General features: G+C 45.2%; 3 protein-coding genes across 4 annotated transcripts in view; 1 reads left to right on the forward strand and 2 right to left on the reverse strand.

Annotated features, from left to right (window-relative positions):
* LOC117676466 (maestro heat-like repeat-containing protein family member 7) overlaps positions 1-5608 on the reverse strand; it is a 41458-nt gene extending 35850 nt beyond the window's left edge. The window contains exons 1-3 of the mRNA XM_087895702.1: positions 5497-5608; positions 2528-2754; positions 1065-1195 (exon numbers count right to left, since the gene is read on the reverse strand). Coding sequence (XP_087751828.1) covers positions 1065-1195; positions 2528-2753 — 357 coding nt within the window. The 5' untranslated portion in view covers position 2754; positions 5497-5608. The remainder of the gene's footprint in view (positions 1-1064; positions 1196-2527; positions 2755-5496) is intronic.
* Positions 5609-10787: 5179 nt separating this feature from the next.
* Positions 10788-45273, forward strand: PGM2L1 (phosphoglucomutase 2 like 1). 2 transcript variants are annotated; one of them, XM_060682720.2, is made up of 15 exons: positions 10788-11201; positions 11439-11715; positions 21905-22072; positions 27508-27614; positions 28839-28923; positions 29716-29799; positions 30200-30393; positions 32548-32737; positions 32856-32953; positions 36411-36591; positions 37828-37921; positions 39425-39554; positions 40331-40520; positions 41812-41945; positions 42791-45273. In XM_060682720.2, the coding sequence occupies exons 2-15, from the start codon at positions 11599-11601 to the stop codon at positions 42891-42893; spliced, it is 1875 nt and encodes a 624-aa protein (XP_060538703.1). In that variant the 5' UTR covers positions 10788-11201; positions 11439-11598; the 3' UTR covers positions 42894-45273. The 2 variants fall into 2 exon arrangements, with proteins under 2 accessions (XP_060538703.1, XP_087751829.1); XM_087895703.1 differs by having other exon boundaries at positions 10849-11715.
* A 16762-nt stretch (positions 45274-62035) lies between these two features.
* Positions 62036-65057, reverse strand: TPBGL (trophoblast glycoprotein like). The gene has a single exon (XM_034435949.3). The coding sequence runs from the start codon at positions 65002-65004 to the stop codon at positions 63919-63921; it is 1086 nt and encodes a 361-aa protein (XP_034291840.2). The 5' UTR covers positions 65005-65057; the 3' UTR covers positions 62036-63918.
* Between the last annotated feature and the right edge of the window lie 5499 nt (positions 65058-70556).

The following is a 70556-nucleotide window of genomic DNA, read 5'->3' on the forward strand; positions in this document are numbered from 1 at the left end:
GTTGGCAAAGAATAATATGAAACTTGGTAATTGGGAAGTGTCAATTAAATATGACAAATGTATATGATCATATGAACTGCTGAGTTAACAGAATCCTTTGTCTTAGAAGAGTATAAAAACCATTGTACCTAATATCTGTCTTTGTTCAACGCTTCACGTAGAGAGCTTTGAACCTATTGCGCAATATACAATGTCTCTGGCTAACCCTGAAAAGTTGTGTTGGTCTTATTAAATCCACAACATAATCATTTTTGTTGCTCTTCTTTTGGTGTTCCCAGTTGTGGCTGCTCCATCATTGAAGGCCTTCAAGAAGAGACAGGACAGCCATTTGTCTGAAATGATAGAGGGCAGTGATGGCAAACCTTTTTGCCGTCGGGTGCAAAAAGCAGGGGGGAGCACAGGGGGGTCATGTGCACATGTGCCCACAGCCTTAGTTCAATGCGCCCCACCCTCCGTGCATGTGCAAGTGACACCCCCCCCTGCGCTCCTGCACATGATGGCCCGGTGGGCCCGGTAGGCCTGTTTTTTTGCCCTCCCCAGGCTCCAGAGCCTTTCTAGGAGCCTGGGCAGAGCGAAAACGGCCTTCCCCCCCCGCTCCGGAGGCCAGAAACGGCCCATTTGCCGACTTTCAGTGGGACCAGAAGGCCCGTTTTTCATTCTCCCCATGCTCCAGAGCCTTTCTAGGAGCCTGGGGAGGGCAAAAACGGCCTTCCGATCCCACCGGAAGTCAGCAAACGGGCCGTTTCCGGCCTCTGGAGGGCCTCTGGCGGGGGGAGAAGGCCGTTTTTGCCCTCCCCAGGCTCCTAGAAAGGTTCTGGAGTGTGGGGAAGGCAAAAAACGGGCCTTCCCCACCTCCCTGGAGTCCTCCAGAAGCTGGAAACAGCCTGTTTCCTGACTTCCAGTTTGCCCGGAAGGCCTGAAAATCAGCTGGCGCGCACTGGAGCTGAACTAGGGCAACGCTCGCGTGCCATAGGTTCGCCATCATGGATATAGGGGGCTGGACTAGAAAACCTCCGAGGTCTCTTCCACCTCTGTTATTCTAAGAAGACGAGCATCCTCCATACCTCTTTTTTGCTGTTGAAATACTCCATGCTGCTTCTCCAGGAGGACAGGAAGAGCTCCGGTTCCTGAGCAGACTGAGGGCCATCATTTTCTTCCCAAATCGTAGCCATGGCTGAGAGGTCAGGGACTAACCCTACCATGGAGAAGTAGGAGGAGAGAAAGAGTCAATTAATTCCTTCCCCCAACGTGAGGGAAGACCCCACCTCACCAGGAGGAGAACCACGGGAAGAGAAATCCCAGAAGCTCAGGGGTGACAGCTGTAGACCTGGGAGAACCTTCTCCAAGGTTCTTGAGATCCTCAACCAACTGAAGAAATGGGAACATGGGTTATTATTTCAAATCTTTGGCCAGCCCTGTCATTAGGAATGTGATGCCACCAACTCTGGAAAGATGGTGGACATTTTTGTGGAATCAAAACAAATCATCATAGCTCCATATAATGTCTTATTAGACAGGACATTCTGTGGGGAAGATTTCTCCTCAGAAAGTCTACAGGTAGTCCTTCACTTACAACCTTTAATTAATCACTGTTCAAAGTTATGGCAGAGATGGAAAAAGTGACTGTTTTTCACACTTACGACTGTCATAACGTTCCCCCCATGGTCACGTGATCAAAATTTGGACGTTTGGCTAGTGGTTCATATTTATGATGGTCGCATGTGTTGTTAAGGATATTGTTGTTGTGTTACCAACCAGCAGAGTGTAGAGCACAGAGAAACGTTGCTGAGAGCAATGAATAAGAGATGTGCAAACTGTTTTATCAAAAGTTTACTTTATAGTGGAAAAAACAATCTCATAGTCTTTAAATCAATCCAAGTCTTTGCCAGTTAAATCAGTCCAGTAATACAAAGATCTTCTTACCACACAAACAGGAGTTGGTTAGAATAACAAACTCACTCTGGTTCACAAACCACGATGGTAGCAGATCCATCCAACCGATGATAGCACAATGGAAGCAACTCCTCAAACAATGGTATCTTATCATCAACTGAATACATTACAGTACTTTTCTTAAATACATTCACAACCTGTGATTATCTAATTACAGCATGACTCAGCATTACAATGAATCAGCAGTAAAACTTTAAAGTCACACAATACATATTCATATTAAAGTCACAGAACACATATATATTGCCTGGACAACTTGTTAGGCTCAAACCATATCCTAACATGTGTGAACCCCTTTTGGATCTTCTGACAGGCAAAGTCAATGGGGAAGCCAGATTCGCTTCACGACCGTGTGACTAACTTAATGACTGCAGGGATTCACTTAATCGCTTCTGGAAGAAAGGTGTCGTAAAATGGGGCAAAACTCACTTAACGACTGCCTCGCTTAGCAATGGAAATGTTGGGCTCAGTTGTGTGGTAAGTCGAGGGCTACCTGTAGTTCCTAATTCCAGCAGGAAGGAGAGGGCTGCCCAGCGAGGCCCCCGACCCAATCTTGCTCTGCCCCACCGTTTACCAGAGTTCAGATTTTTCCGCCGTCTTGTTTTCTCCTTCTTGGTTTTTCGGTAGATCCTCTTGAGACATCGCAGGAGAGGCCCGCCGTTGTCCCCCGGGATGTCCTCTTGCGAATCCTCCTGGCTAAGCTCCAGGCTGTTGGGGGACAGGTCTGAATCTTCCCACCGGAAAGGGACCAACCCCTTCAGGAGATCATCGTCGTCATCAAGGAATCTGCACAAATCCATTCTGCGATGGAGACAAAGACCGGAGTGGTTGAGGGAGGGACCCCTTCTGGAGATCCATCACAATAGGTCAGTCCAGACCTACTCTCCCCAGATCGGGCTGGGTTGCAACTCCCATCATCCACAACCAGTGGGGTCAAAGACGGTGCTGGGGAGGGTTCCAAATGCCATCGGGTGGGATAGGTAAGCAATATATGTATACGTGTACACACACACACACACACACACACACAAATCTGGGTTGTTAATCTGTCTGTCTGTCTGTCTATCCATCCACACATCCACCTCTATCTGTCTATCCATCCATCATTTTTTTTGCTTGTTTTTTAATGACCCCGTAATCCCTTGCATCGGGGTGGAGTCGGGGCAACTGAATGGAGCTGAGTGTTTTACTGGCCGGATGCCTTTCCTGTCGCCAATGCAGAGTTTTGTTCAGCAGATATATTCTCATTGTGCCCAGAGGGAGAAATATCTGCCTCTATGTAGGCTCGAACTCGCAGCCTCCTGATTGTGAGGCGAGAGCTCCACCTCTAGGCCACAGCACCACTCTATCCATCTGTCATCTATCTATCTATCTCAGGGGTGAAATGCAGGGGTGGGTTCTACTTACCTTTACTACCGGTTTGCAACGGGGCTGCGTGTGCGCGCTTGCTTTGCTCGCGTATGCGCAGAAGCATTCTGATGACATTGGAGTCGGTGGGTGGAGCCTCCCGCCAGTTTTACTACTGGTTCTATAGAACCGGTGCGAACTGGGGGCAACCCACCACTGGTGAAATGCTACCAGTTCGCTCCGGTTCAGGCTTGGTAGTTTAAAAAAGCTACAATCCGACGAGCAGCTGGGCCGTGTGGTTTAGCTTTGCTAGAAAGCAGGATTTGCTGCTTTCTAGCGAAGCTAAACTGCGTGGCACAGCTGATTCCCCCCCCCGCTGTTCTACTTACTTACCGAAGCCTCCTTTTGGTGCGTGCTAACTACTGGTTCGCCGAAACTGATAGCTTTTTAAATGTGTAGCGTGTGTTTGGTGCGCCCTGAGCATGTGCATGCAGCATGTGTTTGGTGTGCATACGCACGCATAGCACGCATTTGGCATGTGGCGCACATGTGCAGCCAGTGAACCAGTAGCAAACCGGTTCAGATTTCACGTCTGATCGATCTATCTATCTATCTATCTATCTATCTATCTATCTATCTATTTTATCTATCTTTCTATCTTCCATCCATCCATCCACTTATCTATCTTCTGCCTGCCTGTCTATCCAGTGGTGGGATTCAGCCAGTTCGCACCTATTCGGGAGAACCGGTTGTTAACTTTTTAAGCAGTTCGGAGAACCAGTTGTTGGAAGAAATCTTATTTTGTTTTTTTCCACTTGACAGGACTAATCCTGTAAGGAAGGCAGGAAGGAAACATTCTGGTGGTGTTTCTAGCCTAATCTTTATTGCCCTGCTTACAGAAACTGCCTCTCTCTGGTTAACCCTTATTACATTGTAACAACTAAGACGAAGCGCCCATCCATGTGAGTAACGTTGAGTTGGCCACGCCCACACAGTCACATGACCATCAAGCCACGCCTACCCAGCTGGTCATTAGAGCAGAAAACCGGTTGTTAAATTATTTGAATCGCACCACTGTGTCTATCTATCTATCGATCACTGTCAGGAAATTTCTCCTTAGTTCTAGGCTGCTTCTTTCCTTGATTAGTTTCCATCCGTTGCTTCTTGTCCTGCCTTCGGGTGCTTTGGAAAATAAGTTAACACCCCCTCTTCTTTGGGGCAGCCCCTCAGATATTGGGAGACTGCTATTATGTCACCCCCTAATCCTTCTTTTCACTACCCAGTTCCAGCAACCGTTCTTCATATGTGTTGTGGCTTCGTTACCTGAGCCTGTGTTATCGGCAGGAGAGGACTCCGAGAGTGAAGGTGAGGAGTTGGCAAGGCCTCCCTCTCCAGGACCCTCCTCTCTGGCAATGCCTTCGGTGTCTGCCGAAGGTCAAGAGTTAGGCCCGGGGCCAAGCACATCCACGCAGTCACAGGTGGACAGTGATGAGGGAGATGAGTCTTGGCTGGATCCTCAGCAGCGTCGCAGAGATAAGCGCGCGCAACAGAAGAAGAGGCGTGCCAGGGATTAGGCTGAGTCATTGGACCACACCCCACAGGGTATAAAAGAGGGTGTGGTGGCCGGTTCAGCTCTGTGACAAGCAAAAAACGGATATCGGACGACCTTCTTTGTATTTATTGGACTTTGTTGATTATTGTGTATTGGCTTTGTTCCCGGACGAAGGGAGAAACTCCCCCTTTGTGAGTAAAGAATACCTGGCAGCCAGCCACTGAATTGCTGCCAATTCTGATACCAGATAAAATTGTTGTCGGCTGAGTACTTTAACTGTTGCCTGTCTGTGGGGGTGCGTGTGTGAGACGGGGACAGAACAATATGTTTTAGCCTACAGTCCCCTTATCATCCTTGTTGCTCTTCTCTGCACTCTTTCCAGAGTCTCAACACCTAATGTTATACTGCGGCAATCAAAATTGGATGCAATATTCCAAGTGTGGTGTTACCAAGGCGTTATAAAGTGGTGCTAAAACTTCGTGTGATGCTGATTCTGTACCCTGTTTAATGCAGCTGAGGTCTGCACGAGACTCCACATCTCACCCCTTCCTTTCAAATAAGCCTGAAATTGGTCAGGCAAGGTCTTGCTTCTTCCAAAGAAGACCAAGAGAGTACGGACAGAAGTGAAGGAGCCCAACACTTACATTTCTGCTAGGAGGAGATCTGTTCTTCTTCAGCTGAGTCCATCCAACTGGCTCAAAAGCTTATGGTGCTACCACATTTTGAAGGCAGGTGTGGGTCACCCTGGAAACCACAGGGCAGATGTTGCTAGGTGAGCACACAGGTAATAAAGGAAGGACCAAGGAATATGGGGCTCAAGGCACTGGCCTCCAAGTTGGATCCCAACATGGCCTTCAAAGATTGCCAACTGGAGTTGAAACTCAGTTCTGATTTAATGAGAACGATAATTCCCAGCATTAAGCCAGGAGGGGTAGCTGACATCAGAAGTGGCATTCCACATTTCATTTTTTTCCCCCCCAATTAAAAAACTGATTTATGAGTTTCAATGCAGCCTCAAGATATGAAAAAGGAGAGGATTTTTCTGGGGCAATTCAATCAGATTCACTTATTCCTTTTATTGCTTACCTACAACAATGAAAAAGAAAAAAGAAAGACAAAAGAAGGCATAGCATTTAGTGGTCTTCTTCTTTTAAAATGTTTTTTTTTTTTTTTTAGTATTTTAACTATAGTATTTTTTTAAAAAAAAGGCTGTCCAGTCACTGGAGGTTTTTAAGAAGAGATTAGACAACCAGTTGTCTGAAATGGTATTTGGGGGGTTGGACTAGAAGACCTCCAAGGTCCCTTCCATCTCTGCTATTCTATTTAGAGGGGGAAAAAAAGGAGTAGGGGTGACATAATAGCAGTTTGCCAATATTTTGAGAGCGGTCAACCTATTCTCCAAAGGACTTTAAGGCAGGACAAGAAGCAACGGGTGGAAACTAATCAAGGAGAGAAGCAACCTGGAATTTCCTGACTGTGAGAACAATTAACCAGTGGAACAACTTGCCACTAGAAATTGTGGATGCTCCATCACTGGAAGTTTTGAAGAAGAGATTGGACAACTATTTGTCTGGAATGGTGTAGGGCCATGATGGAGAGCTTATGGCACGCGTTGCTCTTCCGGGTTCTGGGGCGCCAGCCAGCTGGTCTTCATGCGCGTGGGAGCACCGGAAACTCAAAGAGCAGCCGCCAGGGGTGCATGCATGTGCTGGGCAATGGCTCTTCCGATTTCCGAGGTGTGCATGCCAGGGGTGGGTTCTACTTACCTTTACTACTGGTTTGCAACAGGGTTGTGCGTGCCTGCTTGCTTCGCTCGCACGCATGTGCAGAAGCGTTCTGATGACGTCGGGGTCGGTGGGTGGAGCTTCCCTCCAGTTTTGCTACCGGTTCTATAGAACCGGTCCGAACCGGGGGGCAACCCACTACTGGTGCATGCACACTGGGGAGCTGGTCTTCATGCGCTCCATAAAACACAAGACCAGGTGGCCGGTGCACATGTGCGTGCTGGAAACCGGAAGGGCAGCTGCTCGGCTTGCACATGCACACCAGGCTAATGTAAATGAAGCGGGCTCTGATAGATGACCACTGGATAACTTTTTATTCACTCTATTCTAAAGGCAGGAAATTCATCCGGTTGGAAAAAGTACAAACTCAGCCCAAATCCTTTTGATACTTTTAGGAGGCCTCTAAGTTTTTTTAAAATTTGATTTATATGCCGCCCTTCTCCGGAGACTCAGGGCGGCTTACAATGCACTAAGCAATAGCCTTCATCCTTTTGTATATTTATACAAAGTCAGCTTATTGCCCCCACAAACTGGGTCCTCAATTTACCTACCTTAGAAAGGATGGAAGGCTGAGTCAACCTTGAGCCTTGGAGAGATTCGAACCAGCAGTAAATTGCAGGCAGCTGTGTTAATAACAGGGTGCACTAAACCACTGTACTATCAAGGCTCTTCTCAGAAGAAAGGAACCTTCTAATGACATACAGCTTAAAGGTTGGTTAGGTCAAGGGGATCCACATGAGCTAGAAGTCGTCTTATCAACAGAAGATAATTTGAATCTATGCTCCAGTAATTTACAGAAGAATTATGATTGTTTGGCAAGGGTAATGTAAAACTTAGTAATTAGGAAATGTCAATTAAATATAACAAATGTATATGACCATATAAACTGCTGAGTTAACAGAATCCTTTGTTTGAAAATGTATAAAACTGTGGTCTCAGAATCATAAGTTGTTCAAAGCTTCATGTACAAAACTGGCTCTGAACCTATTGCGCAATACACTGTCTCTGACTAACCTAGGAAAGTTGTGTTGGTCTCATCATTCCACAACAAGGCAGCTGCCCTTCCGGCTTCCGGCACTCATATGTGCGGTGCCAAAAAGGTTCACCAACACTGGTGTAGGGTCTCCTGCTTGAGCAGGGGGTTGGACTAGAAGACCTCCAAGGTCCCTTCCAACTCTGTGATTCTGTTATTCTATCCTGTATTCTGGTTGCCAGGAGATCCGGATGTCCTTTGATCACAATTTCGGTTTAAAATTACGCTGGAAAACAGGTCAAAGAAGCAATTGCCGGAAAGACAGGGCCTCATCAAGGAGTCTGGCGGTGTGTTACCTGAGCGGGCAGGTGAAACACTGTCGGCCCTGTTAAATAAGCAATGATGAGACAAAGACCAGCCTGGAAAAATAAGTATACAGCTATAGGGGCAATTCGTGCCAACTTAATTCTCCAGCTGCTCTTCAAATGCACTCAGGTCATCGGATAGGTGGGGAAGAAAAGAGGCGAGCTTTAACCTGGCACCCCTCCAGGTGCCTTGATCTATAACTCCCATCCTTGACATCAAACATGCCTTTTCAATCAAAGATGTCTGGAATGAAAGAAAGCTTGAGTGAGGAAGGCCTTTTAAAGCTTTTAATTGAGATGCCTGTTAGGTGTGAAATGTACTTTGACCATTGTGACTGGGAGGTCATGCTCTGTCCTTGGAGCTGGGTGGGGAATGTAGATTTTAGGAGTCTTTGTTAAAAAACTCCTATTCTATTCTATTCTATTCTATTCTATTCTATTCTATTCTATTCTATTCTATTCTATTCTATTCTATTCCATTCCATTCCATTCCATTCCATTCCATTCCATTCCATATTTTCTATTCTATTCTATTCCATTCCATTCCATTCCATATTTTCTATTCTATTCTATTCTATTCTATTCTATTCTATTCTATTCTATTCTATTCTATTCCATTCCATTCCATTCCATTCCATATTTTCTATTCTATTCTATTCTATTCTATTCTATTCTATTCTATTCTATTCTATTCTATTCTATTCTATTCCTATTCTATTCTATTCTATTCCATTCCATTCCATATTTTCTATTCTATTCTATTCCATTCCATTCCATTCCATTCCATATTTTCTATTCTATTCTATTCTATTCTATTCTATTCTATTCTATTCTATTCTATTCTATTCTATTCTATTCCATTCCATATTTTCTATTCTATTCTATTCTATTCTATTCTATTCTATTCTATTCTATTCTATTCTATTCCATTCCATTCCATTCCATTCCATTCCATTATGAATTCTATTCTATTCTATTCTATTCTATTCTATTCTATTCTATTCTATTCTATTCTATTCTATTCTATTCCATTCCATATTTTCTATTCTATTCTATTCTATTCTATTCTATTCTATTCTATTCTATTCTATTCTATTCTATTCTATTCTATTCTATTCCATTCCATTCCATTCCATTCCACTTTGCAATCCCATCAGATCCAGCTTTCTGTGGGAGCTGCAGCTGAAGGCCTTTTGTCTAAGAATGGATTGGCCCAGTGTTTCTGAATGGATGCAAAATCTTCATTCCTAAAGACCAGTTTTCTTATGGCAGGAAGTCTGGGGCTGCTTTCTGCCTTTTAAGGTTTTTCTCCATTTCTTCTCTGGAGGGGAGGGGCTTCCCACAATTGTAACTGTGAAAAACAGTCATAAGTCAAATTTTTCGGTGCCGTTGTAACGTTGAATGTTCACTAAACGGACTGCTGTAAATTGAGGATTATGTGTATTTGTAGCTCAGAGTTGGACTGTGGGGTCCTTGGTGCCTTCTGAGCTTGGTTGTTTTCTTGCATACATTTCATGACCCATCCAAGCCATATCATCAGTGCTAGGAGTGGTTCTTCCTTTATTTATATACAGTAGTTTGCCCTGTCGGTGTTGGTAGTGTTCTCTTCTTAGAAGTTCCTTTATTATGCTTTGTTTTGTGCTTAATTGTTTCTTTGTGTGATGGTTCCTCTTCTTAGTCCTTCCTTGATTCTGCTTTTCTTTCCTGCTTGATAAATATATCCTTAGTAATTCCTTCATGAGGATATTGTTTTCTCCTTGATTGTTTGTCTGAGGTTAATCCCTGCTTATCTAAGTGTTGACTGCTGGAGAGGAAGTGTTCTGGTCTTTTATTTTTGTTTCCTTCTTGACTTTTTTATTGTCTCTTTTGAATTGTGTGTAAATAAGGTTGATTTCTATGTGTCCATTGACATCTCATGTGTCCAGTGCTAGGAGTCAGAAATGACCTTCACCTTGCAGTGGAGATGGGCGGCATTAAAATTTAATAAACAGTAATAACATAAGAAAGAAAGAAAGAAAGAAAGAAAGAAAGAAAGAAAGAAAGAAAGAAAGAAAGAAAGAAGAAGGAAGAAAAGAAAGAAAGAAGGAAGGAAGGAAGAACAAGAGAAAGAGAGAGGAAGGAAGGAAGAAAAGAAAGAAAGAAGGAAGGAAGAACAAGAGGAAGAACAAGAGAGAGAAAAAGAGAGAAAGGAAGAAAAGAACAAGAGAAAGAGACAAAAAGAGACAAAGAGAGAGAGAGAGAGAGAGAAAGAAGAACATGGGAGAGAGGAAGAACAAGAGAGAGAAAGAGAGAAAGGAAGAAAAGAAAGAAAGGAGGAAGGAAGGAAGGAAGAAAGGAAGGAAGAGCAAGAGGAAGAACAAGAGAGAGAAAGAGAGAGAGAAAGGAAGAAAAGAAAGAACAAGAGAGAGAGAGAAAGAAAAGAAGAAAAGAAAGAAAGAAGGAAGGAAGAACAAGAGAAAGAGAGAGAGAGAAAGGAAGAAAGGAAGAAAAGAAAGAAGGAAGGAAGAACAAGAGGAAGAACAAGAGAGAGAAAGAGAGAGAGAAAGGAAGAAGAACAAGAGAAAGAGAGAGAGAGAAAGAAAGAAAGAAAGAAAAGAAAGAAAGAAGGAAGAAAAAGAGGAAGAGGAAGAACAAGAGAGAGAGAAAGGGAAAGAGAGAGGGAAAGGAAGAAAAGAAAGAACAAGAGAAAGAGAGAGAAAGAAAGGAAGAAAAGAAAGAAAGAAAGAAAGAAAGAAAGAAAGAAAGAAAGAAAGAAAGAAAGAGAAAGAAACGTTGGGGAAAGCACCCCGACTACATTTCCCAGCAGCGCCCGCGGGTCGTGGGTGGGCGGGCCCTTCACGGCGGCGGCTTCAGTTTCTCCGCCCACCGGTCCCCGCTACTAACCCGCCCATGGGCGCGCGCGGCTGGAGCCGTCTCGCGCACGGCGCATGCGCGCAACCGCCGCTGTCTTTTTGCCTCAGAAGAGGCAGTTTCTGAGGAGCGGTTTTTTTTTTTTGGTTTTTTTTTTTCTTTGCGCGCGCGCGCGAACCGGTTGGGCGGACTGTGGCGATGGTCCCTCGAGGAGGGCTCCCCTTAGGATGAGGAAGGGTCTTGTCTCTCTCTCTCTCTCTCTCTCTCTCTCTCTCAATATTTATACGGACGCTTATCTAAAACCTCCCCTTCCTCAATTTTGGCTCTTTCCCCCCTCTCCCCTCCCCTCCCCTCTGTCCCACAACAATCCCTGTGAGGTAAAAAAAAGAGCAGAAAAACAGCTTGGGGAGGGTGGGGTGGGGTGGGGGGGCCAGAGGGGAGATTGACAGGCCCCTCCCCCACCCAATTTAGGGAAGCCCCTCCCCTTTCTTTCCTCTCTCTCTCCCCCCCGCCCTTCCCGAGAGCCCCCTAGCCAGGCTGAGGGGAGGAGAGGGGGGGGCTGCTAGGAGGAGCAGGCGGTCACGTGACCCTCCTTCCTCCCTCCCCGCCTGCAGGTCGCTGCCCGCAGTTGCACGTGTGAACGGGGAGCGCCTCCGCAGCTGAGTCGACCACCTGAAGCCCCTTCGCTCCCCTTTTTTTTTGCCCCCACCCGCCCTTCCCTGCTGGAGACCGCCCACCCACCCAGCCCGCCGTCTTTCCAGCCAGGCCAGAGCCATGGGCGACCCCCGGGACCTGCTGGTGGGGGATGTCAACTCCAACCTGCTGATCGGCTGCAGCACCGGGGACGCCCAGCTGGACCGGGCGGTGGGGCAGTGGCTGAGCTGGGACAAGGTGTGTGTGTGTGTGGGGGGGAGGCACTGGGAAGGACCACCCCCCCCAAGCTGGCCAAAAATAGGAATTAATAAGGAATAAATAAAGAGAGGTGGCCTTTGGGGGGGGGGATGGGTGGGTGGGGGGCGTGGGGGGCTCCTGGCAAGGTGGGCATTTGGCGATGCCAACCCAGCCTGGAAACCAGCCCAGGATTTGCCCACCTGGCAGAGTCTGGGCTGGGAAGGATGTTGGAGGAATGTCCTCCAAGCCAGGACCACAGCAGGTTGTTGTCGCCTTTCACAAATGGCTTGTTTGTGCCAAAATGTGCTTTCTTCCTTTGCCTGTCGCAGCCCTTGGCATCCAATGTGTGTGGGGGTGTGTGTGAAAGGAATTCATGGTTGGGTCCCCTTGGAAGGACCCCGTTCCTTTTGCACAAATGGGTGGGGGCAAAAAACCCCACCAAGGTGTCAGTGGCTCCTTTTTTTTGGACCCACAAAAATTGTATGCAAAGGTTGCTGCTTTTGTCAGGGGGAAAAGGAGCTAGGATTTGGTGGGTGGGTGGGTGGGTGGGAGGGAGACGATAATGTGTTTGGAAATGCTTTTCCTCTTTCTCCAGAGCAACCCAAAACCCGGCTTTATGTGATTGCGACACCGCGTCCTGAAACGGTATTGTTTTAAGAAATACTCAGTGCGATGTAGCCTTGTTCATCTTGTCAGGATAGGCAGTGAGGGAAAATGTCTGAGGGGAGAATGGATGCTTGGCAGTTCCCTGCATCAAAAATTTTTTTTATTTTTTCTAGCAGGAAATAGCACACACACACACACACACACACACACACACATATATAAAATGCTATTCTGCCTTTGGGGTGCTATGAAATAACATGAGATTAAGCTAATTTATCTTAAACTGCTCATAGGTTTTATGACATCTCTCTGGAAGAATAGGATATATGTATAAAAAATAGACGCACATACGCTACAGCTTGTGTTTTGGCTTAAAGCTCATTTCCTTACAAAATTGAACTCAATCTACTCTTTTATTACAATACAATATAAAAAATACATTGAAAAAAACCTTGCATGTATCACAAGCGAACATAAATTTTAAAAAATCAGGACAGAATAAACTATAAAATATTAATGCAAGATTAATGCACTTATTAAATCTAGACGATATAGAAACCTAGTGTTTCATTTCATTTGGGGAAGATGAAGACATTTTAGAAATGGATAGCAAACACATGAATTCATGCTTTCTAGTGCTATCTATTTATAACCTTTTGCATGCTTTCTTTTTTCCTCTTTTGAAAATGACTTCCAATTGGCATCCCTTTGTAGTCTTTTGGCTACCTTATTTCAGGTTTTTCCCCTGCCAGAATGTTTGATGACCTTATAGGAAATCTACTAGCGTGGAAGAGAGGAAAAAATACGCACAGGGATGAGAGGTATCTGAAAGTCAGAGTCTGCATTTTAGAAATTAATGGGCATTATCTGTGGATGGCTGGCAGAGGGGAGGTTCTGTGTAAGTCTGGCTGTATTGCAAAGTAAAACTAGGGAGCAGATATTGAATAAAATTCCAGTATGTGGCAATGGACAGTCCATTAGTCTCTCCCCTTGTCCCACATTTTAGTTATTGCCATCATATTTCACCACAATAGCCTATATGGAGGTTTGTTTGTTTGTTTTTAAGCAAAATGGCTATATATATACTGGAGTGTGTGTGTGCATGTGTATGTATGTGTGTGTATATACACACACACACACACACACATTAAGCATAAAGCTGCCATTAGAGGCAGTTAAATGAGAGCATTGAATGTTATGGATTAAAAAAACAGCCTTCAGTGCTGCTGACTTTTGCATCTTAGGATGCTTAGAAGACTAGACCTGTAGGAATCTTAGACATTCTGTAATAACTAGAATAATTCTATAAACCATGTAGCTTCTTCCTGTGAAAAAATGTCTTACAGGTCACAGAATTGGCTTGCATCATTACAAACCTTATTAAGCTGTGTGCTGATGTTTCCCTAAGAAAATATCGGTTGGAAAGAATGCTTAATACAGTGTATCTCAACTTGGCGACGTTAAGATATGGGGACTTCAGTTCCCAGGATTCCCTAGCCAGTATGCTTAATATTCTAATGAGTGCTATATTGGTGTTGGATCTTTCAGAGATTATGAACCCCAAAGGGAGGGACCATCCAATGATTTATTCTTAAATCGTGGAGCTATTCAATTTGCTTGCTTCAAGAACTCCCCTTGGGCTGGGAAGCCTATTTTAGGCTGCAGCTGTCTCTAAAATGGGATAGAGGAAATGATTAATAACATGCCAGCAGATGCACAGATAAGAGGAGAAAGTGAAAGCTACTGCTTGGATTTGGGGGGATGCTGGCAGAAGCAGAGAACCAGCTTTTAATGTGCACCTAATCACAGATTCGGCTCCTGGCTTGGGTAGTTAAGAGAGATACCTCCTCGGTGGCGATGGAGGAACTCCATCCTGATTCAGTTGAAATAAGTATAGTTAGTCCTTGACTTAGGACAACAATAGAGCCCAGAATTTATGCTGCAAAGTGAGAAATTGGTTAAGTGGGTTTTGCCCCATTTTACGACTTTTCTTGCTACGTTTGTTATTTGAATCACTGTAGTTGTGTTTCTGAATTCTGAAAATTTCTTGTCAGAAGGTCACAAAAGATGATCGCATGACCCTGGGACACTGCAACTGTAATAAATATGAACCAGTTGTCAAAGTATCTGAGCGTAAGTCACATGACCATGGGGATGCTGCAACAGTCATAAGTGCAAAAGATAGTTATTAGTCTTTTTTTCAGTGCCACTGTAACTTTGAAAGGTCATTAAATGAATTGCTATAAGCCAAGGACTATCTGTACTGGGACTCAAGTTATCTAACATCAATTGGATTCCTTAACTTTAAGCAGTAGGGAGTTGAGTGAAACTCAAGTGGCTATATAGTTAACTATATTATATATATATATATATATATATATATATATATATATATATATATATATATATATATATAAAAAAAAACTCTGGCTAGAACAGTAATGCACATATAGACCTACGAAAAAAATATATATATATATATATATCTTTTTTTCGTAGGTCTATATGTGCATTACTGTTCTAGCCAGAGTTTTTCCTACGTAAATCAAGATGTTTCTATAGCCATAGTTAAGTGACATCCCAAATCACTATTTTCTAGGCTTTATCAGACATTTAAGGAGCATTATGCTGTCTGTTGTAAGACTTAAGGGAGACTAAAATAGATCTATTTTTGCACATCACACGATCATACACGTTGCTCCTAGAAGCACAAAGCCGAAAACACCAGCCTGAAGATGACGAATGAGACTTTGTTGAAATGTTGCCAAGACACCTCCAATTTTACGCGGGAGAAAACCTGAATAACCAAAGACATAGATAGATAGATTTAGATAGATAGATAGATAGATAGATACACACACACACACACACAAACATATACATACATAATTGGATATATATGAATATGTGTGCATATATATATATACATACATACATACATAATGATATATTTTTATATGTGTGTATAGATATACATTCACACACACACACACACATCATACATATATACATAACTCAATGTATATGTGTGTATATATACATACACACACACACACACATAATACATACATACATAATTGTGTGGACTTCAACTCCCAGAATCCCCAGCCAGCCATAGAGTTGAAATGTACACAGCTTAAAGTTGCTGAGGTTGAGAAATACTACCTTAGATGCAAAGGTGAAGGCATTACACAATGCGGCTTGGGCAGAGTGAACTTGATTGCAACAAGTGGAAAAAAAAATGGATTTTTTCCCCTATGCACTCGGGGCTGAAGCCACAGGAAACCCTGCAGAGTTTTTGGAGGCCATATTGGCCAGCCAGTCAGCTAGACCTGCCCCTCCTCTCACCACCCCATGCTAATCTGTATCTTGTAGTAGATCTGAACATTAAAATTGTATCATGATATTGTTTATGGTTAAATGCAAGTCCTTTTTCCTTATTTCCCAATAGCAAAGGGTTAGCTAGTACAAGAAATTGGTAGTATGTACCTAGAAATAACATCAGTTCTTACTGGGACCTTGGATATTCTCAGCCAGGAATTTGACCTTGTTTTGAGAAAGCCCATTGATCGTTCTAGCAAGTGGTTCTTGCTTTGCTGTCTTTTTCTTACTGTCAGATTTTCAAATACTGGTTTTTCCGCCTCCCTTTCTACTGTCACTGCTCGCAAATGACGTGGAGAGGATATTTTTCATGTGAAGCTTGACTTGAAGAGGTTCTGCATATTGCCAGGCTGGAGAGTACCAACGGGCACAATTTGGTCCACCGTTACACCTCCTGTTTGAGAAGGTTTCCACTCACAACCACCATAGCATCCCCATAGCCAGGGGGATCAGAATTTGGGCTCTTGGGAACTGGCATGTATTTACGATGGCTGCAGCATCCCAGGGTCACGTGGTCACCATCTGCAAGATGCTCAGCTGGCTTCCAGCAAGAGGCGGGGGGCGGGGGGGGGGCACAGATTTACTTAATGGCTGTGTGATTCACATAACTGCAGTGATGCGTTTAACATCCATGGCCAAAAAGGTTGTAAAATCGCGCACTGAACAACCATCCTGCTTGTGCAAATGGAAATTCTGGTCTCAGTTGCAGTCGTAAGTTGAAGACTACCTGTGTTGCAACCTTACCTGCATTTATTAGAGAAGGAAGTTTACAGTAAGACCTTATTTTGTATATATATAGAAAGCAAGCTGTACAGCAAGCAAAAACAAAGCGCTAATTGCAGGTAAACCACAGGCCAAGTGGTTTTGTAATCTTCCAATAAAGAAATCCAAGCTGGCTAATACTTTTGTCGCATTTAACAGGGTTAAGTTACCATCTCTATTAACAGGAAGTTGAAATATTTTGAGTATGTAGTTAATACTTGGGCAGAGAAGTCTGTGTCAATGCCAGTGGGGCATTCTTTTCACAGGAACTGGAATTTTTGTTGCTGGGTAAACAGATGGTTATGTTGAACCACAGATAAGAGATTTGAGAACTACTGGATCTTATCAGGATTGTCTAAAGGCGATCTCCTCCTATTGCTCTTTCTATCAGAATCTTAAATGGCTTTTAACTCAAATGTCATATTCTGTGCCCTGTATGGAAACTTTCCAGCTGATGGAAAACTACAGATTGAGCCCAAAATTTCCACGCTAAACAAGACAGTTAAACGAATTTTGCCCCATTTTACAATCTTTCTTGCCACAGTTGTTAAGTAAATCATAGAACATAGAATAACAGAGTTTTGGTAGGGACTTTGCAGGTCTTCTAGTCCAACCCCTGCTTGAGCAGGAAACCCTATACCAGTGATGGCGAATCTTTTCGGCACAGTGCTGAAACCGAAAATGCACACACACGCCGCAGCACTGGAAACCCGAAGACCAGCTGGCCGGTGCACATATGCGCACCAACCAGCTGATCTTTGGGTTTCTGGTGCACACGTGTGCCAGCCAGCTGGTCTTCACGCACGCCGGAGTGCCGGAAACACAAAAACCAGCTGGCCAGTGCGCATGTGTGCGCCAGCCAGCTGGTCTTTGGGTTTTCAGCGCGCACATCAGAGGTGGGTTTCAGCAGGTTCTGACCGGTTCTGGAGTAATTTGAGTAATTCGGAGAACCGGTAGTAAAAGTTCTGACTGGCCCCGCCCCCATCTATTCTCTGACTCCTGAGTCCCAGCTGATCAGGAGGAAATGGGGATTTTACAGTATCCTTCCCCTGCCACGCCCACCAAGCCACGCCCACAGAACTGGTAGTAAAAAATTTTGAAACCCACCACTGGCACATATGCACGCCTGCCAGCTGGTCTTCGGGTTTCCAGCGCTCCGGCGCACTTGAAGACGAAAACTGGAAGAGCAGCTGGTGACGGAGCGTGTGCCCACAGAGAGGGCTCTGCGTGCCACTCTGGCTTGCCATCACGGCCCTATACCTTTATTCACTATTTTCATTTTACCTATATCACTTCAATTGTCAATTAGTAACATGGTGGTTAAGTCAATCCAGCCTCCCCACTGACTGCTTGTCAGAAAGTTGCAAGAGGGGGATCATCTGACCACAGGGCACTGCAACTAGTTGCCAAGCATCTGAATTTTGACCATGGGGATCCTGCAATGTTTGTAAGTGTGAAGAATGGTCATAAGTCACTTTTTTGATGTAACTTCAAATAGTCACTAAATGAATGGCTGTAAGTCAAGGACTACCTGTACTGTTCTGCTTCTTTTTGACCATCTGACTTTTGCAGTGATTCTTCAAAATTTGAGGAAAGAGTGCTGTTTTAAAGCACTGTCAGATTAGTATGTGCAGTCTTTTGTTGTTGTTAGTTGCGAAGTCGTGTCCGACCCATCGCGACCCCATGGACAACGTTCCTCCAGGCCTTCCTGTCCTCTACCATCCTCTGGAGTCCATTTAACCTCATGCCGACTGCTTCCGTGACTCGATCCAGCCACCTCATTCTCTGCTGTCCCTTTCTTCTTTTGCCCTCAATCTTCCCCAGCATTAGGCTCCCTTAAATTCTCAGAGAAGAGAGAAAGAGATGTTATTTCATGCCTCCATAGGCAGTGTTTTCCATGGTTTGCACATTTAAAATATATAACTGCTGACTGATGTCATAAAAACAGAAAATTTGGGATTATGGATTTTTATTTATTTATTTATTTATTTTTAAATTTGTATACCGCCCTTCTCCCTGAGGACTCAGGGCGGTGAACAGCCAAATAAAAACATAAACTACAAGCAGATTAATCTGTGCAAAGATCCATAATCCTAAATTTTCTGGGTTTTTGTTTAAAAGTTAAAAGTTAAAAAGACCTTGAAGAATAGAACAGTACAGTTTCTGTTGGAAATACCCATCCATGTATTGGAGAACATTCTTCTGTGATGGAATTGAACTCTTTCCTCTTCTGCCATACTTAGATTTGATCATGCATGAATAAACCTTAGAGTTTTATATGCGATGAGAATTTTCCTATTAAAATGTAAAATGCATTTTTCCCTGTTCAAGGCAGTGTAAAGTTCTTGTCCTGTGAAACGCTTCGTTTTTTTACTTCAGTTTGATGGAGCTGAGCAGTGATTCAGAACATCCTTTGCACACGAATTAGACACAGCCTGTTTACCTCATCTAATTCATGTGCAAATGATGTTCTGAGTCACGTTCAGCTCCATCAAATTTTGTGATTTTAACAGGAGAGGATGTTCTTTTATTCAAGACTGATGTCGGTTGAGTTCTTTTGAAGGTCAGCCAGATCTGGTTCCCAAATAACTAAGCTGCTTTGAAACGAAAGCAGCAAATAGATTTAATTAGTTAATTAAAATAAAAACATTCTGTCTTCAAAATACCTATTTTTCAATTTCCACCGACTGACCCATAGCTGGCAGTCCCTGGATCCTGGCTGACCTCTTTGTGGTAAAGGTCAGGCTTCTCACTCACCCCTGGGATTCTAGATGCCATTGCCTTTTTAAAGGGCCTGTAAGGAGGCCGTGAGCTGCAGAGAGCAGCTTGTGATGCATAGGGGATTTTGTTTTGCATGCATGCGCCTTAAGCAGTTGCACCTAAATCAGAAGCTGCAGGGTTTGTTATGCGGTACAAATTGCACTCCCAGTGATCTATCTACCATCTTTGTGCTTGGCAGAAACATGAAAGCATGAACTTGCAGCTTTGCAAATCCTCGGGTTTCACAGAAAGGATTTGGCAAAACAAATGGTAGCGTGTACAAGGCTTTCTGAGATCAGCAACAAAATTTTCCTCCCAATTATAACAGGTTGTGGCTTGTTCTGGGCTTTTATTGACTGTAATCAAAGTGACTTCTGAAATTTGAATTAGGTTTAATTTTTGTATTTAATTATTTAATCTATCAAATTTGTTTGCTGCCCATCTCACTGCAAAGCAACTCTGAGCAGCTTACAACATTAAAACGAAACCACAAATATACAGTATATATAAATCACATTAAAATGGCAGTAAAATACATCTTATCGCTAAAGGGGGTTACAGATAAAATTCAAAACTTTCTTGATTGTGAACACAGGCTTAGTGGGGAATGGTAGACTGTTTTGTTTTGGGATGTATTTTGCGCTTCCTTCTGCTTTTTTTTTTTTTTTTTTGCTTTAATTTCTATGCCGCCCTTCTCCGGAAACTCAGGGCGGCTTACAATGCGTTAAGCAATAGCCTTCATCCTTTTGTATATTTATACAAAGTCAGCTTATTGCCCCCACAATCTGGGTCCTCATTTCACCTACCTTTGAAAGGATGAAAGGCTGAGTCAACCTTGAGGCTGGTGAGACTTGAACTTGCAGTAATTCAAGCAGCAAATGTTAATAATAGTGCTTTAGTCCACTGTACTACAGGCTCTTACAATTGCTTGTGCAATTTCTGTAAGTATGTCCTGGAATTAAAAACATGACTTTAAATTTTCAGTTTGTGCAATGGTGGACTGGACTGATCTGAGTTCTTCTACATCATTCTTTCCTTAGGCATAAAAGCTGGTTCGGTGACTTTCAGCCTCTCATTCTCTCTTGGCCCAACCCACCTCACAGGGTTGTTGTTGAGTGGAATATAAGTAGCAAGAGCATTTATTCCACACTTGGAATATTGCATTCAGTTAAGATGATGAGGGGACTGGAGGCTAAAACATATGAAGAACAGTTGCAGGAACTGGGTATGTTTAATTTAATGAATAGAAGGACTAGGGGAGACACGATAGCAGTCAGGGTGGATAAAAATCAATGATTTTTTTAAAAAAATTAAAAAAAATCAGATTTTTTTGATTTAAATCGGATTTTTTTGATTTAAATTGGATTTTTTTGATTTTTATCGAATTTATTTTAATAAAAAACTTGGGGTAAAAATCTATCGTAAGATAGTTTTCTATTTAAGATACATAAATAATTTAGTTTATTCAGCATGAAATGGAGCTTAGTTATGTAGCAGGAGGCTGTATATTCTGGAACGCTGGGACTATCGGTGAGTCAACAGTGGGTCAAAGGAGTAGCAGAGATGACAGTTGCTCTTTAAAAATTATGATTTAAATCGAGTTGATTTAAATCAAGCCTTTTTACTAGTGATTTAAATCATGATTTAAATTGTGATTTAAATCAACTCGATTTAAATCAAATCCACCCTGACAGCAGTGTTCTGATATCTCAGGGGCTGCCACAAAGAAGAGGGAGTCAAGCTATTCTCCAAAGCACCTGAAGGCAGGGCAAGAATCAATGGGTGGAAACCCATCAAGGAGAGAAGCAACTTAGAACTAAGGAGAAATTTCCTGACAGTTAGAACAATTAATCAGTGGAACAACTTTCCCCCAGAAGTTGTGAATGGTCCAACACTGGAAGTTTTTAAGATGTTGGACAACCATTTGTCTGAAGTGGTGTAGGGTTTCTTGCCTAAGCAGGGGGTTGGACTAGAAGACCTCCAAGGTCCCTTCCAACTCCAATTCTATTCTATTCTATTGGTTTGAACAAAACAAAGTTGGAATACAGGTCATCCTCGATGTATGACCACAATTCAACCCAAACTTACTGTTGTTAAGCAGGGCAATTGTTAAATCAGTCATCCCCCCCATTTCACAACTTTATTAAGCAAATCACTACAGTTGATAAGTGAATCATGCAGTCGTTAAGTGATTCTGGCTTCCTTCTTGCTTGTCTGAAACTGGCTGGGAAGGTTGCAGGTGGCACTCCCAGGATGCCGCAACCAAGTTTGATCATGTGACACTGGGATGCTGCAACAGTTATAAGTGTGAAAACTGGTCGGAAGTCACTTTTTTCAGTGCCCTTGTAATCTTGTGATTTATGACCAGTTCTCACACTTAATGACCGCTGCAACATTCCCCCCAGGTCACGTGATCAGGCTTTGAGTGCTGCTCCTCCTCTCTGCAAGTCCCACTCCCTTCTACTACTGATGGCGTTATCTATTTGGGTAATGAAATGTCTGCAAGAAAACCACCAACCACAGAGAGCACCAAGGACCCCACAGTTCAACCCTGAGCAACAAATATTATTTTCTATGAGTTTCTCTACTAGATGACTTCCTTTACGAAGTCATTAGCCCACTAGGAGCATGTGATTACGACATATGTGAAGTCTGATCCTGCCAATTGTTTCCTTCGTAGAATCCTAAAACCAAAGAGCAGATTGAAAATCTGTTACGAAATGGGAGGAATAAGGAACTGCGCGATCGTCTGTGCCGCAGGCTGACCTTTGGGACCGCTGGTCTCCGTTCCGCCATGGGGGCTGGCTTCTGCTACATCAACGATCTTACCGTGATCCAGTCGACCCAGGTGAGTTCCAGAGCCATTGTGAAGGCTAAAAGCTCTGTCCCCCCCTCTTCTCTGTCCCACATACGACATCAGATGCATTGTTGGTGCCCCATAATGCATGAAAGACGTATCTTGAATTGGAAAAGCAAATAAAAAAAAAACACAATTAATATCCCACCTGCCTCTGATACATGTTTGGTACATGTAAAACAGGGATCTCCAAACTTGACAACTTTTAAGATTTGTGGACTTTAACTCTCAGAATTCCTCAAGCAGCCAGGATGGCTTGCACATTCTGGAAGTTGAATCCTCAAGTTTTAAAGTTGCCAAGTTTGGAGACCACTAATCAAAAGCAGTGTTTCTCAACTGTGGCATTGTAAGATGTGTGGACTCAGAATCCATCTTGGATTTTGTGTGGGTTTCCAATCTCAGAATTCAACTTTAAGATCTGTGTACTTCAGGTCCCGGAATTCAACTTTTAAGACATGTGGACTTCAACTCCCAGAATTCATCTTGAAGAACTGCGTACTTCAAGTCGCAGAATTCAACTTTAAGATGTATTTAAGATGTATTTAAGATGTATGGACTTCAAGCTATTTTAAGTTGAAGTCCACACATCTTAAAAGTTGCCAAGATTGAGAAACATTGATCTAAAATGTTTCTGCCATACTCTTCAACTAAAAAGGCTCAAAAATGGACAACAAAGCCAAGCAAGTTGTGTTTCCTCCTTGCTTCCATTTGAAAAAATGCCGCAGAAAACGGAGAAATGGAAAGGGAGAGAAGTACAGGCAAAGATAAATGGAAAAGCAACATTCTGCTGATTTTCTCCCATTTCTGATTTTCTGCTGTTGCTGTCCATTTAACATTGCGGTTGCAGGAAGATTTTCAATAGCGTGGAAGAATCGGGGAGAAGGTTATCTGAGGCAGGACTTGGAGGAAGCAAGAGCTGGCATTGCTTTGGAGATTTTGGCATTGTGGAGACAGTCAGCAACCCTTCTTCCTGTTGACTCGGCACCGAGCGTTCAACGAAACAGATTTGCCCTGTCTTGTTAAGTAATTCTCAAAAAAAAAAAAAAACCCAACCAAATGCTTGGGGTTATTGGTGAACTTGGCTTAACCTCCCTTACAGGAGAAAACGATAAAGTGGAACAGGGCCTTGCTCGTCTGAGCTTCCTGGAGGAATATTAAAACAGAGAGGATTTGTTTTTCCTAAGCCTGCCAGAATATTACGTAGTGTTTTTTTAAAAAAGATGTAAGTGGAATAAACCCTGAGGAAACGCATTTAGAAATGAATTATTGTCGTGTGGCCCTATTAAAGAAACAAAATGCTCACTGCTTGAAGCGCTAATTTCCAATGAAGGGAACATCACTTTTTATCTGAATTTTTTTTTTTTTATCTTGGGCAAGAGTGACATTCCAAGGAAGGCTGTGGCAGTGAGGCAGTGTGGTTCATGTCTAGGTAGTCTTTGGCTTACAACAGTTCATTTAATGACTGCTCGAAGTTACAGTGGCATCGAAAAAAGTGACTTATGACCATTTTTTACACTTACAACCATTGTAGCATCCCCATGGTCACATGATCAAAATTCAGATGCTTGGAGATGGGTTCATATTTATCATGGTTGTAGTGTCCTGGGCAGTGGTGAAATCCAATTTTTTTCCCCTACCGGTTCTGTGGGCATGGCTTGGTGGGCGTGGCAGGGGAAGGATACTGCAAAATCTCCATTCCCACCCCACTCTGGAGCCAGCAAAGGTGGCATTTGCCGGTTCTCCGAACTACTCACAATTTCTGCTACCGGTTCTCCAGAACCTGCTGCTTTCACCCCTGGTCCTGGGGTCATGTAATCCCTTTTTGTGACTTTCTGACAAGTAAAATCAATGGGGAAGCCAGATTCACTCAGTAACCTTACTAACTTAACAACTGCAGTGATTGACTTAACCCTCTGTGGCAAGAAAGATCGTAAAATGGGGCAAAACTCACTTAACAAACATCTCACTTAAGAACAGAAATTTTGGGCTCAATTGTGGTTGTAAGTCGAGGACTACTTGTATAAATGGAAGCTTTCATTTTCCCCTTTTCTCTGAATTGCCCATGTGTGAGTGGTGAATTTATTAACAATCTTGGTTATGAGTATTGGAAATACGAAGAGGTTGTGTTTGTGTGCGCAGGATTGAAAAGCTGGGGAGGTGTCTGGAGCAAGACCTGCTGTACAGTAAAGTAAACATGAATTAATAGAAGCAAGAATGGGGCAGATCAAGAGACCTTGGATCACTGTGGAAGCCTGCCAGACTCTGAACTTCCTTCTTCTTGACTCCGAGTTGGTCATGCTCTGAAAGCCTGCCCAGCACATGCTGGCTTTGTGCTTTGGTTTGCTGGGAAGAATGTGCGCTTGGAGATTGGGCTGATAAATCGCAATAGGCGTTTCTGGGAGGAAGGTCACGTTCAGACACCAGGGAGTCTCTGTGACTACGTTTTGTTTTGTTGATTACATTCTGGGCTGCTGGATGTTTGCTTCCCTAATTCCTGTGGGTTGCATGGCTGCTCTTTTGATCTAGCAGAATTGTTGCGGTAATTTGGTTATGAACAAATCCTCTCCATATGATGCATTTAGGGCGTGTCAAATTTTTCAGATTTCAATTTCCAAACCTTAGGGGTGCTCAAAAGTTTGACATGCCTTGGGGATCATAAAGATATTTTGGTTACTTTAACATAATTTAGATGTGCTTGATAGGTAACTACATAAATACCATAACTTTTTAACATTTTGTTTGTTTTTTACACACACACACACACAATTTTTGGAGGGAGGGAGGAAGAGGAAGGAAGGAATGCTGCCACAAGAGACTTAGAATAATGCTGATGTCTCCGTAAATTTTCAGTAGTCACCCCAGGACATTTTAGTAAGCATTTTTTGGGGAGGTTAATGAAGGTGTTTTTTCTTGATCTTATCCTAACTGCCAGCCAAGTGTGCATATTTAATTGAGGAAGATCCGTCAGCTACATTATCCATCCGGTGATATATCTTGGGTAAGTTGCGAATTGCACTTAGCAGTAGTTGCTCTTTCTGTGCTAACTGCATTTGCATCTGTAGTAGCCTTTAGTAAGCTGGCTTGTAGTTGGGGAAGGGGTTGCTTTTGGTCCTTGCCCCCACCCCCCCATATTCCCTATATCAACCTTGTATTGCCCCATTGATTCTATTTAGGGAATATCCAAGTAAAGCTGTAGAAACTTGGATTAACCTTTGACTTCCACATCCTGGATCCTTCCTTCTACTACAGTCTTTCTCAGCCTTGCTGACTTAATAATGTGTGAACTTCAACTCCCAGAATTCCTCAGGCAGCCCTGAAGCCAGGGCTGTAGAATGTCTTGGAGGACCCAGATTTTGTTCAGCGTTGCCTTTCACAGCTCATTTTGAGATCTCTTGGTTATATCTTTAGGGTAGTATTTCTCAATCTTGGTAGCTTCAAGAAGCATGGACCTCAATTCCAAGAAGCCTTAGCAACCACCATGCTGGCTGAGGAATTCTGGGAGTTGAAGTTCACACATCTTAAATTGAGCAAGGTGTGGAGAAACACTGCTCTAATAAGTGAACAGAATCTAGCAATTTTTGAAATGAACTAATGTCCAGAATTGGTCCCTACCTATACATTTTACTTATGCATTTTTAACTAGGTTTTTTGTTTTGTTTAATCCATGTTGCAGCCAGCCCTAAGAAAAGGACTATGCAATGCAGACTTATTGAGCAATCAGCTAAGTGTGGTAAAGATTCAGGCACTAGGTCTCCTGAGTGGGATTTGTGCTGACCGAAGTACCAGGCACTAAATCAGCATTCCCCCAATAGCCATTTTGAGCCTCTATTGGATTTGTGCTGATTCAGAGATATTATCTGGGTTGCATAATTTGAACCCCCACAACATGATTAATTTGGGAGAAATTAAAAACAAAATCAGTACACAAATATGAGTGTATTTATACACCTGCACCTATGCAGAACACAGAAAAGTGAAACAAAAACAATATCGGTGTCAGGTATGTGGAAGGTAGACTAAAATTTCTCCCTGGGAAAATTACAAGTTAGAATGTGAAGTCTTTGCTTGTCTGACTTTGAGGTCCCCAAAATAGAGAATTGTGTACATCTGAGTGCTTCAGACTTTTATTCTGGGGTAGCACAGTTTCTTCTGTTTGTCATGCAGGGCATTTTAAGATTATGCTGTTAGGCAGTCATATCTCAGCTTAATAAACTATAGGAGGTTAGAGTGTTTGTTTGGTCCATGTAATCAGTCTTCATCTCCCTTCCTTCCTTCCTTCCTGTCCCTCCCTCCCTATCTCCTTCCTACCCTCCCTAAAATTTTGCTTATCCAGAAAATAAGCTGAAAACAAGTTAAGATTTTAACTGACTAGTTTTGAACCTGACAATGGCCCAGATACCAAAGAATAACAAATGGAAAGCTTTTTGGCATTATTGTAGTTAGCTGTGGAGAAAGAGGCTGCTGATACATTGATCTACTTAACTTAAATAGAGTTATCTGAATCAGTACACTGTCTTTAGCCTGGAATGGCATGTTTGTTTTGGAAATCTTTATTGTGTGGGGAATATAATGAACCGTACCGTTCAGCAAATATTGTCCATCGTGAAGTTTGCTTTAGCAGTTATCTCCACCTATTGGCACTTGGGGAAAGCGACCCACCGCGAGTAGTTCTTTTTGTTTTTCTTGCAAAGTGATCCAGGGATCAGTAGTTTCAGATAGTAGCTGATCCAAGAGCCTGGTCGTAGGAGACCTTGGGCCATGCCAGACATCTTGTAAATAAGAATTACTCCTTATCTTTTAAAAGAAAAACACTTCTATATATATAGCCAAATGGAACCACCACTTCCTTGGACGGAATCCAAGAGTGATTCCTCCTGGTCTAAGCAATAGAGCAGAGGGGTCAAACTGGATTTCTTCGAGGGCCAGATCAGCATTGTAGTTCTCTGCTGGCCGGCCGGGGTGGGGAGGAGAGGAAGACAGGACAGACGCCTCCTGCAGCACCCTGCCAGCCAAAACGGGGCATGGGGGGTTGTGCGCAGCCCCCCTGCGGCCTGTTTTCGGCCTGGATGGCCTCCTGCAGCACTTTGCTGCCCCCCCCAAAACCCGCCGTGCGACTGCACGCATCCCCCCACGCCTTGTTTTCACCTGCAAAATGCTTCAGGAGGTCATACAGGCCAAAAATGGGGTGTGGCCGTGTGCGGCTCCCCATGCCCCGTTTCGGCTGCCAGAGACACCGCGGGCCGGTCCTTTGCTATTTCCAGGCTAACCCAGAGGCCAGATTTAAGCACCGCACGGGCTGGATCTGGCCTGCGGGCCTTGAGTTTGATAGCCCTGCAATAGAGCACAATCGCAATAACCTTCCATTAACTTTCCTACCCAGTCAAACGATACTGTATTCTTCTCCTCTCTCTTTTCCTTTCCTGCAGGGGATGTACAAATACCTTGGGCAATGTTTTTCTGACTTCAAGCAACGTGGTTTTGTGGTAGGATATGACACACGAGGCCAGGTGACCAGCATGTGCAGCAGCTTCAGGTACGGACTTGGTCCAGATTTAAAAGTCTAGAAGTAAAGAATGCCTCCGTTTCTCTCGCAGAGGCCAATATTAATAGTTTGAAGTGGAGAGCAAATCTGGAAAAAAAAACATTTTTTTCCTGCAAATGAGCATCAGTAATAACTGTTAATTAATGCTTTACATAGATCTGACTGGATTCAGATCTTCATTCTCTCTCAAGGGGTCAGTGAAATCTGGATAGTTTTGGGTGCCACGGAATAGAAGCTGTAGATCTAGATCTAAATCCTTTGTTGCAGACAAAACATTTAAGCAGAATTGAATGATAAATATTAGCCTTTCACCATGGGTACAGTTATCATACATTCTCTTGCAGAATTTGCTGTTGATCCTATTGAATTAATCTGGAATCCAACAGATTCACAGGGTCTAAATGTGTTTTTTAAAATCATCTTGTAATATGGAAAGTATTTTGATTTGGGCATGAAGCTGATTCAGAAGAGAAATTTGTTCAACAGGCCCATGTTTCTGTGCTTGCTATATCCCTCAGCACTTTAGGGTTCCAGAACAGACATGTGCCTTAGTCAGCACTGTGTAGTAATTTGTGCTGTTGAGAAGGATGGCACTATTTTTATGCCTTCGACTCGTTTTTTTAAGGTCCTAGAGAGCGCCTGGATTAGTCCCTGCAGTATTCTAGGCAAGATTTCAGGATTGGTTTTGGCCATTGCCTTCTTTCTAGGGCTGAGAAAGAGGGACTGGCCCAGGGTAGGTGGCTTCATGCCTAAAGCAGGACTAGAACTCCTGGTCTCCTGATGACTGAAGTCACCCAGCTGGCTTTCGTACCTAAGGTGGAACTAGAATTCACTGAGTTACCCAGCTGCTTTCATGCATAAAATGGGACTAGAACTCACATTTTCCTGGTGATTGGACCAAAGTCACCCAGCCGGCTTTCATGGGTAAGCTAGTCCCACTGTGTCCTGGTGACTTGATCAAAATCACCCAGCCGAGTTTCATGCCTAAGGCAGGATTAGAACTTGTGATCTCTCGGTATCTAGCCTGATGTCTTAACTGCAACACCCAATTACTTCTCATGGCAAAAATCAGGAAAGCGTAATGCAGTATAAAAGAAATAGCTGAGCTGTTTTGCAGCTCCTATGATAGCATGTTATCAGTCTTGCCCATGGCTGATTTTTTTTTTTCCTGAGAAGCTATTTATTTCCTGTATTTTAATTTCTTGTTTTCCACAGACTTGCCAGGCTCACAGCAGCAGTCCTGCTTGCAAAGGGAGTTCCTGTTTACTTGTTCTCAAGATACGTCCCCACGCCTTTTGTGGTAAGTGGCCATTTTTTAAAATTCTGACTGAGCTTCTTGGAGTGGATTGGTACTTCTGCTGTGAAAGGCTCTTGAATTTGGTGGCACTGCGGTTTGAATCAAGCTGGCCATCTCAACCACCATATCCAGAAATGAAACAGGGTTAGTGCTGGGCGCCCCCTGTGGTAATTGAAGATTTCCCTTAATCTACAGGCAATAACATCTCTTCATCCCTTCTTAAAATTGCACTGACAGTCCTCGACTTACAACCATAACAGAGCCCAGAATGCTGCTTGTATGTCGTGCCAGTCATCATTAAGCAGGTCCCCATGTGACCAGAGCCTGCTTTTACAACCTTTTTCAGGCAGTCATTAAGCGTTATTAAGTGAACATTACAATCATTAAATGAATGCCATGGTCATTAAGCAAACTCATTTGTTTCCTGCAAAAGACATTGTAAATCACAGTTGCGTGACTGTGGTGTGTTGCAAACAGCTGTATAAAGGTGAGCTAGTTGCCAAGCACCCAAAATGCAATTGCATGGAGAGAGGCCGCTGTCAGAATTTTGAAACCAGGTTGTAAGTAGCTCCCGGGAGGTCTGTCGTAACTTGAAACAGTTGCTAAGCAACTGGTCATAAGTCAAGGACTGCCTTGACCAGGTGCTTGGGGTACGTTGGTGTTCCTTCTAGGGGTTAAGCCTGGGTGATTTTGGTCAACCACGCACGAGTTTGGACAGTTCATAGATATGATCCAGGATCTCTGAAGGAGATGGCGGTTTAGAAATATTAAATATAAATAAATTTTGTTTTGTAGCCGTATGCGGTCCAGCAGCTCAGAGCTGTCGCAGGGGTGATGATTACAGCTTCCCACAACCGTAAAGAAGACAACGGCTACAAGGTAGGTCAGCAAACTTTGTAGGTGCCTGATTTGACCAATTGGTTTGCAACTTTTCCTCCTCTCTCCCCAAGTCAGTGATGGTGAACCTTTTGGGCTCAGTGTGCCAGAAGTTTGGAAAATGAGGGGTCCTTGGTGCCCTCAGCAAGCACATAGCCCTCTCACGTGACCTCAGGAGTCCCTGGAGACCGTATGAGACTGCACACTCCATTGCTGCAAGGCTTCCACAGCCTTCAAAAATTACACATGGACAGGGCTTGTTTTTGAGAATAGTTGTTAGTTGTTGTAAATTGTAAATTGAGGACTACCGGTTAGATGTTGTAAGTCGAGGACTACCTTGTGTACCTCTGCCCACAGCTTGACTGTTAAGTGAATTCCTCACTTTTGCAAACTCTCCCTGCAGGTCTACTGGGAAAATGGCGCTCAGATCACATCCCCGCACGATAAAGAGATCCTGAAATGCATCGAAGAATGCGTGGAGCCGTGGAACGACTCCTGGAACGAAAACCTGGTGGACTGCAGCCCTCTCACTCGGGACCCTCTGCAAAAAATCTCTGCAAGCTACATGGAGGACCTGAAAAAGATCTGCTACCACAGGTAAGAAACCCAACCCTGTAAGCACAGTTCCCACAGTTTGAAGAGGAGAAATATAATCTCCGGAGAAGGAAAGCACGTTTACCTGTGGAAGTAGTCGACACCCAAGATACTTTAAGTAATGAATAAAACAGCTAATTCAGTAACAGAATTTACATTTCCAACAACCAACCTCTCTGAATAGTTTGATGACCCTTCCCATTACGAGATAACTCTGTTTCTGTTTTCCTTGAAGTCATCCGTAACATGGGTAGAGCCAGGACTGTTTCTTGGAAACTGCCTTCCTCTTTTTTTATTAATTGCATTTTTAACCCGCCTTGATTAGCTTTATGAGTAACTTGAGTGTCGAACATACCCAATACTCCTTCCTCCTCCTCCTCCTCCTATTTTTCCTACAACAACCTTGTGAGGTGGGTTGTGCTGAGAGAGAGGGACTGGCTGAAAGTCACCCAGCTGGCTTCCGTGGGATTGGCCCACTTCTTGCCTAAGATGGGCTAGAGCTCACCATCTTCTCACCATGGGCCAATCACCATCTCCTGGTGATTAGCCCAAATTCACCCAGTCGACTTCCACACTAAGGTAGGACGAGAAGTCATCACCTCTTGGTGATTGGGCTACGTCTTGCCTAAGGCAGGAGTAGAACTCACGGTCTCTTGTTTTCTAACCTGGTGCCTTCATCACTAGACCAAACTGGGCCCTTTTTTTCTTGCTATCATGTTATAAATGATAGATTGTCTCCTTACTCATCAGGGTTATTTATTCCCAATTAGAAAGCTACCTGATTCAGTAATCACATGTGAACCACGAGGCATATGGGAGACCGTGTAACCCAAAGTCAGCAATCTAAAATTGAATGCAGATTGGGTTTCAATCTAGCATTTTCAACATATCTGACCAAGCAGAAACAACCTGCCACCATAAAGAACTAACTTTGCCTGCTTACTAAAATATTCTCTCAGCCCACTTCTCCACATTAAAAGCATTTACAATGGTTTTGGGGGAAGGGAGCTGACAGTCCTGTCTATATCTATATCTATAGTGAGAATTTCACAATAATCATCTTTTATTAGCCCATAGCCCTCCCTCTCTAATAGAGTACCATGGAGCAAAGGCAGCATTCATAATGTTGGGCTTTGGGGGATTTTAGCATGACTTCCAGTCTTTCTCAAACTTGGCAACTTTAAGACATAAAGACTTCAGCTCCCAGAATTCCCCAGCCAACATTGCCCCACCCCTCCCCCCCAAATGCATGACTGATCTCTGGAAAATTGCATCTTGGAATGTAACAGGAGTAAACCAGTGTTTCTCAAATTTGGCAACTTCTAAGAAAGGTGGGCCTCAGCTCCTGAAATTTCCAAGCCACCATGTGTGGACTTCAACCCCCGGAACACTGACGGGAATTCTAGGAATAGACATGTTAAAATTGCTAAGGTTGAAAAACACTGTGGTTAGCAATAAATAATGGTGAAATGTTTGTGTGTGCTTCAAAATTTAAAACTACAGGTAGTCCTTGACTTAAAATCACAACTGAGCCCAAAATTTCTGTTGCTAAGCAAAACATTCGTTAAGTGAGTTTTGCCCCGTTTTACGACCTTTCTTGCCAAGTTGTTGGGTGAATCGCTGCTGCTCTTAAATTAGTGACACAGTTGTTAAATGAATCTGGCTTCCCCATTAACCTGGTTTGTCAGAAGTTCGCAAAAGTGGATCACATGACCCCGGGATGCTACAACCATGGTAAATATGAAGCAGTTGCCAAAAGTCTGAATTTTTGTCATGGGATCACGGGGATGCTGCAACAGTCGTAACTGTGAAAAACGGCCATAAGTCAGTTTTTTTTCAGTGCCGTTGTAATTTCGAACAGTCCCTAAATGAAGGGTTGTAAGTGGAGGACTTCCTGCAGGGTAACCCCTGTGAAGAAGAGAGCATGGTTGCCTTCAAATTGCAGCCTGCAATTCTGCAGCCAAACCAGGAGGAAATCCGCTTCTCCGCTGCTCTGCCATTGGCCCCCTTTCCCTTGAATTCTCCCCTCTGGATAGCCCTCACTGCCTGCAACGGTGGGGAATATCTGTAGCTCGGGTGTAGGCTGAGTTCGGTGAAGGTTCGTTCGAAGCACTAGCTGCCCTTCTAACGCTTTCTTCCTGCTGTTTTCCATTACAGAGAGCTGAACGCGAAGACTCCCTTGAAGTTTGTGCACACGTCTTTCCACGGGGTGGGGCACGACTACGTGCAGCTGGCTTTCCAGGCCTTTGGCTTCCAGCCCCCCATTCCAGTCCCCGAACAAAAAGATCCGGATCCAGATTTTTCCACGGTCAAATGTCCCAATCCCGAAGAAGGAGAATCGGTGTTGGTAGGTGTTTGTGGTGCTTCTATGGGCCACAGGAAGGGGAGCGGCGGCCTTCTCCAAATCGATCGGGATCAACACTCTGATCGGCTCTTTTGAATGGTGACCACAAATGTTTTTCCAGGAACTGTCTTTGCGGCTGGCGGAGAAAGAGGGCGCGCGAGTGGTCGTGGCTACGGATCCTGATGCGGACAGGCTAGCGGTGGCCGAACAACAGGAAAAGTGAGTGGCTGGAGGTTCCAGTGGCTTGGCTTTGCCGTAACTCCTTCTTCTTCTTAGCCAAGAGCGTCAACCCCCCCAGGAGAAGCTGGCTTGGCTGCTCTCCGTGAACCTGTCTGAAAGTAACATTTATTTATTTAATTTATATGCCGTCCATCTCACTATCCAGAGTGACTCTGGGTAGCTTATAGTGGCAAATAAATGTTATAATCAATCAAATAAATATAGGTAGTCCTTGACTTCGACCTCAACCATTTGTTTAGTGACTGTTTTAAGTTACAGCATCACTGAAAAAAATTACTTATGAACGTTTTCACACTTAAGACGCTTGGAAACTGGCTCATATTTATGACGGTTGCAGTGTCCTGGGGTCATGTGATCACCTTTTATGACCTTCAGACTGGCAAAGTCAATGGGGAAGCCAGATTTGCTGAATGACCGCATGATTCACTTAACAACTGTGGCAAGAAAGGTCATAAAATGGGGCAAATCTCACTTAACAACTGTCTCACTTAGCAACAGAAATTTTGGGCTCAATTGTCTTAAGTCAAGGACTGCCTGTACTAAGCACTTTTAACAATTTTAATGGCTGGCAGATTGCAGTATTTTCCACACACATCTTGTCTTTAAAGATTTCAGATCTTAACAAAAAGAACCAATGTAAATTTTAGGATTTTTTCCCCCAGTTCTGATTCTGCATATAGATTTGAAGAATTTCGAAAGCTGCCTGCCCCCAAATATCTTTATCCAGTTCTTAAAATGTTCATTGTCAAAAATACCGTTAACAAGCTTTAAAACTTTAGAATTTTCTTATTTCCAGTTTGATGAGGCTAATTCTGTGCGATCTCCTAGAGCAGAAGTGGGGAACCGTGGCCCCTTTATGACTTGTGGACTTCAACTCCCAGAATTCCTGAGCCAGCCATGCTTAGAATTCCATGCTGGCTCAGGAATTCTGGGAGTTGAAATCCACAAGTCATAAAGGGGCCATCCTTCCTCGCCCCCGTCCCAGAGGAAAGAACTGTGAACATTGCTATTTAGACCTCAGTTTGCAAAGATTTTTAGATGTCTGTGCACCAAATTTTATACAGATTATGTATTATAGCAATAGCATTTAGGCTTATATACCACCCCATAGTGCTTTACAGCACTCTCTGGGCGGTTTACAGTGTAAGCATTATTTGCATCTTGTTCCCAGCAATCTGTGTCCTCATTTTACCAACCATGGAAGGATGGACGGCTGAGTCAGCCTTGAGCTCGTCAGGATCAAACTCTTGGCTGTGAGCAGAGTTTTCTTGCAATACTTCATTCCAACCTCTGCTCCACCAGAACTCCCTTCTCCAATGTTTATTCCCCAGTAATTGATTGATAACAGAATAACAGAGTTGGAAGGCCCCTTGGAGGTCTTCTAGTCCAACCCCTTACTCAAGCCGGAGACCCTATACCATTTCAGTCAAATGGCTGTCTAGTCTTTTTTAAAAACCTTCAGTGTTGGAGCATTCAAAGCTTCTGGAGGCAAGTTGTTCCGTTTATTAATTGTTCTAACTGTCAGGAAATTTCTCCTTAGTTCTAAATTGCTTCTCTCCTTGATTAGTTCCCACCCATTGCTTCTTGTCCTGCCCTCAGGAGCTTTGGAGAATAAAAAATTAAAACTTTAATGATTGTTTCATAATCTAACTATTTTATTATAAATATTCAGATAAATTTGGATTAGCAACATGATTGTCAGTACTGCAGGCTTGTTGGAGCTTTGTCAAACAAGCTATATATCCCATAATGCTTATTTACATATAATACTGAAGATAAAAATCACAGCGGCTGGTGATCTAAGGAACAAAACCAGACATGCTTTATGGCTCAGTGCAGGTGGAATCAGTACAACTATTGTTCCAGTTCTTCATTTTCCAAACATTTCTTTATTCGTTAAGTCCTAATTCTGCACTTACATGTTCTTTGTGGAACACCGTACACCTTGTTCTGACTACCCTTAATCTCATTTCCAATACTAACATGCCAGAATTTGCTGTGAACACGTTTTGGACCCATTTCTACCTTTAATACAACAGTGCTTGTTTTTATTAAGCTCTCCAAATCCTTAGTGATCCTTTAAGAATTGTTAGTTGCCCTTTGTTGTGCGTTAGACAAGTGCCAAGAGCCCTCCCAGCCTATGAAGTGACGTTTGTCCCAGAATGGTTGTGTTCAAACAATTTCTTAAACTAGATTGAATAATGTTGGTGCACAACATGCTAAGCCTGGTTAACGTTAACCCTGTTTGTTGTTTCATGACATGTTACAAAGAGCTCGCTTGAGAAATTGCCACCCGTGGTTCCAGGAAACGGGTTAATTTAGAACAGGTGGCCCTCAACATAACAACCATCTTTTCAAAATTACAATGGCCCTGAAAAAAATGATTTACAACCGGTCCTCGTAGTTACAACTGTCACCCAAGGTCATGTGATCAAAGTTCGGCACTTGACAACTCGGTCACATGCTTGCCATAGGCAAAAACGCATACTCAATGAAAGCTGAATTCGCTTAATGACCATGTGATTCACTTAATGCCTGCAGTGATTCCCTTAACAATCGTGTCAGAAAAAGTCATAAAATCGGGCGCAGCTCACTTAACCACCTTGTGAATAGAGTAGAAATAGAATAGAATAGAATAGAAAATTAGAATAGAATAGAATAGAAGAATAGAATATGAATTAAGAATAGAATAGAATAGAATAGAATAGAATAGAATAGAATAGAATAGAATAGAATAGAATAGAATAGAATAGAATAATAGAATTCTTTATTGGCCAAGTGTGATTGGACACACAAGGAATTTGTCTTTGGTGCATAGGCTCTCAGTGTACATAAAAGAAAAGATACATTCATCAAGAATCATAAGGTACAACACTTAATGATAGTCATAGGGAACAAATAAGCAATCAGGAAACAATATCAATATAAATCGTAAGGATACAAGTAACAAAGTTACAGTCATGCAGTCATAAGTGGGAGGAGATGGGTGATAGGAAGGATGAGAAGATTAATAGTCATGCAGACTTAGTTTGACAGTGTTGAGGGAATTATTTGTTTGGCAGAGTGATGGCGTTGGGGAAAAAACTGTCCTTGTGTCTAGTTGTTCTGGTGTGCAGTGCTCTATAGCGTCGTTTTGAGGGTAGGAGTTGAAACACTTTATGTCCAGGATGCGAGGGGTCTGTAGATATTTTCCCAGCCCTCTTTTTGACTCGTGCAGTAGACAGGTCCTCCATGGAAGGCAGGTTGGTAGCAATGGTTTTTTCTGCAGTTCTAATTATCCTCTGAAGTCTGTGTCTGTCTTGTTTGGTTGCAGAGCCAAACCAGGCAGCTATAACCACTTTAACAATGGAAATTCAGGTCCTGATTCTGGTCTTAAGTCGAGGACTACCCCTAACCTGGTTAAGCCTTTAATCTTGTCTCATTTTTTCCCCCTCAGCGGCCGCTGGAAAGTCTTCACTGGCAATGAGCTGGCCGCCTTGTTTGGCTGGTGGATGTTCACTTGTTGGAAGGAAAATTGTCCCAAGGAAGCCGATGTGAAGAACGTTTACATGTTGGCCACCACCGTCTCCTCCAAAATTCTGCGGGCCATCGCTCTCAAGGAAGGATTTAATTTTGAAGTGAGTACTCCAGGGGCCTCCTCTTTGGTGCCATGGTCCAGGTGGTCTCGGGCCTCCAGGAGGAAGTCTTGAGATGTTTTGAGGAGGAGGGTCACTCAGTCATGATTGCTGGTCATCCTTATGAACACGGGTTTCCTCCTGCGCTGGTTTCAAATAGAGGTTTTTTTCAAGTCTCGTTTTTTTTGTGCCTGGAGAATATCTGCCTGTGAGCAGGCACTGGCCACGCCTGCTGTGAGTCCTCAGAAGATCAGCTGCCATGGATTCTGGCCCTCAAACCCCAGAAGATTCCGACCCAAGTTCAGTTTTGTATGCAGACAGGTAGTCCTCAACTTACAACCGTTTGCTTAATGACTGTTCAAAGTCACTGTGGCACTGAAAAAAGTGTCTGACTGTGTTTCACCCATGACCCCATCGTCACATGACCAGAGGCTTGGCAACTGGGTCGTATTTATGACGGTTGCTTTTACCTGGGATCACGTGGTCCGATCCCCCCCTTTTTGGGACCTCGTGACCAACAAAGTCCATAGGGAAGCCAGATTCACTTAACAACCATGTTACTAACTTAACAACTGCACCGATTCACTTAACAACGGTGGCAAGAAAGATCGTAAAAGGGGGCCAAGCTCTTTTAACAGCTGCCTCGTTTAGCAATGCAAATTTTGGGCTCAATTGTGGTTGTAAGTCGAAGACTAGCCCTGTTTATTTGGAGGGAGGAGGCCTGGCTGAACAGAGGTTTAAGGTTGCATATAAATTTGATAAATACAGGTGGGTCGTCCTGGACTTATAACAGTTCATGTAGTGACTGCTCAAAGTTATGACACTGAAAAAAAGGGACTAATGACTGTTTTCACACTTATGACAGCATCCCTGTGGCCAAATGATCAAAATTCAGACGCTCAGCAATTGTCTTATATATTTACGAAAGGTTGCCGTGTCCTGGGGTGGGGGAGTCACGTGATCCCCTTTTGCGATCTTTCGAGAAGCAAAATCCATGGGGGAGCCAGATTCACTTAACAACCATGTGACTAACGTAACCACTGCAATGATACATTTAACAACTGCCAGCCAAGAAAGGTCGCAAAATGGGGTAAAGTTCACTTAACAACCATCTTGCTTAGCAACAGAAGTTTCGGGCAAGGTCTCGTGGACCGCATCCCTCGGTGAAATCTGCTCGCAGCTGAGAGTGAGCCACCGCTGCGCTTCTTCTGAAAGAAGCATCTCTTTGTCTCATTTCAGGAGACCCTCCCTGGCTTCAAATGGATCGGCAGCAGGGTGAAGGACCTAGTGGACAGCGGCAAAGAAGTCCTTTTTGCCTTTGAAGAATCTATCGGTAAGCCTTGGCCAGCTGTGGCGTCCTCCTCATCCAGAAATAAAGGGATTTCTGCTGGTATTTTTTATTCCCAAACTAGAACCTTTCATTTATTTAGTCAATAAATTGTCAGGGTTCCAAGTAATACACCCATAGCAAACAGAACTCCGAAGTAAACAGGTTCCTCAAAGAACAGGTTTATTGGACGTATCATATTGGCACAGACTGGTGAAAAACGACTCTAAAGGTTCCCGCGGTTTTCCCCTAATTAAAAGTAAAAGTTCTCCAAACAATCAGTCACATGGTCCAATCAAGGTGCCATCCGGTTGCTTGGAAACTTCACTCCTCCTCTGGTCAGCCGCCTGTGGGAATGAATGTCCTTGGTTCTCAGGGGAAACTATTTTGCTTTGGCTACAAAACCCCAACTCTCTCTATTCTCCCCTCCCTCTCCCCCATCACCATTGTGGCCACACTGAAGCCTCCAAGATGGCCAATTCAGTCAGGTCAGCTTCAGAGTTGACATGAATATGTTCTCGTGAAAGCTCAGTGACGCCTAGGGATATATTTCATCTAAAAATTATTCCATCTCGGCAGAATTCTTGGAAAAGTCTGTCTCTTTTCATTTTGTTCCTGGTTTGGGATGAGGGTGACATCTCAGCCAGAAAGCATGGAAATGCAGGGTTATAGCTGATTTATTATTTATTCGATTTCTATAGCTGCTCATCTCGGCAAACGACTCTGGAGTTATCAGTAAAAATCTGTCAGGGCTGCCATCCTGCTACGCCATGGGGCGGGGGGGGGGAATGGCAGGGTGAGATAAGGAGAGAGTCAGCCGTGGTGGCGCAGTAGATAGAGTGCAGAACTGTAGGCCACTGCTGGCTGTCTGCAATTTGGCAGATCGAATCTCACCAGACTCGGTTGACTCGGTCTTCCATCCTTCCGAGGTGGGTAAAATGAGCATTGTTGGAGGCAGTATGCTGACTCTGTAAACCTCTTAGAGAGGGCTGGAAAGCACTGTAAAGTGGTATCTGTGTCTAAGGGCTATTGCTATCATGCCATCCCATGAGAGCCGCTGGCTGTTCCAAGGTCACACGAAGGAATGCAGAACCATCCAGCCTGAAAAAACAGGGAATGTTACCCAAACAATTTGTTAGCATCTAATTGGGCACTCGTTGATAAACGGGGTGGGGGATGGATGAGAAGAAGGGAAAAATTAACCCTATACTTTGGCCGCGAAAACCTCTGATCCAACTTTGCTTCTTCTCTAACCAACTTGGCGTTAGTGAAGTATACTTTTGGCTAACTATGGGGCCGAGAGTCTTTCTTTTTCTAACTGGCCAAGTTGGGACGGCTGATAAAAATCAGTAAAAAAATAAAACCCATGGAAATGATCCTAGAATTCTGCTATTCCTCTTGGTTTTTTTTTTAAGCCACTGGTCATTGAGGCGGTTTGATTTTTCAAGCTTGAGTGCTGCTATAATCTACAAACTGCTGTCCTTTGAACGGGATATGTTTGTTTCTCAGGCTTCATGTGCGGCACGTCCGTGCTGGACAAAGATGGCGTCAGCGCTGCCGTGGTCATAGCAGAAATGGCTGCCTGGCTGGACACCACGGGCCAAAGGCTGGCCCATCAGCTAACGGAGATCTATAAAACGTAAGTCCTTGGCTGCCTTGGATTCAAGAAGTGCAAACGGCAGCAGAGGTAACCTTTTTTAAATTCCACAGCTGGAACTGATGTTCACACAGGCACGCTGTCAGCCTCTATGATGCTTGCTTGCTTTCGGCTGCCATTGTTAACAGGAGGGGGGAGGCATTGCTGGTATTTGGGAGGAGGGGGGTAAATGAGCTGGTGGAGATGTCTCGAAAAAGGGAGGAAAATTCTCACTGTCTTCATAGCAGCTGCAGAGAGAGCTGATAGCTGTCAAGGTCAACCGTTCCGGCATACCGGATAGATGGGGCCGTCTGAAGAAGTACCCCACATGATACCTTGGGGAGATGTGGATTGGACACTCAACCTGGGTCCTTGGGGGGAGGGATTTGGGGGATGCTTTCAATATGTAATTTGCACGCCTATTCCCTCAGACTTTGCTTTTCCTTCGTTGCATTCAGTTCATACTCAGTAAAAGTACCTTTCTCTACAAACATGGAGTTGGGGTTTTTCTTTCTTGAGTTTTGAACGGAGGCACACCTGACATACGCTGCTGTTCTTTGGCAGCTGCCACAGAGATTCTGTCTAGAGGGGATGCCTCTCTGCCGCCCCTCCTCCCCCCCCCCCCCCCGGCTGTCCCTGCTCAGGATAGACCCAGCTTGGAATAGATCCAAAGTCCCAAAGGTGCTTTCTTCCAAAGGGACAACCATGACCTGAGGATCTCCATAGACGATAGATCCAAAATGTTTTCTTTTAGTCAATTCTGCCTTGTCTTCTCACAGGTATGGCTACCACATTTCAAAAACCTCCTACTTCCTGTGTTACGATCCCCCTACAATCAAAAGGATATTTGAAAGGCTCCGAAACTTCGATATGCCTGATTCTTATCCGACCTCTTGTGGGACTTACGGTATTCTTCATGTCCGGGATGTCACCACAGGCTATGACAGCAGCCAGCTGAAGAAAAAATCGGTCAGTCGTTTCCCTCTTTTGGTTCAGGGTGACCGAAGCTCTGTAGTTTTGGTTACTTCTGGAAGGTTTAGTTTCTTCTTTGAAACAAGCTCTTTCATAACTTCGTTTTGTTTTTACAGATGCTCTAGAGAAGTGCTTTCTGTTTTATTCAATGTATATAGGTAGTCTTCCACTTAACGACCTTTTGAAGATACAGCATGACCCACTTAACAACGGCAGTGATTTGCTTACCAATGGTGGCAAATTGCATTGCAAACCAGAGGGATATGTGCCTAAGCTTATATCCTTTGAAACGCACAAGTCACCTATCGTCCTGTTGCAAAAATTAACATATGCAAATCCCAGACACAGTTAGTCCTTGAGTTTGGGCTGTAATGGAGCCTGCCCATTACAGTTGTAAGTCATGATGGTCATAAAGTGGGTTTTATGACCTTTTTTGTGGTGGGCATTAAGCAAATGCTTAATTAAGCGACCATGGGATGCAGCAAACAGCCGTAAAGGCAGGCTGGCTACCGAGCACCTGAAGTGAGGTCACAAGGGGAGCCTCACCATTTGAAGCTCAAATCTGGGTCATTAAGTACCTGCATATAGGTCTGTTTTAACTTTGAGAGTCGCTGGTCTTAAGTTGAGGACTACCTGTAAACTTTACTAGGGCTTACTAGGACTACCAGGGTTAAGCCTCTGAAGTTCCCTAGAATAGTATGCAATGCAGAGCATAGTAACTAATTTTTACTTCCTTTTTATCTTGCACTTTAAGTACACAAAGCATCCTACTGAAATGGACAGCCTGTTTGTTCTACTGTTTAATGCCCCAACCTAAAGACCAGGAGAGTGTGAGTTTTAGTCCTGTCTTAGGCATGAAAGCCAGCTGGGTGACCTGGGGCCTATCACCAGGAGACTGTGAATTCTAGTCCTGCCTTAGGCACAAAAGCTGGTTGTGTGACTTTGGTTCAACCACCAGGAGACTGAATTCTAGTCCTGGAGTAGGCAAAATGCCAGCTGGGTGATTTTGTGCCAGTCGCCAAGAGATGGTGAGTTCTAGTTCCAGGTTAGGCATGAAAGCCGGCGGGGTGACTTTGAGCCAGTCACCAGGGGAGTGTGAGTTTTAGTCCTGCCTTAGGCGTGAAAGACAGCTGGGTCCAGCTCATCTCATTGAGTGGTTGTTGTGGGGAAAATAGGAGGAGGAAGGTGTGATGGCCACATCCAGTTCAGATTCTGTGCAAAGCCACGATCGGATCAATACTTCTTTAGAGAGGGGTTGTGATTTCTGGTGCTTTTCCTGTTGTGTCAGGTGTTGCCCGTGAGCAAAAACAGCCAGATGATCACCTTCACCTTTCAAAATGGCTGCGTGGCCACTCTCCGGACCAGTGGAACCGAACCAAAGATTAAATACTACGCCGAGATGTGTGCGCCGCCAGGCCAGAGGTGGGGAAACTCTTTCCTGTAAACCAAGCCTGATTCCTGGAAGGCTTTAGCCAAGTTGGGGGGGGGGGAGGGGTAGAGGGAAGAGGAAATGGCCTTGAAGGACAGGAGGAAGTTCCACCCCCAAAGCAGTGGCCAGATAAACAGGGCTTGAGCCTTGCCTTGGAAAGTAACTTGAATAAGAGAAGCCTTTCCCTAGTTCACGTAGAAGTAAAAGTGAAGTAAAGGTGGGGGTGGAAGCCCACTCAGACGTGCAAGATGCTGTTGCTATAGCTTTACAAAAAAAGTAGTCCTCTATGACCTCTATGGTTTCTCAGTCTAGACTTCCTTGTAAGGTGATGACCGTTATTTCTGATTTTGGAAGGACTTCCTCTTTGGATGCGCAAGGCAGGATATATTGCCTTTCCCCTCTCAGCTTCCCAGTATCCCAACAACAAGGTTATGGAGGGTGCTGCTGCAGTGGCAGAGGGGAAGCCTGTTGGCAACTGGAAGGGGTCTCTTCCTCCTCCTCTTCCTCTTCCTCTTCCTCCTCCCCCCCCAAACCCCACTCCCTTCTAGCACCAATGAGGTTACCTAGTTGGGTAATAAAACACCTGCAAGGAAACAGCCAGGCTGAGAGATCACCAAGCACTCCACAGTTCAACTCTGAGCTACAAACGTTGCTTTCTATTGAAGAGAATATCCTGTATTCTTTTCTGCTGCCCAGCTGACAGCCCTCTCTCCCCTAGCTTGACTTTGCCAAGACTTTGGGGGTGAGGAGCAGCAGGTGGGTTGCCTGTGGGTTTGGGGCTTTAGAATGAACCTTCCTATTTTGATGGTTTCCAACTCTTGTCTTCCTTGCTCTTTAGCGATGTCGCCTTTTTGGAAGAGGACCTCACGAAGCTCATCGGAGCCCTCGTGGAGCACTTTCTGGAGCCCAGCAAGAACCAACTCACCTGGCGCTGTGTGTAGCAGCCAACACCCCCCACCCCATCCCTCCCTCCGGCCTTGGCTGTCGTCGACGTAATTCCTTGCACTGTGTCCTGCGGAATTCAGGAACCAAGAGGAAAGCCTCCTCTCCTCTCCTTGCATTCATTTCATAGGTGTCTGTGAGTGTTTGCTGCGTGGGGTGTCTGTGTCCCTTAGCCAGCATCCCGGAGCAGTAACATTTTGTCAGCTTAGTGTACCAAGTAGTTAAACTGCTTTGAAGCTGGCCAGAGATGCCCTCAAAGAGAGTCAGAACCTGTGGGAAGGGTCTCTGGCATCAGCTCCTGGTGTTCCCCCTCCCCCTTCCCCTCCCCCTCCCCACAGCACAGGTCAGCTGTCTAAATTCTTTGCTCTACAAAGGTCCTTCCGGAGTTCGGAAACGACTAGATTGCAAAAGAATAATTGTGTTAAGCCTGAAAAAAAGGTTCTGCTTCTACATCGTTAGCTAGAATATCGGTATTATCTTTACTGTGTTATCAAGTCTTAATTTTTCCAAGGTTTTTTTTTTTTTGTTTGTTTTTTAGCTCATGCTGTGGTATTCAGTAGTCCTAGGGATTCCAGCTGTTTTTCAATCTCCTTAGATCGTCTTTGCTGGGTGGCGTTTTCACCCCTGACAATTTTGCTTCTTGACATCAACTGAGCCGTTAAACCAGTCAAGATGAGCTAAGTCAGCTGAGGTTTTGGTCTTTCCTTCCATGCTTTTCTGCAAGTTAAGTTGAGCTGGACTCAGGTGGATCCCAACTATTTTAGAATAGCTGATAGGGGCTGTGTCAGATTTACGTCTGAACACCCTGCTTACGAAAAAGCAAATTTTTCACTTAAGTCTCATCGTGCACAGAGACTCCCTTAATTTGCAAACATAATCAGTCCTATTTAAACTGTAGAGGTTGGAAGAGAGCCTGTTAATGACTTGCCAGAACAAAGGAAGTTTATCGATGCTGTGAGGAAGGTTACATCTCTCTCCAACTATTTATATTAACAAGTGCTGGCTTGCAAGGTTGAACTTCAGAGAGTAAACATGGTACACCACTGTTTCTGCAACCTTGTCCGCTTGAAGACGGGTGGACCTCAACTCCCAGAAGCTATGCTGGCTGGGGGATTCTGGGAGTTGAAGTCCACCCTTCTTCCAGTGGCCAAGGCTGAGAATCACAGTTGTAAGACAATCTTGGTGCTCAGAAGTTAACATTTTTCAAGCAAAGGGATCTCCTTGGAATATTTTGGCTTGACTAAGATATCCCAGGAAAATGCAGTAGGGTGGAAAATTTTGCATCCAATTGTGTATTAGCCTGCCTCTTCCCAATTTCCAAATGCCATGTTGGCTAGGAGGCCTGTAAATTGAAGTCTCTCCAGGATATCAAATTAGGAAGATGCATTAGGTAAATTATGGAATATACCCAGTTTGGTGCATTTTTCCATCCTCTGTGCTAAGCTGTAGCCTGGGACATCCATGGAAAGCAGGATGAGAAAAACTGGCAGAGTTGGCTTCACCGCAGAGCAGAATCTTTGGCATGGATCGTTGAACCCTCAGCTGCTTTCCTCCATGTAGCTGCGTGGAACCTCTGGCCGTCTAGGGGGCAGAAATCCGGGGGTGGGTGGAGACGACTAGCAAACACGCAGGATGCTTCCGGTCCCCTTCCTGCCTGGAAGAGAATTGAGGGAGGGTGTAGCTTTGGTGTAAGGTCAAATTGGAAGCACAGAAGTCCGATGCAGCTGCCAGGGCTACACGGAAGAATGAATCTATACATGGATTCTACAGCATTCATTGCCATACTCGTTTCTAGCTTCCAGGCAGATAATCTCAAGAATTATCATTTATTTAATTTTAGGAAAATGGAAAAATTGGGTCTAAACGACGCCCGAGGGGGCTGTTGTGTAACTGTATGAAAATTCATGCAGTCACAGGGACGAAGCGAAGCCTTTTGCACACTGCAGGGATTTTGAAGAACTATCTGTACAGATTTAAGCTTCCATTGATACAACCTAGAGCCAGATTTATTGCCTTTCTGGGATAAATTATTTCTTCTTTGAAATGGGAAGTGTTAACTCTAGGTCATTCACTCCATGGGCTTTACAGGCATTTCCAAAGTTTGAAGCTGTGCAATAGATGTTCTTGATATATTTTGTCTTCAATTTACATGCAATATTTATTTATTTATTTCGCTTTTATTTAAAGCTTTAAGTACCTTCCAGGTTTTCTATACTTTTGAGTGACCGATACCAAATGCTGGTTTTTTTTTAAAAAAATACGCTATTGTTTTTCTTTTTGTTTTCTGTATATTTGCAAGTGCTCCTATTCTAGTGAAGAAAGCCTAATTTATGTGGTGGAAACCTTCCCGGAAACTGTGGATAAAATATGCTTGCTTGAGATCTATAGCCTGATTTAAAATGCCATCAGAAAACAAGAGGAAGGCGAACACAATACTTTTGAGACTTTTTTTCTGCACTTTGTTCTAATTTTGGCAAAGAACAACCTTGCTTTGGAACAAACAAACACGAAAGAACAAAATCGTTTCTCCTTAGTTGGCATGCGGTCTTTGGAAATGTCTCCTAGGGACAGAAGACGATTAAAATTTCCCACTTCATATAATGGAGAACTTATTTAACAACTCACAAATAAAAAAAAAAACCACCCATCAAAATTTCCCAGTTCATATAATACAGACGTTAGATAAGGAATCTCTACTGGAGTAGGCTGTGTGATAATGCCCTTTTGTGGGTGAGGAAGGGTGTGTGGTGGATGCTCTTAAGGAAGTGCCCCACAAAACAGCATAATTTTATGTGTTCATACAGTGAGAATTGACTGTCTTCGTTTTTTAAAGTTTTGCATACATTTTCTTTCCTTTTTGTTTTGCACTGTTAAGGGAATGTTTTAGCTCAGGGGTGTCCAACCTTGGCTGGCTGGCTGGGGAACTCTGGGAGTTGAAGTCCACAAGTCCTGAAGTTGCCAGGGTTGGACATCCCTTGTTCTAGCTTACAAAATTCTCTGGCATGCTTCCAGCTGGTCTCCACGGGATGAAGATGCAGCCTTTGAAAACAATGTGGGCACGAGAGACAAAAATTGGGACAATATTAGCTTTGTTCCGCTTTAAGTGGAAAGAACGCCTGTTGTCCAGCAATTATCTTAATGGTCTTCCTTCCCTCAACTCTGTCGTAAAGTCGGTGGCAGCCACTCTCTTTCAGGACAGGGGAACAGAACGAAAGTCTTGGATCTTTCTTGTGAAAACAGATCCTTTTGGTGCTCTGTTGGCAATTGGGCAGAAGGTACATTTTTCTCCTCATTAGTGGTGGCAGGAGTGGGCCACTTCTGCACTGCTGTGCAGCAACCTCACGGACGGGCGCTTGAATGGTGGTCCACTTCGTGACCCCAGGAAGTGTTGCAATGACAGTTGGGCTTTGGAAGTGGGCAACCTCAGTTGGGTGCCATCCAGATTCTCTCGCATGTCTCTGGCCTTGACACCTTTGCTGTTCCCAAGCAGTTGGGGGTTTGAACCCTCCTGAACAAACAAGCTGCTTGATATCTCCATGGGTGGGTGGGTGGGTGGGTGCTGTGGGGTGTTTCAGAGTGACACCACAGCTGGAAGGGATTGGGGCAAGGGTGCAACCATAGGCAGCATCTCCATGGAGTATCTTTCCATGGCTTAAGGAAGCTGCATTGCTGCTTGGTAAAGCACAAGAGAACCTCTTAGAGGTAGGAGCCATGGTGGTCATTCATATGTGAGGTTGGAAGTTGGGTAGATCTTTGGGGAGGGATCCCACGGAGTGGTCGTCTACTTTTGAAGAATCGAGTCAGTCCTGTTGAGAGCTTTCATCTTTGAAAATAGGACCCTGCTCTCCAGGCCTGGTGACCAGCTTCAAGGTGTGTAGCTAGCCTTGAAATCTGGGTAAGACCCCTGAGAACGAAGACTTGGTCTCTTGGCCAGAGAATGAGGAGTTACACCCGACTCAGGAGGCCTCCACTGACCATTGTAAAAGAGATGGATCTTCCTCGATCGTCCCAAAGGTGCTTTTTCCAAGAGGCAAGAGGACTTTCTGGTTTTTCACTGAAGACGTTTTGCTTCTCTGCAAGGAGTATAAACCCTTCCATCCTCCACCATCCAGTCAGAGATGAAGAAGCTTCTTGGATGAAGAGTGAAACGTCTTCAAAAGAAAAGAAGTCCAGTTGCCTCTTGAAAAAAGCAACGTTGGGACAACCGTGACCTGGAGGACTGAGAATAATCTCTGTAGACCAGGGGTCTTCAACCATGGCAACCTTTAAGACTTGTGGACTTCCACTCTCAGAACTCTGGGAGCTGAAGTCCCACAAGTCTTAAAGGTGCCAAGGTTGGAGACCCCTGGTCTATAGACCTCTTCCTTGATGGGTTTCTCTCAGAAGGTTGTGGACCTCGGACTCCGAGGGGCCTTCCTGACCAGAGCCCTTGCTTCTTCCCACAAACACGCAAGTCATGCAAAGCTTCTTCAGGAAGAGAAGCTCTTTTCACCCCCATGGATGGTCCACCTTACCTGTGGCCCAGGGTCAAGCTCTCCACCTTCCCTGAGGTGGAACCTTGTACCTTGAACCCCGCTTCTGAGTAGCTCTGTAGAACTGTCCACTGCTTAATAGTGGAAGAGGTGAGATGTCCACAAATATGTAGACGCAACATTTGCACGCAAGAGCAGAAATGGTCCACAGCCCCCACCCCTCCTTCGGGAACTCCGTTGAAGAAGTGTGTCTCCTTCCATTGGAATCAACCAATCTTCCTTTATTTGAACTTGGGGGAAAAACGTGGGATGAAGTTGTCCTTAAATTGTTTTCCTCACTCAATTGATCCCATAATTTGAGTGGCTCCTGCTTCGTTGCTCTTGTTCAGGGGAAGCAGATGGCTTTGTTTGGGGGGGGGGAGGTCCGAAGCCCCCTCCCCCACTTCTTGCTCTTCAGCTCTTTGCGCTCCTTCCATTTCACACCTGCTTTTCTACCCAAGAGACGACAATTGTGCTCTCCCTGTGGACTCCAGACTTTGCACTTTCTCCCCACCCCTTCCTGTTGGAAGTGTTTTGTGTCCGGATTTTGATGTCGATTTGGTTAAAAGTGTTCTGTTAATAAAACGTTACCTTGATAGAGGTGTCCATTGGGGTCTCTTTTTTGACATGGGACTTTGGACGACGAGAGATTTAGAAAAAGGGGGAAGGAAAAATCCACAAACCCCAAAAGTTGGGGCTTTGTGGTTTAACAAGGGAAAGCAGGGTGGCTGACGGAAGTTTTTTAATTTCAGTTTGCGGTTTCTGCAAAGTACTGGAAATCCTCGATGTATGGCACAATACAGCCCATCATTTCTGTTGCTAAGCAAGGCGGTTGTTTGGCCCCATTTTACCACAGTTCTTAAATGAATCACTGCAGTTAACTTAGTAACACGGTTGTTAAGTGAATCTGGCTTCCCCATTAGAAGGTTGCAAAAGGGGATTGCGTGACCCCAGGACACTGTGACCGTCATAAATGTGAGTCATTTTGATCCTGTTACCCTGGGGATGCTGCAACAGTCGTAAGGGTGAAAAACAGACACAAGCCATCCTTTTTTAGTGCTGTTGTAGTGCTTTTGAGCTGTTGTAAGTCGAGGACTGCCCGTATATGGAAAAAAGCACCTTCGAAGAAGTCCCAACAAGCCACAGTTTTCATAGAAGAAAGAATGAAGAAGTGCCCAGGGGAGGAGAGGGGAGGAAGCCTTGATGGAAGAGAAATGGGAACTGTAGTCCTTGGGAGCTGTGCATGATGGGTGGTCCACCTTTGGAACTCTGGCCTGTGTTTTTAATGGACAAGAAGGACCAAGAGCAGTGGAAATGATCGTGCGTGATTCAGATCACAGCAGGATATAAATGCAGTGTATAAAATATCAATGCAATGTGAGTTTTTCCAACCATAGCTACTTCAAGAGGTATGGACTTCAACTCCCAGAATCCCCCAGCCAGCATGGCTGGCTGGGGAATTCTGGGAGTGTGGCTCCCCCAAACATTCAGTCAGACAGTTATCATTTACTACTTTATATGTGCAAAAGGAAAATGTGGCTACTCTAAGTTATTTAAAATAATAATTTGCCAATAAATTAAACAAATTTAAAACAGGTCCATGCGGATAAATCCCCCAAAGCAAAACTTCCAATGGAAAGTACAGCTGTTGCAACCTGACCTGTAACTCCTCACTGCATCCACCAGAGGGGGCTATGACCATCCTAAATCAAGGCTGGGACATTCGCTCTTTGCAAAAGCAGCTGCATCGTCAGCCCGTTTGTTACCTTCCAGATGTGAGGGATCAGAGCATCTATCATCCCCTGCCCGTCGAGCAGGCACGCTGGGAGCAATGAGAATTCTCCCTGGGAAGGAAATTTACCCAAGTTAGAAATGGTACTGTAGGGTCTCTTGCTTGAGCAGAGGGGGTTGGACTAGATGACCTATAAGGTCCCTTCCAACTCCTATTCTAACTGGGGCAGAATCCAGCCTGCAGAATCATTTGGTGTCAGTTTACTGGTAGTCCTTGACTTGCAAACCATTCGTTTAGTGACTGAAGTTACAGCAGCCCTGAAAAAAGTGATTTGTGATCATTTTTCGCACGGCATCGCTGTGGCCACGTGACTGAACAGCTGCAACTCTACATCAAGTCTCCTCTTGCTCGTTTGGGGATTGACGGCTTAACCAATCAACCTTGCTGGCTGGGGGAATTCTGGGAGCTGTTGGCCCACCCATCTTGGAAGTTGCTGAGGTCGAGAACCACCAAGACAGATTATTCGGTCGGCTGCTTAATTTGTTCTGGGCCGTAGGCTGTCTAAAAGTCTAAAAGGAACACCGGTAAAAGTGAAACAATCCCCCGTTAAACTCCTATTGAGTAAATCCAGTGGGTTCCACATCAGGAATTGAGCAGAAGGTGACCCTGGTGAGATGAATGGGGATGGATTGTCCATTAATCTCCCAAGTAAGGACATCTTCCAGAGGCATGAAAAATAAGGTGTCATTTTTCCTTAGCAGCGTGTGCAAATGATGTTATTACTACACAAGGATCCTTCCTTCCTCCCTCCCTCCCTTTTTTCTTCCCTGCCTCCCTCCCACCCACCCCTTTTTTCCTTCTTTCCATCTTTACTCCCTATTTTTCCACCCTTTTTTCCTTCCTTCCTCTCTCCCTTTTTTCCTTCCATCTTTATTCCCTCTTTTTCCACCCTTCCTTCCTTCCTTCCCTTTCTGTCCTCCCTTAGTTCCTTTTTTCTTCCTCCCTTCCATCCATCCTGTTCCTTCCTTTTTTCCTTCCTCCCTCCCTTCCATCTTTCCTCGCTCCCTCTCTTCCTCTTTTCCATCCATCCATCCCTCTCTCTTTCCTCCTTCCTTCCCTCCCTCTCTGTCTTTCTCCTGATACTCCAGTGAGAGGTCTTGCAAAATAAAAAAAAATAAAACAACCAATTTCAGATAATATTTCCAACAACAATTGGAAATACATTCCGGCTCTATCTCGCTTAAATTTTCCTCTGCCCTGGTGTTTTGCCTCAACAGAGGTGGGGACCCTCTCTCTGCCCATCAACTATCACGCATAATCTCCAAGAAGGATAAAACTATAAGCAAAAATCCAGACCCATCCTTGCAGGGCTCAGCAAAGAATAAAGAGAGGCACTTTGCATTGGCCCTCCAAATGGAATATCTAAGATTATTTCCAGCACCTAAAGAGTTAAGGCGACCTGTGCAAGGGCATCCTAAAAAGAGGCAGAATTTAGAGACTGCATCTATCAGGTCCAGAAGATGCAAGCTAATTTGCAGCCCATCTCGGTTTAAATTACCAAAACTGACCCAAACCACAAATTTGTAGCATCCCAAGTTCACCCTTATTAAACCACAAGGAATTCCGATTCAGATAGACTTGACCTGCGAAGCAGCCAATTACAAAAAGTTGTGGCTTCATCCCAACTCTTTATTAGAGATAAGAATGTAATTTGCACACGGGGAGCAGGTGTGTTGACTACCTCACTGGGCTTTTCAGACCGAGGATATTTTTTTCCTAGAAGTAGCTGGAGACTTTGAGCAATTTGAAGCGGGACATTGGCTGGCACAAAATGCTCTTTTGCTGTTCCTCTTAAGAACAATGCAAGGCGCCGGTCCTCATGAAGATCGAGGAGAGACCGTTGGACCAGGAAACCTGGCCTATGCATCTCAATCCCGAAGACAACGAGGAACGGTGACTCACCAATTTCCTAAACTGGAATTCTTCCAAATTCCAGAACGGATGGCAACTGAATTGCCCGTTTTGCTTCTGCAGCAAAAGTCTCCTGGAATTTAATACAGGAGGTAATCCTCGACTTACGACCACAGTGGTGACAAGAATTTTCCGTGGGAAAGCAAAGCGGTCGATCAATTTTCACCCAATTTTATGAGCCATTTTTGCCCCGGTTCTTAAAACGGGTTGTTCCGGTTCAGTGACTCACATGGTCGTTAAATGAATCCATTGACTTTGCTTGTTCGGAAGCCATCTGGGAAGGTGGCAGAGGGTGACCCCGGGATGTTGGGATGTGTCACAGGTATATGCTGGTTGCCAAAAACACCTGGCTTTTAACCACATGACCACGGGGAGGCTGCAACAGTCGTAAGAGCGAGGACCGATGGTTAGGTCACTTTTGTCAGTGCTGTTGCAGCTTTGAACGGTCACTAAACAAATGGTTGTAAGCCGAGGACTGCTTGTATGCTTGAATACGTAGAGCAGAGTTCCCCCAAACTTTCCAGGTTGGAGGCCCGGAGCCCAGGAGGGAAGGGGGTAGGAGGAAGAGAAGGGGGTTTTGTGGAAGGGGAGGTGCATTTGCGTGTGCAAGCACCTATTGCTCGTGTGAGGGGGTCCTGAGCACCCATGACACGTGAGGGGATGTGCGTGCATGTGCACAGCTGGCTACACATGCGGCCCAGTTGCGAATAGGCCACGAACTGGTAGTGGGCTGTGGGCCACAGGTTGGGGACCCCTAATCAGTGGTGAAATGTAAAATTTGTTACTACCTGTTCTGTGGGCGTGGCTTGGTGGGGGGAGGTAATATGACAGAGCGGGCGTGGCCAACTTTTTTTTTTTTACTTTTAAAACTCAGCTGAAGAGGTTGCAGAAAAAAATGCTTTTAAAAGCCTCTGACGATCCCAGCTGACTTGCCTGATCGTCAGAGGCTTTTTTTCCTTTTAAAAACATTTTTTCTATAACCTCTTCAGCTGAAGAGGTTGCAGAAAAAAATGCTTTTAGAAGCCTCTGAGGATCCCAGCTGAGCTGCATGATCATCAGAGGCTTTTCTTTTTTTACTTTTAAAAGCATTTTTTTTCGGCCGAAGAGGTTGTAGAAAAAATGCTTTTAAAAATTTAAAAACAAGCCTCTGATGATTGCCAGCTCAGCTGGGCAATTGGGGAGGGGAGGCAGGGATTTTTGCTATCGGTTCTCCGAACCACCCGCCTCCATCGCTACCGGATTGGGCGATCCGGTCCGAACCGGGAGCATTTTACCCCTGCCCCTAATGTAGAGGAACGAGCTAGTCTCTGGGTCTCCCCATCCCCTCATGCCTTAAAAGCAAAAATAACCCAGCAAGAAAAGGGGAAGGAGAAACACCCCAGTATGGGATCAAAACAGGAGAGTTTGCTTCTTCTGGGGATGTTCTCATCACTGCTGATGTTATCTATCGTGTTTCCCCGAATATAAGCCCTCCCCCCAAAATATTTAACCACATGTGCAGCCGGTCTCCGCCATTTCCTCTGGTTAGGGTTAGGGAAGCAGAGCTGGAAATCAGGTAAGATGGCAAGAGGATCCCCATCTTGCTCCACACGCCTCAAAATAATAAGACCTCCCCGAAAATAAGGCCAAGTGCTTATTTCGGGGTTCAAAAAAAATATAAGACAGGGTCCTATTTTCGGGGAAACATGGTAGTTAGGACATGAAACATCTGCAAGAAAACAACTCGGCACAGAGAGCACCCCACTGTCATCATCGTCCTCTCTGCAAAGCCCCCTCCCTTCTAGCACTGATGATGTTACCTAGTTGGGTCATGAAACGTCTGCAAGAAAGCAACCAAGCTCAGAGAGCACCAAGGACCCTGCAGTCCTCTTCCTCCTCCTCCTCCTCCTCCTCCTCCTCCTCCTCCTCCTCCTCCTCCTCCTCCTCCTCCTCCTCCTCTTCTTCTTCCTCTTCTTCCTCCTCCTCCTCTTCCTCTTCCTCCTCCTCCTCCTCCCTGCAAGCCCCCCTCCCTTCTAACACTGATGATGTTACCTAGTTGGGTCATGAAACATGTGCAAGAAAGCAACCAAGCTCAGAGAGCACCAAGGACCCTGCAGTCCTCTTCCTCTTCCTCCTCTTCTTCCTCCTCCTCCTCTTCCTCCTCCTCCTCCCTGCAAGCCCCCCTCCCTTCTAACACTGATGATGTTACCTAGTTGGGTCATGAAATGTCTGCAACCAAGCTCAGAGAGCACCAAGGACCCCCACGCCATTCTCAGTCTTTGTCCCATGCAGGGGTTTTTCCAGCTGTGGAAAAAAACAGTTACTGGCCCCTCATCGTCCTTTCCTGCCCAATCCAGATCGATGCCCAAATAATTTAGGATCAAGTTTCCATCTGCTCAGAAAAGGACCACCTCCCCATTTCTGAAAGTTAATTAGCAGCGGAATTCTGGAAAGTGAAGTCCACGCCTGCTGCCTAGGCCACACTCTTAAAAGTAAGAGCCTTGGTAGTACAGTGGTCTAAAGCACCCTGTTATTAAGACCAGCTGCCTGCAATGACTGCAGGTTCGAATCTCTCCAAGGCTCAAGGTTGACTCAGCCTTCCATCCTTTCTAAGGTGGGTAAATTGAGGACCCAGTTTGTGGGGGCAATAAGCTGACTTTGTATAAATATACAAAAGGATGAAGGCTGTTGCTTAACGCATTGTAAGCCGCCCTGAGTCTCCGGAGAAGGGCGGCATATAAATCAAATTAAAAAAAAAAAAGTCACCAAGGATGTGAAACCCTGGTCCTCAAAACCCCATGTTCAAAACCTCTCATCTGTCTTCTATCCTGCAACAATCCTCTTAAATCTTTCATCCCAGGCAGTCAAACTCATCATACTTTTAGATTTATATTATTCATTCCTCGGTCACGGACACATCTGATCAGGCATGCTTAAGCCATATATTGAAAGCAAAGCGATCCTTTCCAAGCAGTTTTTTTTTTTTTTTTACCAATTCTCCTTTATCCACGGCATTGCCAGGAATGAGTTTTTCTCACGCTCGCTCGATCACCTGTTTCCTGCTCGTTCATGTCACGTTTCCCTCCGCAGCTCAATCATTCAGAAAGTCACACCGCTTTCCCCTCTATCTTCCCATTCTCGTCACTCGGTGGAGGGTGGCATTCATTCAACTCTCTTTGGCCTGGAGATCTCGACTTTCAAAGAGACGTGGATGGCACTAATTTATACTATCTGACTTATCTTTAGCTTCTCCACCCGTGATTAAACATTCATTGCCCTGCCTGATTTCATCAGTTCTTCTCAAGATCCAGGCCCCGAAAGGCAGAACAAGAAGCAACGGACGGAAACGAATCAAGGAGAGAAGCAAGCTGGAATTATTCACGGGCTGCATTCGCACAAGGGAGTCAGCTTATTTACCGAAGCACCTGAAGGCAGGACAAGATTCATGAGCCTTGGTGGTGCAGCGGACTAAGTGCTGTTATGTAGCACTTAGCTGCCAGCTGCCTGCAATTAGTGCGAGTTCAAATCTCACCAGGCTCAAGGTTGACTCAGCCTTCCATCCTTCCGAGGTAGGTAAATTGAGGACCCGGATTATGGGGGCAATAAGCTGACTTTGTAGAAACACCACTTATGGAGGGGCCAAAAGCCCTACTAAGCAGGTATATACAAAAGAATGAAGGCTATTGCTATAAGTGCATTGTAAGCCGCCCTGAGTCTTCGGAGAAGGGCGGCATATAAATTGAACTAATAAATAAATAAATAAATAAATAAATAAATAAATAAATAAATAAATAAATAAATAAGAAGCAATGGATGCAAACTAACTGAGAAGCAACCTGGAATTAAGAAGAAATTTCCTAACAGTGAGGACAATTAACCAGTGGAACAGCTTGCCACCAGAAAGTTCTGGCTGCTCCATCACTGGAAGTTTTCATGAAGAGACTGGACAGTGACATGATAGCAGTCTTCCAGTATTTGAGGGGTTGCACCAAAAGAAGAGGAGGTCAAGCTATTCTCCGAAGGACCTGAAGGCAGGACAAGAAGCAATGGATGGAAACGAATCAAGGAGAGAAGCAACCTGGAATTAAGGAGAAACTTCCTAACAGTGAGAACAATTAATCAGTGGAACTGCTTGCCACCAGAAGTTGTGGGTGCTCCATCCCTGGGGGGGGGGTTAAAAAGAGACTGGACAGTCACTTGTTTGGAATGGTATAGGCTCTCCTGCTTAAGCAGAGGGTTAGACTAGATGACCTACAAGATCCCTTCCCACTCTGTTATTTTCTTGTACCGTTTTCAACTGACCTGATTTGGTGTGTTGGGGTAAAACACAACCGGCGTGTTTTCTGTGAAGGGATTCCGAATGTCCTCCCTGAATCTCACGTGCATCCTTAGAAGTCTCAGCACCCGGATTTGAGAATTGGCTCTTTTGAAAGAGATTTATCCGAAAAGTATTTTGAATTTTACTTTAAAAAAAAACAACAAAACAAAATCTCAACAGATTGACATTCCCTGTTTTGGGTTAACCGAGGATGCAAACTGAACGTATTACTTAAAGTGGGGGGGGGGAGATACAAAAAAAGGATGCTGTCCAGGGTGGTATGAGGATTCTCGCCTTGGGCAGGGGGTTGGACTAGAAGACCTCCAGGGGGTCCCTTCCATGCATTATTTTGCCAGGTAGTTTTTCCTTCCCCAGACATTTGAGAGAGCCTCCATTTCTTTGCACGAGAGCGCATGGCCGAGGCTGACCTGTTCGACTGACAAGGATTAGGATTCAACAGATCTAACTAAACCAGAGGATCCCCAAACTTGCCAGCTTTAAGACTTGTGGACTTCAACTCCCAGAATTCTCCAGCCAGCTATGCTGGCTGGAGAATTCTGGGAGTTGAAGTCCACAAGTCTTAAAGCTGCCAACTTTGAAGACCTCTGAATTAGACTCTGATATTTCGCCCTGCTAATTGGCAGCCTCGGGGGAAAACTGGCACAGATTTAGTCAGGAAAAGTTCTGCTTGTTTTGGGGATAAAGTCAAGGAGAGCTTCAGAAGGCAGGGAAGTCTTGATGTTGTTATTTTGGCTCCTTCCTCTCTCTTCTCCCTTTTATGTTTCGTACCAACTGCAGCTGGCAAGCTTGGCGGGCAGCCCAGGCACTGGCGAGCAGCTGATGGATACAGAGAAAGAGGAGAAAATATTCTCCGTCCCGTTGCTGAGCCATTGTGTCCCAAATCTACTCTTTCTAAGCTTTTGAACGGCAAGAGGGAGCCAACAAGGTGCCCAATTTGCCAACACAACTGAAAAGTGGCAACATCTCATCCATCTGGCTGCAAAGGGAAGAAAAAGGGATTACAAGAGATTCCTAAAAGTGCAAAATGTTCACTCGGTTCCTGCTGGATTGTGCAAGGTGAAAGCTTCCAGGGAGAGCCTGGCTGCCAAAGGAGAGAAGAAGAGAAAGAGGGAAAATTTATTTGCTTGGCACAGCATTGCCAACGTATATATAATGTCAGGTTTTGAATTGGCACAAGAACTGAAATTCGGTAATTCTTTGAGGGAGGGAGGGAAGGAAGGAAGGGAGAGAAAGGGGGGAAGGAAAGAAGAGACGGAAGAGAGGGAGAGAAAGAGAGGAACAAATGAATGAAGGAGAGAGGGAAGGAGAAGAAATGGGAAGGAAGGAGAAGGAAGAAAGGAGAGGGAAGGAGAAGAAAGGACAAGGAGAAGAGAGAAGGAAGGAGGAGATGGTTGGGGTGGAGGGAAGGAGGGAGGAAGGAAGGAAAGGAGGGAGGGAGGAAAAGAAAGGAAAGAGGGAAAAGAACGGAAGGGAAAGAAGGAAAGGAGAAAAAGGAGCAAAGGAATAATAATAATAATAATAATAATAATAATAATAATAATAATAATAATAATAATAATTTTATTTCTATACCGCCCTTCTCCCGAAGGACTCAGGGCGGTGTACAGCCTATTAAAAGCACAAGACAAACATCAATTAAAATAATTTAAAATTATTAAATAATTCGGCTCAATTTAAAACCCCAGAAATTTAAAACACCCAATTTAAAATTATTATGTTGATAGCCCGGCCTGGCGGAACAACAGGGACTTGAGTGCACAGCGAAATACCCGGAGGTCCCGAATGAATGAAGGAGAGAGGGAAGAAGGAAGGAAAAGGCAGGAGAGGGATGAAAGGAAAGGAAACAGAAGGAGGGAAGGAAAGAAAGAAAGGAAAGAAAGAAAAAGAAAGAAAGAAAGAAAGGAAAGAAAGAAAGAAAGAAGAAAGAAAGAAAGGAAAGAAAGAAAGAAAGAAAGAAAGAAAGAAAGAAAGAAAGAAAGAAAGAAAAAACTACTTTTGGGACAATGAGAAGAATGTAATAGGAGTCTGGATCTTCAGAAGAAGAACTGATCAAATCATCAACCCAGAATAGAGCTGGAAGGGATCTTGTAGGTCATCTAGTCCAACCCCCTGCTCAAGCAGGAGATCGTATACCATTTCAGACAAATGTTTGTCTAATCTCTTCTTAAAAACCTTCAGTGATGCAGCACCCACAACTTCTGGTGGCAAGCTGTTCCACTGATTAATTGTCCTCACTGTCAGGAAATTCCTCCTTAGTGCTAAGTTGCTTCTCTCCTTGATTAGTTTCCATCTGTTGCTTCTTGTCCTGCCTTCAGGGGCTTTGGAGAATAGCTGGACTCCCTCTTCTTTGGGGCAGCCCCTGAGATATTGGAAGACTGCTATCATGCCTCTCCCTAGTCCTTTTCTCTAGACATGCAGGTTAATGTAGGTTTAATCATGGATGGGAAGGTTAAAGATAAGCCAGAAAGCATGAATCTGCAGTGCCTCTGTTTGAAACTACTGTTTGAAAACACTTTGAATTCCGCAGTGCAGTTCTCAAGACTTTTAAAAATGTATATTGTATTAGGGAAAAAAATCTGCCCAAAATGCATTGACTGTATACATGCAGAGAATGTATAAAAATTAGAATATGCTGACCAAAAGTAGTTAATAAAAACTGCAGAAAAAACTGTCTGGGTTAGGAGAAGCCCTCACGGGGAGGAAAAAAAAAACCCCATTCAGAGCTCAACACCAGTTTTATCTTCCAAGCTTACATTTCGCTGAATTTTCTCAGCGTTGTTAAAATACGCTGCCTTTGTTCTGAAAAGGGCAACTTAATTGTGCACCTTCTGTTTGAGGAATGTTGAAATAATTTCCTTGTAAGAATGAAAAAAGAAAAAAAAATGTTTCTAAGCAGGGGGCTGGACTAGATGATCTTTAAAGTTTCTCCCAACTTCACGTCTAAAGCAGTGGTTTCTCAACCTGAGTCACTTTAAGCCCTGTGGATTTCAACTCCCAGAATTCCCCAGCCACCATTTCTAATGGAGGATTCCTGGGAAATCTGAGAAACATTGATTTGTAGCACCAGAAGGGGTTCCCAAAGATCATCTGGTCTAGCTCTCTGAAACCTGCAAGGGAACTAATTAAGCCCTCCCAGAGAGGTATGTCTCTTATCAATATTTCTCAATCTGGGCCATTCAAGGGCATGTGGACTTCAATTCCCAGAATTCCCCAGCCAGCAGGGAATAGCCTGCCTCTCAGCTGGAGGTTCTATTCAAAGAATGCAGGTAGTGTGCCTCTGGAGCTGGAGGTTCTATTCCCAACTGTCTCAGCTGTGCCCCTGAAGAATGCAGATAGCCTGCCTCTGGGGACAGAGGCTCTATTCTGGGCTGTCTCTGCCATGCCCTTGAAGAATGCAGGTAGACTGTCTCTGGAGCTGGAGGTTCTATTCAAAGAATGCAGGTAGTCTGCCTCTGGAGTTGGGGATTCTATTCGAAGCATGCAGATACTGCCCCTGGAACTGGAAGCTCTATTCTGAGCTGTCTCAGTCATGCCCTGAAGATAGCCTGCCTCTGGAGCTGGAGGCTCTATTCTAAGCTGCCATGCCCCGGAAGAATGCTGATAGTCTACCTCTGGAGCTGGAAGTTCTATTCAAAGAATACAGATAGTCTACCTCTGGAGCTGGAGGCTCTATTCTAAGGTGCCATGCCCCGGAAGAATGCAGATAGTCTACCTCTGGAGCTGGAGGTTCCATTCAAAGAATACAGATAGCCTGCCTCTTGCAGTGGATTATTCTACTTGAAGAATGCAGATGGTCTGCCCCTGGAGATGGAGGTTCTATTTGAAGCATGCAGGTAGATTGCCTCTGGAACTGGAGGTTCTATGCTCCTGAAGAATGCAGATAGACTGCCTTTGGAGCTGGAGGTTTTCTCCTCTTAGCTGTCTCCGCAGCAAGACAAAACAAAGGCACTGCACACTTCCAACACCATTAGTGACAAGGTCTAACTGACACCAAGGCGCAGAGCCTGGCCAGACTGTCAACCCTGCCAAGATTTCGCAGCCGATGGGTTTTTAAGCACTGCTGGAAAAGGAAATTCAGGCCCGCTAATGCCACATTTCCATGCCAAGCGAGGCTGGCTCCGGCCCACAACTCCCGGAGGGGACGTCTCTAGTCCTCAAGGATTATCCAGACGTCCTTCAAAACCAACTCTAGCCACGCCTGCCGTTTGATTCTCCCACCCGGTCCCCAAATTCTCTCTGCAGCGAATTCAAACAGATGTCTCCGCGAAAACATCCTTTTCCCTTTCTTTGCCTTCTGTTTTATTTTTATTTTTCCCCTTCTCCAAGGGTATCCTTCAGAAATGAAAGAGGGGAAGGTTGCATAATGTTTTTTACAGCTGTTAGCAGAAGGAATTTTCCAGCTGGGAGCAGCCCAGGGCCATTTGCTCTCCGCCATTAAAAAAATTAAAAAAAAAGGAAATTTGCAATTGGGTGTTCCCCCCCCCCCCAAAGACTTAAATGAAAAATAAAATAAAATCCGTTGCATCTTTGTGAGGACTTTTGCACAAATCGGCCTCTACGCTAACCGAAACCCGGAGACCTTTTCTCCCCAAAAAATCAGAACTCAGAAACACAAATTCATGCCTATCGATCAGCTTCTCTGACGATTTACCAAATGTTGCTCAATAATGCTTAATAATAAGTTTAAAAAAAGGTGGAGTAGTTGCATTATTTTTGCTGCCCTCCCACCTGTATTGGGTACCTCCCACCCAGTGCAATTTTTGTCCTCCCAGGATTGCAGGGCAAATGTTTGCAAGGTTTACAGTTAAAAATGCCATAATATGATAAAGAGATGGAAGCTCCCTTTCTTAGAGGGAGGCTAAAGGCTGTGATGAAAAGTGCAAGAAATGTGAACACTCAAGGGGTGTCCTTTTCTAAGCAAACCTGAAACTATTATAATTTTCTCTCTTTTTCCTTTCCTTCTTTCCTTCCTTCCTTCTTTCTCTCTTCTTTCCTTCTTTCTCTCCTTTCCTTCCTCTTTTCTTCCTTCCTCTCTTACCTTCCTTTCTCTTTCTCTCTTTTTTCCTTCCTTCCTTCTTTTTCCTTCTTTCTTTCCTTCTTTCTCTCATTTCCTTCCTCTTTTCTTCCTTCCTTTTTTTTTCTGTCCCTTTTTCTCTCTCTCCCTTGCTCTCTTTCTTTCCTTCCTTTCTTTTCCTTCCCTCTCATTTTCTTTCTCCTTCCTTACTTCCTTTTCCTTCTTCCCTTCTTTCTTCCCTTCCCTTCTTTCTCTCCTTTCCTTCCTCTTTCCTTCCTTTTATTTCTCTGTCTCCCTTTCTTTCTGTCTCGTTCTCTCTCTCCCTTTCTCTTTCCTTCCTTTCTTTTCCTTCTTTCTCATTTTCTTTCTCCTTCCCTCCTTTCCCTTTCTCATTCTCTCTCTCTCCTTCCTTCCTTCCTTCCTTCCTTCCTTCCTTCCTTCCTTCCTTCCTTCCTTCCCTTTTTCTTTTTTTCCCCTTTTTTTCTTCTCTTTCTTCCCCCCGTCTCATTATCCAAAGTCCCCAAAAAACTCCAAGAGATTTTCTACTAGATGGGGAAAAAAACCATCAAAACAGACCTAATCTAAGATCTCCATGCTGTTTGTGAAAACATAACACATTGGTGGCTTCAGAAACCTGAAAATACTCCCTGCCTCTGTGCATTCTCTGGTGCCTGGAATGGATCCCCAAAAAGGCTGGAAAAGGTGCTTCATTAGAGATCTCTAGGGAGAGTTTCTCAACCTTGGCTCCCGGAAAGTAGGTGGACTTCAACTCCCAGAATTCCCCAGCCGGTAGGTTAAAGGAATTTCCGAAGTCCACAGCTCTTAAAGCTGCCAAACATCACTATAATAGAAGTTGAAAGTTCTCTTAGTCCTTGACTGACATTCGTTCAGTGTCTGTTCAAAGTTACAACAGTACTGGAAAAAAAAGACTTATGACTAGTCCTCGCACTTACGACCATCGTAGCATTCCCAAGGTCATGTGATCAAAATTCGGGCACATGGCAAGTTATTCCAGGGTCATGTGATCTCCTTCTGCAACCTTTCCAGCTGGCTTCTGATAAGCAAAATCAATGGGGGGGGGAGCCAGATTCACTTAACAACTGCATCATTCACTTAACAGCCTTGACAAAAAAGAGGTCATAAAACCAGGCATAACTCCACTAAACAACTGCCTTGTTTAGCCAACAAAACATCTGGTCCCAATTGTGGACATAAACTGAGGACTACCTGTATTCTTTGCTGCTTCGTACTACTCACCCCAAAGAAAGGGGTAGCTTTCTTATTTAAGGAATTTTACCTTATTTATAGACACTGTTTCTGCCTGCGCTGAGCAGGGGGTTGACTAGATGGCCTCTAAAGTCGCTCCCACTTCTAGGATTCTGTCTTCTCACCTGGGCCACATCCTTCCTCCCTTCAATGCTTTAAGGTCACCTGGCCACGGCTGTGAAACCAGAAAGAGGACCTGGAAAAGTGGGAGGGAGACTTTTTGGAGAAGGCAATTTAGGCTGAGTGTGATAAAAACAGCATGTAGATTTCCATTGAAATCCAGTGTGTGTGTGCACACGCGGATAAAAACAGCAACACCGAGATAAGAATTTCGGGCTCCTTGGAAGAAAAACTAAGTTTATTAAGATTTCAATTTGTTCCCTGATGCCTTTGTTCCCCTGAGCTCTCCAACATGACTTCCCCAGTCCTTTACAGTTCTCCTTCAGCAGTAAAAATAAATAAATAAATCAGAATTAATATGGAACAGCAATAAATATAGGAAGGTATATTCTGTATATATCCTATTTGATTATTGACTAATAATGCGGTAAAGGTAAAGACTTAAACAAGGGGGTGCAACTGGCTACTTTTGAGAATACCAGGTTTTCTACGGCTGCAGAGATCAGTTTGGAACAGGCAAAACAGTTCCTAAGGAATAATTATTTGGTCTGAATAAATCTACTCTGAAGAAATTCATCAGGCTTCACTTCCAGACATTCTCCCCTGAGGGATTATGGCATCTGTTCATGTGTGTGTTTCTAAAATCGTCTGAAACACACCGAAAAGTTTGTTTCTTTTAAAAAATAAAAAAAAGGATTTTCTGTTCTATTGCAACGTTCCCTGAAGCTCAAAAGTCTGCGGGAATTGGGACTGAAATAATTCAAAATTAATGGTCCGGCAGAAAGTTACTGACTCCGAAATCCATGCTGCTGGGGAAAGGAGGGGGCAGATGAAGATGGGGACTCCACCTCTTCCCTTAGCTGGCATGGGGTGCTGGCACAGATCCATTGGAATTGGGGGGTGGGGGAAAGACCCACAGATGGGAGGAAAAAACTCATAGTTCTTTCTTTGATAATATTTTTTTCTAAGGGGAGGCAAGCCTCCAATGCAGACCGGAAGACAGTGGAAGCCCCTTCCTCACAATTCCTGACCCCCATTTGTTTAACTGGCAAACCTACATTGGGGCTCTGGAATTCACTCATTCCCAGGAATCAAATTCCCCAAATTCCTTTGAGAAAATCAACCACGGTTACTCTCCATCCGTATCCGAATTATTGCAAGGAATCTTTTAAATTGGCAGAATACATGTGTTCCGTTTGTGGCATTTTCTGGGTATCTGTCACCCCCTGAGCGTCAAAAGGGGGGGACAGGCTTTGCCCAAAGTACAAAGTTAAAAAGTTTGGGGGGGTGCAACCCAAGCTGGGGGGGGGGAATCTCAGGTGAAGGCAGCCCTGATATTGCACAAAGCTTGCTTTCCAGGAAAATCTGCGTCAGACTGCGTCAGATTCGCACCCTCGTCCCCTCCATCAGTTAAGCGGGCAGCAAGGAACCTCGGCAGAATCTAGAGTCCTGGGTTCAAGAATGGAGCATCCATAGGGCTGAATAAACAACAGTGCATTTAAATGGATTTCAGTTCTCGGAGATTAAATCCGTCACCTTGGAAATCGTATACCGAAATGGTCATTTCCATCTTCGAGCGTGTGGCAATTTTGCATAACTTCGGTTGCCTCTCATCTAGGTTACTAGCCAACGTTGTTTAAACTCTCCGGATTAGCCACGGTTAACTTCTATGCTAGTTATCTAGACAGTCTTAAGGCACAGTCTCAGTTCAGTCTCTGCATAGTCAGTTCTTCTAAGATCAGGGCGATTCCCACCTCCCCTTCTAACCTCCAGTCCTCCCCTCCGAGCATTGCCCAGCTCTGACCCCGCTTAGCTGCCAGATGTCACCACCAGGTTGGCATCTCGGGATACGGGGCAGCTGGCAAAGGCATCACAAGCCTGGCACTCCAGCGCAGGTCCCCCTCAACATCTCCTCCAGCCGGTGCTGGCTAAAGCCACCCGAGGTCCAATCTTTTGGGGTGGGGGGAAGACAGGAGATCAGACGAAGCTGCCCCAGAGAGAAAGCTTGGAGTGCCAACCTTCCCAACAGTCTGACAAGCTCAGGAGGGAGGGGTCACCAGTTGTCCTCCATCTGCCCCATCCCTGCCCGGTTTCAGAGACCACCCGGGCTGGCCCGCCGGGGGTCGCTGTCATGCTCGTACCGATACTGGTACCCCTCCATCTGATCCCGGCAGGCCTCCCGCAGGTTGTTCAGCCACCGCTTAATGCCCCGTCGGTTCAGGTAAAGCACCATCAGGAAAACCAGCCCGATCAATGCCAGCACGATGCCCAGGAAGACGTACGAGACGGTCTCCAGCTCCTTCGGCTCCGGCCCGCCGACGGGCTCCAGCAGCCCCCAAGCCGCCCCTTCCTCCAGGCACTTGAGCTGGCGCGGCCGGAGGCGCAGAACCAGCGCGTCCCGCAGTTGCGGCGGGGAAGCGCAGCGCAGCTCCCGCCGATCCGGCGCCCGCCACGTGGCGTTGCCCAGCCAGAGCAGCAGCGGTCGCAGAGCGGGGCAGTCGCAAGTCAGGGGATTGCCCGCCAGCTGCAAGCGCAGCAAAGGCGCAGCCAACCCGTCGGGCCGCGGCGCCTGCAGCGAGTTGTTGCGCGCGTCCAGCTCTTGCAAAGAGGCCGGCAGCGTCCAGCCCGGAGGCAGAGCGCGCAAGCCGTTCCCGGCCAGCTCCAGCCGCGCAAGGCTGAGGTTGGCCAGAGCCGAGCCCAGCAGCTCCTCGGCCGGCCGTCCGGCCGTCAGCGCCCCGTTGAGGCTGAGCCGGTGCAAAGGGGCGCAGAAGAGGAAAGCTCCGGGCGAGACGCGGCGCAGCGGGTTGTGGCTTAAATCCAGCGCTGCCAAGGACGGCAGCCCGGCGAAGGCCGCCTCTTCCAGCGCTTGGATGCGGCTCCGGAGCAACGCCAGCAACGTTAAGTGGAGCAACGGTCGGCGAGGCGAAGGAGCCCCCGGGGCCCAGCCGCCTGCAAAGGCCGCCCGGCTCAGCACCGTCAAGTTGGCACCGACCACGGTCAGGTTGCGCACCGCGGACGGCAGCTCCGCCGGCGGCTCTTGCAGCTCCACGAAGCGGCACTGCACCGTGTCCGGCGTGGCGAACCAGAAGCAGGGCGAGCAGCCCCGGCTCTGCAGCAGCGGAGGGAGGAAGAGGAGGAGGAGGAGGAGGAGGAAGAGCGGAGGGGGGCGCCGGGCCATGCTAGCCCAGCTCGGGCATCCCCGCGAGCGCCGCCCGGGAGGGCTGCCCACCGCTCTTGCAGCTCCTGCCCGGGAGACCGCTGCTTTCGACGGCAGCCGGAGGGAAGTGGCCCGGGCGCGGGGAGGCTGCCCCGGCTCGGCTCCGGGGAGGGAGGGAGAGGGAGGGAGGGAGGGAGGGTGAGCGGGAGCGCGCGCGGGCTTCGGGGGGCGCGCCTGCTTGGCTCTCCGCCGCCGCCGCCGGTTGCTGGGACGCTTTGAAGGTGGGTACCGTCCGGCTCTCTGCGCGTTTTCAGAGACGCTCTTTCTGTATCTTTCTGTCTCTTTCTGGCGCTCTGCACCTTCTCAGAGGCCCTGGCTCTTGTCTACTCCTGGTTTAGGGGGCGTCGGACGGCGGAGTGGGCAGAAGGGCGCCCCGACATTGGCGCTTGGCAGGCAGCAGCCTCCGGCTCTCTGCGCGTTCTCAGAGGCGCTCTTTCTGGCGCTCTGCACCTTCTCAGAGGCGCCCTCTCTTGTCTGCTCCTGGTTTAGGGGGCGTCGGACGGCGGAGTGGGCAGAAGGGCGCCCCGACATTGGCGCTTGGCAGGCAGCAGCCTCCGGCTCTCTGCGCGTTCTCAGAGGCGCTCTTTCTGGCGCTCTGCACCTTCTCAGAGGCGCCCTCTCTTGTCTGCTCCTGGTTTAGGGGGCGTCGGACGGCGGAGTGGGCAGAAGGGCGCCCCGACTTTGGCGCTTGGCACTCTCCGGCTCTCTGCGCGTTCTCAGAGGCGCTCTCTCTGTCTCTTTCGGGCGCTCCGGCTCCGCGCGTTCTCAGAAGCTCTTGCTGCCTTTTCTTTCGGGATGTCCTACGACCCAGTGGGCAAAAAGAGAGCCCTCCGACCGACCTGAGTTTGGCGCCCAGTACTCTCCGGCTCTTTGCACGTTCTCAAAGGCTCCGTCTCTTGCCTGCCTCTTGTTTGGGGGGCTTCGGACTGTGGAAGGGCCAAAAGGGAGCTCTGGCGTTGGCGTCTCCTATCCTTCGGCTTTCTGCACGTCCTCAGAGGCGCTGTCTCTTGCCTGCCTTTTCTTTCGGGACGTCGGACGGTGGAGTGGATACAAGGGAGCCCCGACACCCTCCGGCTCTCTGCACGTTCTCAGAGGTGCTCTAGGCGCCTGCCTCCTGTTTGCGGGCGTCGCTCAGCGGAGTGGGCGGAAGGGAGCCCCGGCTTTGGCATCTGGGACCCTCCGGCTCTCTGCACGCTCTCAGAGGCTTTCTCGGTGCCTGCCTCTTCTTGGGGAGGTGGGGGGGGGGCGTCGGACGGCGGGGCGGACGGAGCGGCTCTTCTCCCCGCGGTGTCGGAGGAGCGAGTCCCAGGGTGGATGGGTGGGAGAGGCGAGGCGAGGCGCAAATCGCGTGGCTGCGCCCGGAGCGATGCGGGGATGGGGTGGGGGATGGGGAAGGGGGGAGAAGGATGCGGGAAGGAGGCCTGTGAAGGACGCAGGAAGAGGGTGCCCGGGACGCCCAATTTTTTTTTTTCCTAGAGATGCCCGTCTGGATTGGAGCAATTTATCTGATGGTTACCCTTATTATTTGATTTTTAACGCTCTAAGAAGAACCTTATTGGAGAGCAGGAAGATTCCTGGACTGAGAGGGGGGACGAGGTATAGGTTCTCCTGCTTTTTTAAAAAAAAATAATAATTTATATGCAGCCCTTCTCTGGAGACACAGGGCGGCTTACAATGCGCTAAGCAATAGCCTTCATACTTTTTGTATATTTATACAAAGTCAGCTTATTGCCCCCACAAACTGGGTCCTCAATTTACCTACCTTAGAAAGGATGGAAGGCTAAGTCAACCTTGAGCCTGGTGAGATTCGAACCTGCAGTAATTGCAGGCAGCTGGTGTTAATCATTATGCTTTTTAGTCTGCTGAGCTATCCAGGCTTGAGCAGGAGGCTGGACTAGAAAACCTCCAAGGTCCCCTCCGGCTCTGTTCTGTTCTAAGCTGTATGCATGGAAAGTGTGTGTGGGGGGATTCACATATGCAGGTCAGCAACGGATGATCCTGTCACCCTACTACTCTGTGCAACCTGAATTAAGCCCAGACGGAGAAGTGGGTTCTGTTATCCTCTTTTGTGGAGGGATTGGGGAACACCCTCCCCCACTTCGCAAAATGACCTTGGTTGTGATCCTCACACACTGACCGAATGGCGTTAGATTCGCCAAGAAGTCTAGCTTAAGAATAGGGAGTCCTCGATTTACGACCACAATTGAGGCCAACGTTTCTGTTGCTAAGTGTGACAGCTGTCAAGTGAATTTTGCCATATTTTACGGCCTTCCTTGCCACAGTGGCTTAAGTGAACCACTGCAGTTGTTAAGTGAGTCACATGGTTCTTAAGTGAATCTGGCTTCCCCAGGGACTTCGCTGGTCAGAAGGTCGCAAGAAAGGATCATGTAATTCTGGGACGCTGCGACCATCGTACATACAAACCAGTTGCCAAGTATCCAAATTTTGATCTCATGATCACGGGGAGCTAACAGCAAGGGGGAGTCCCAGTGACAGTGGCGATGAGGGCACCATTAGAAGACTTGAAGGTTGAAGACATATCTTTATGGAGAAAATTTATATATGTGGTCCCTAAGACTACCCTGTTTCCCCCAAAATAAGACACCCCCTGGTAATAAGTCCAATCGGGCTTTTGAGCACATGGCAATAAGGCCAAGCACTTATTTCAGGGTTCAAAAAAATATAAGACAGGGTCTTATTTTCGGGAAAACAAGGTAGATTGATAGATAGATAGATGATAGATAGAGATGATAGATAGATGATAGATAGATAGATAGATAGATAGATAGATAGATAGATAGATAGATAGAAAGATGATAAATAGAGATGATAGATAGATAGATAGATAGATAGATAGATAGATAGATAGATAGATAGACAGACAGACAGACAGACAGACAGACAGACAGACAGACAGATAGATACCCTGTTTCTCCCAAAATAAGACATTCCCCTGATAATAAGCCCAATTGGGCTTTTGAGCGCATGGCAATAAGGCCAAGCACTTATTTCAGGGTTCAAAAAATATAAGACAGGGTCTTGTTTTTGGGGAAACAAGGTAGATAGATAGATAGATGATAGATAGATAGATAGATAGATAGATAGATAGATAGATAGATAGATAGATGATAGATAGCCTGTTTCCCCCAAAATAAGACACCCCCTGATAATAAGCCCAATCGGGCTTTTGAGCGCATGGCAATAAGGCCAAGCACTTATTTCAGGGTTCAAAAAAATATAAGACAGGATCTTATTTTCGGGGAAACATGGTAGATAGTGACCTGATGGGACAGAATCCATCTGTCCGTCCATCCATGGTTGCTAGGAGTCAACACCAACTTGAAGGTGCATAATCAATCAATCAATGCAAAGACTCAGGCCTCTTGAGGGATCCATAATTCTTGGAAAGGTGGAAGAAAAGCAAAGAAGAAGACCACAATAAGGTTGATGGACCCAGGGATACTGGTGATGGGAGTATCGTTGGAAGGCCTGAAGGACCAGGTTGAAGACATATCTTCATGGAGAAAATCTATCTATGTGGTCCCTAAGACTAGATGGTGACCTGATGGGATAGAATCCATCCATCCATCCATCCATCCATCCATCCATCCATCCATCCATCCATCCATCTATCCATTCATCCATCCATCTATCTGTCCATCCATCCATCTATCCATTCATCCATCCATCTATCCATCTATCCATCTATCCATCTATCCATCCATCCATCCATCCATCCATCCATCCATCTATCCATTCATCCATCCATCTATCCGTCCATCCATCCATCCGTCCATCCATTCATACATCCCTCCATCCATGGTTGCTAGGAATCAACACCGACTTGAAGGTGCACAATCAATCAATCAATCAATCAATACAAAGACCCAGGCCTCTTGAGAGATCCATAACTCTTGGAAAGGTGGAAGAAAAGCAAAGAAGAAGACCACAATAAGGTGAATGGACCCAGCGACAGTGGTGATGGGGGTATCGTTGGAAGGCCTGAAGAAGGTTGGGGACAGATTCGCCTATGGAACATCTGTGTGATCAATAGGAACTGACCTGATGGCAGATAATCAATCCATGTGAAGACTTTTGAGGTCCATAATGCTAGTTAAGTTGGAAGGAAGGAAGGAAGGAGGAGGAGGAGGAGGAGGAGGAGGAGAAGATGAAGAGGAAGAAGAAGAGGAGGAGGAGGAGGAGGAGAAGGAGGAGGAGAAAGAAGAAGAGGAAGAAGAAGAAGAAGAAGAAGAAGAAGAAGAAGAAGAAGAAGAAGAAGAAGAAGAAGAAGAAGAAGAAGAAGAAGAGGAGGAGGAGGAGGAGGAGGAGGAGGAGGAGGAGGAGGAGGAGGAGGAGGAGGAGGAGGAGGAGGAGGAGGAGGAGGAGGAGGAGGAGGAGGAAGTCCTCCTGGAGAAAACCTATCTATGGCAGGGTTTCCAAAGCAGTGAGGTCCCCTCCCATGGGGGCGTGAAGACAAAGTCCAAAGAATGGAACGGGACAACTATTTTGTCGAAGCTTTATAGCAAAAACCTCCAAAGAGACTATTAGTGGATCACGCAAAGACAATTTTGTCAGGTTTTATTGTTTATTTTGCCAACTGAGAGGCCTCTTTGAATGGAGATATTCCGTTTTTAGCCCTGGTTCGATCCCATTTCTCTCCATCTTATTTTGGGCTTTAAAATAGACTTCAAAGAGACTTTTAAAAATTAAATTACTGTCTTTTGAGCTTCTATTGAAACAGAAAGAGATGAAACTGGAGAAGAGGAGAAGCTGGGATGGGGGTGTTAATGGGTTTAGTGGGGAGGGTGAATATGGAGAGATTCTTTTTTTAAAAAAATCAGGGTCATCATGGAAAAGGGTTTTTTTTTGGGGAACCACCTGGGGCAGCTTAATTTAAAAAATAAAAAAACAACAACCTCACCAGATCTGTGTGACATTGTTTCAAAAATGCCTGCTTTTTCCAAACAGATTATCTCCCCTCTTTTGTCTTTTATAAAATAATTTTTATTAAGTGTTTTACAAAGAATATAAGAAGCAATCCAAACTGAGAAGGAAGGAAGGAAGAAGAGGAGGAAGAGAAAGAAATAGAAAAAAGAAAGAAAGAAAGAAAGAAAGAGAAAGAAAGAAAGAAAGAGAAGAAAGGGAGAGAGACAAAGAAAGAAGGAGGGTAGGAGGAAGGAAGGAAGGAGGGAGGGAGGGACAAGAAGGAAGGAAAGGATGAGAATAAGGAAGGAAAGAAAGAAAGAAGCAAAACTATGGAAGGAGAGAATAATAGTGGAAAGAAAAAACCTCACTTTAAAATTAATTGCATTTTAATTGGTCCTCAATTGCATTTGAATTGTATTTTGATTTGTATTGTTTCAGACTTTGATGCTGTTGGTTGGTACGGTGTTTTAATTTTGCATTTTCAGTGACGCTGCAAAAATCACCCACAGTCGAAGAATGGAGCAAACCTGGTTGCTTTTTTCTATTACCTACCCAGTTTCCCCCCCCCCCCCCAATCCTCACAACCA

The sequence above is a fragment of the Pantherophis guttatus genome, chromosome 5 (genome assembly GCF_059756535.1).
Source record: "Pantherophis guttatus breed Tessera chromosome 5, ASM5975653v1, whole genome shotgun sequence".
NCBI classification, from domain to species: domain Eukaryota; kingdom Metazoa; phylum Chordata; class Lepidosauria; order Squamata; family Colubridae; genus Pantherophis; species Pantherophis guttatus.

Bases quoted from the DNA above. Each gene is read 5' to 3' on its own strand.
- PGM2L1 (XM_060682720.2), top strand. From the start codon at position 11,599: ATGGGCGACCCCCGGGACCTGCTGGTGGGGGATGTCAACTCCAACCTG. The intron at 22,073-27,507 runs GTGAGTTCCAGA...CCTTTCCTGCAG, and splicing joins CCGTGATCCAGTCGACCCAG to GGGATGTACAAATACCTTGG. The intron at 41,946-42,790 runs GTGGGGAAACTC...CTTGCTCTTTAG, and splicing joins TGTGCGCCGCCAGGCCAGAG to CGATGTCGCCTTTTTGGAAG.
- TPBGL (XM_034435949.3), bottom strand. From the start codon at position 65,004: ATGGCCCGGCGCCCCCCTCCGCTCTTCCTCCTCCTCCTCCTCCTCCTC.